The following is a 68,806-nucleotide window of genomic DNA, read 5'->3' as shown; positions in this document are numbered from 1 at the left end:
CAGCTTCACAGAGCTAAAGAAATGCAACTTAAACAAAAGTAACACACCTTAAGATAATATTCTACTACACCCAGGGGACACAGACCCTGTGTTTAGAGGCCCAGTGTTTACAGACTCAGTGTTTATAGACCCAGTGTATACAGGCTCAATGTATATAGGCACAGTGTATACAGGCTGAGGGCATGCAGGCCCAGCGTATACAGACCCAGTGTATACAAGCCCAGTGTATACAGACTCAGTGTTTATAGACCCAGTGTATACAGACTCAGTGTATACAGGCCCAGTGTATACAGACTCAGTGTATACAGGCCCAGTGTATACAGACTCAGTGTATACAGGCCCAGTGTATACAGGCTCAGTGTATACAGACTCAGTGTATACAGACTCAGTGTATACAGGCCCAGTATATACAGACTCAGTGTATACAGGCCCAGTGTATACAGGCTCAATGTATATAGGCACAGTGTATACAGGCTGAGGGTTTGCAGGCCCAGCATATACAGACACAGTGTAGACAGGTTCAGTGTATACAGGCCCAGTGTATACAGACTCAGTGTATACAAGCCCAGTGTATACAGGCCCAGTATATACAGACTCAGTGTATACAGGTCCAGGGTATACAGGCCCAGTGTATATGGACTCGGTGTATACAGGCTCAGTGTATATAGGCACAGTGTATACAGGCTGAGGGTATGCAGGCCCAGTGTATACAGACACAGTGTAGACAGGCTCAGTGTATACAGGCCCAGGACATATAGTCCCAGTGTTTACAGGCCCAGTGAATACAGACTTGGTGTATGCAGACAGGAAACTCACTGAGACTCTAAGACTCTAGGCAGGCACCAGGCTCAGCCTGGGTCAGGGTCAGGAAGGACTTTACAGAGAGCCACTTTCCGAAGTTAACATACAAGGACAAACAGGAACTCCCCAGGAAAACACATGAGTGAAGGGTCTCTGGGAAGGGTGGGGTATAACCAGGACCCAGGCACCATGGGACCTAGGTACATGGAGCAATGACATCTCAGAGGTCCCTTGCAGCTGTGGCTGACGGGTGTATGAGGCTAGGGGCTGAGAGTCCCTGGGGAAACTGGGCAGGGAGGCAGTACTTTTCCATGTCACAGATAACGAAGCTAAGGCCTAGCCTAGGGTGGCACTGTCCACTGGCCATATCCAGGATCCTGTGCTGTCCTGGTTCGATCCTGCCCACTGGACCAACACCTCCCTGGGACTCCTGTTGAGAATCTGCCCCCAGGCCATATGAAACTCCCATTTCATGCCATCTCTGAGGCTGGAAGAGGGCAGGCAGATTCTCTGAGGCCATCAGGTCCAAGAGTGGGAGGGGGAGGTTTCATGGTGGATGCCTTCACCTCTTGGATTATCCAGGGTCCCTGGTCCCCTGCATGGAGAACATCATGACTGAAGAGAAGCTGAGTGAAGTGAAAGCCAGTAAGTCACGCCCTGGGTTGGTGAGATTGCCGAGGGGGTGAGACCATGAGCAGGATCACGGTGGGTAACAGGAAAAGAGAGTGACGTGGGGCAGGGCAAGATGCCTCAGTTCAGTTCTGCTGTGCTAAAGCTTTAGCTACAGTGAGTGCAATGTCAGCTACTGTGGGGTCAACCCAGAGGCAGAATGCACAGCGTCCTGGGCAGCTTGTAACTTCATTAAGCAAATGGGGCTCAAAAACAAGAGCCCGAACCATTTAGCACAGGGTGGATAGTTTAAATGTTTAAGGGGACACAGGTTCATCTTGCAACTGAGAGAATTGATGGGAGCAGGAAGGGAGGCTGGGGACCTCCAGAAGGGCTCCCTAGAGGAGGCAGAATTTTCACACAAAGCTTTGAAAGATGTGACCATCTGAAGGGCTGGGGAGATGCTTCATAGAGGGGTGTCTAAGCCAAGGCTAGGAAGGAAGGATGAATTTTGAGCTTTGCCCAGGGAGGAACCTTGTCTAAACAAGTGGCCTTTCTCTCCCTCCAACCCAGCTCTGGAGCTCTTGCGACACGATCCAGAAGCATCAGTCTGTATCTACGCAGCCCAGGCCCAGGACCACATTATGGCCAGTTGCTGGCGGAACTCTTGGCCACTGCCACACGGGGATTCATGGGTGTGTGACCCGTCCAGTACGCACCGCTGGAGCCCCAGCTGTGAGAGCCTGCCCACTTCCCACCAGCGGCGCTCCTGGATCATGCAGGCACTGAGCTCCTGGAAGATGTCTTTGAAGCAGTGACATGCCAAAGCCCCCAGCCAGATCACTGTAAATACCATATGGTCAACCTCTCCATTCAGATGGCTTCCTCACGAGGGAGACCCCGGGTCCCTGTGTAGCCCTCACTCTGACGAGTCTGTGAAAAGAGCATGACCTTCATTTGTTGATTCAGTTGACATTTACAGATGTGTGCAGACTGTTTTGTTCACGTCGTACCACGGGACACCAAGGCACAGAGAGGTGAAGGGGCTTGACCAAGTCCACACAGGGGTCTCCTGGACATCTCAGCTCCCTTCCCCAGCGATAAGAGCAGAAGGGGCAATGGTTTAGGTGGCCCTTGTGGAAAGGGAAAAAGAAAGAAAAGACTCCAACCAATGACATTCAGGGACCCTGGTCTCTGAGTCTCACCCTTGGGTCTTTGCCCAATAATTGCCCACTGCTAATGCAAAACTATCTGAAGACATCTTTGTTGTGTCAATGCTACTAACCTCGGGTAGGTAGAGACCAGGTGTCAGGCACAGTTAAACACCTTAGAGTGCGCAGGACAGCAGGACAGCCCCATACCTGAATGGTCAAAAGTGCAAAGGCTGAGCTCAGCAGGGAGACATGGGGACTGTGGCATCCAGAGGTTGTGTATATCAGCTGGATTCTGGGGTGCCAGAGAAGAGACTTCTCAAGGCGGTTTGGAAAGGTGGCCACATTTGGGCATCTCTGGGTGGAGAGCAGGGCACACAGGACCAAAGACCATCTTCAAGGTCACAGTGAGATGGAACCTAGAACAAGAGGAGAGGTGCAAGGGCCAGGCCCAAGGCCATGGAGGCTGTGCAAAGGAGATAGACTTCATCCAGGAGACAGAGGGGAGGCAGGTGGGGGGCTAAGAAGGGAGATAGAGGAGCAGATGCCAATTTTAGAAAACTCTCTCTTCATGGGATGTAGGAACCCTGGGCACTGCTGCTGCAGCAACAGATTGATGCAGCTAGTCTGAAGAAGAGTCTGTCACTAGTCAGTAGTAATGAGCTTATGAATATTCACGACCTAAGGATTCTACCTCTAGGCATACATCTTGGGGTAATCTTCCCACAGGTCCATAGGGGCATGTGTGAAGACCTCTGTTGTCGTATTATCTGTGAGGTGAGGTGAGGAGTCAGGCTGGGTACCCATCCAGGAGGCTAAACCCTATGGGTACCTCAAGCCTTGTGTTAAGTGAAAAAAAGTATGCTAAAATTTTCCTGCACAAAAATTTTGTTTTGTTGGCCCGGTGGCGGTGGCGCCCGCCATTAATCCCAACACTCAGGAAGCAAAGCCAGGCAGATCTCTGAGTTCAAGGCCAGCCTGGTCTCCAGAGCGAGATCCAGAACAGGCACAAAAACGACACAGGGAAACCCCGTCTCGAAACCCGCCTCCCAATAAAAATTTGTTTTGTTTGAGAATGGTTCATGCTATGTAGTCTAGGCTGGTCTTGAACTTGTGATTCTCCTACTAAACCCCCTAAATGCTAGGATTACAGACAAATGTTATCGGGTTTGGCTAAGAATTCACTTTTTGAGAACATTTATAGAAAAGACAAAACATCAGGGTTGAAGAGAATGTGGAGGGCAGATACAAAAGATACAAAAATAGCTTACATAACTATTACCACAAGCCAGGAGACCAGAGGCTAGGCAAGCTTTGCGGGGGATGGATGCGGTGGAGGCTCCCTGTCAGGCCACGCCCCTGTCAGGCCACGCCCCCAGACCAGCGGAACCCAAGAGGCACGGACACGCGCAGCCCGGACAGCAGAGGGAAGGGCACACGTGCCGCCGCCGCCGGAAGGAGCAGAACGCTTCTTGGCCCATCAGATCCAAGCACTGGGGTCGCGAGGTGCAATGGAGAGTTCTGAGCCTGACCCTGCGGACGACACTTCCATGGACGCATTCCTGGATAAATTCCAGAGCCAACCTTACCGCGGCGGCTTCCGCGAGGACCAGTGGGAGGAGGTGAGCGTTCCCGGGGGCTCCGCTGGGATGGGAATGTGGTCCTCGTGCCTTGATCGCAGCCAAAGGACGGGTGGCTTCCAGCTGAGTGCCAGAAGCCATCTGCTTCGGGGTTTTGAGTCTAAGTTGTCAGTGTAGTTAAGACTACAGGGTTTGGCAGTCAGCCCTGTGATCCACCACCACCTGGTTCTGCTACTGGATCGTTTTCCTGAGTTCTCTGAGCTGGGTTCCCCCCTTGTAAAGTTGCTTTACCTGCAACACCCTGTCACTTAGAGAAGGGCAAAGATGAACATGAGAGCACCCAGTTGAAGGTGATTACGACCACCCTTGGAGAGTTGAGAACTCAGAAGTCCAGTTTTCCACCATAGAAACCGGAGCCTGTATAGATCCTGCCAATCATGAGGATTTGCAGATCATAATCAGTGAAAAAGACTTTGACGTTGAGTCCAGGGATTGCATCTAATTCAGTAGACTATGCTAATTATGTGCTTTATTCTTTTGAAATCTAGGAATTTGACAAGATCCCCCTATTTATGAAGAAAGCACCATCAGAAATAGATCCCAAGGAGTTCCCTGACTTGGCTTGCCTTCAGTCAATTATTTTTGATGATGAGCGATCTCCAGAAGGTATCTTATGTGACTAGTGTTTGCTTTGTGTCTTTGTCGAGGTACAGTATGAGTTAGATGGCCAACTTGTCACTGTTCCCTCCACACTTCTTCTTTAGATATCTTCTAAATGTCCACAGTTCCAGGCCTCAAAGATCAAACTCCAGTAAAAAGCCAAATTGTCCTAAAGAATCAGGAAATATGTGTGATAATTGCCAACAAGTATACTACTACCTTAGTGGGCACTGTTGGAGCACTCCGGAGGTAGCTCACAGCAGGTCTAAATCTTAATAGTTTTGTAGGTTGTTACCAGAAAGAGGAGGGGAAATGGCGTTTCAGTGAATGAAACAGTGTAAGAAAAGGAGTAGTATAATTTCCTCAAAAAATTTTTCTTTAAGTCCTTCAAAAACTAGGATAAATATACGTGTTTGTGAGTGCTTGGGTGCGTGCGTGCGTGTGTAGATTGAACCCAGAACCTCACATATGCTAGTCAAGTGAGCTGTAGCCCCCTTTTTTAAACTCTTAGAGCATGGCGGTCAGGGGACAGCTTTGTTTTGTGGTGTGACTTCTCTTTTACTTTTATGAATGTTCCTGAGATCAAGCTCAGGTTGTCAAGCGTGGATACAGGTGACTTGACCTGCTGAGTCATCTCTTAGGTCATCTTTCTTTCCCCCTTCAGCACTCAGAGCCGGGCGGCGGTGGCGCGCACGCCTTTAATCCCAGCACTGGGGAGGCAGAGGCAGGCGGATCTCTGTGAGTTCGAGGCCAGCCTGGTCCACAGAGCGAGTTCCATCACAGCCAGGGCTACACAGAGAAACTTTGTCTTGGAAAAAAAGCAGAAAGAAAGAAAAGAACCTTAGTAACATACATCCTAAGACTTTTGGAATTGATTGTAGCGTTAACTTTGTGTGACATCGTGTCTCTATATTGATGCCCATTTTTTTTAATTTTTTTTAATTTTTTATATATATATATATTTTAATACCATTCAGTTCTACATATCAGCCATGGGTTCCCCTATTTTCCCCCCTCCCACCCCCCTCCCCTTACCCCCAGCCTACCCTCCATTCCCACCTCCTCCAGGACAAGTCCTCCCCCGAGGACTGCAATCAACCTGGTAGACTCAGTCCAGGGAGGTCCAATCCCTTCCTCCCAGACTGAGCCAAGTGTCCCTGCATAAGCTCCAGGTTTCAAACAGCCAACTCATGCAATGAGCACAGGACTTGGTCCCACTGCCTAGTTGCCTCCTAAACTGATCAAGCCAATCAACTGTCTCACCTATTCAGAGGGCCTGATCCAGCTGGGGGCCCCTCAGCCTTTGGTTCATAGTTCATGTGTTTCCATTCATTTGGCTATTTTTTTTTCAATACTTGAGTAAAACTGAAATTTATTATAAGCCACAGTCGTCCTAGGGACCTCCATGCTATATATATAGCCTCTATGGTTCTATGGGTTGTGGTCTGATTGTTCTTTATTTTATATCTAGAATCCACCTATGAGTGAGTACATACCATAACTGTCTTTCTGGGTTTGGGTTACCTCACTCAGGATGATTTTTTCTAGTTCCATCCATTTGCCTGCAAATTTCATGCTTTCATTGTTTTTCTCTGCTGAGTAGTACTCCATTGTGTATATGTACCACATTTTTTTCATCCATTCTTCCGTTGATGGGCATCTAGGTTGTTTCCAGGTTCTGGCTATTACAAATAGTGCTGCTATGAACATAGCTGAGCATGTATCTTTATGGTATGAATCAGCATTCCTTGGGTGTATGCCCAAGAGTGGGATGGCTGGGTCTTGAGGTAGTTCGATTCCTAATTTTCTGAGAAACCGCCATACTGATTTCCACAGTGGTTGTACAAGTTTACATTCCCACCAACAGTGGAGGAGTGTTCCCTTTGCTCCACATCCTCTCCAACATTGGTTGTCATTGGTGTTTTTGATCATAGCCATTCTGACAGGTGTAAGGTGGTATCTCAGAGTCGTTTTGATTTGCATTTCTCTGATGATTAAGGATGTTGAGCATTTCTTTAAATGTCTTTCAGCCATTTGTAGTTCTTGTTTTGTGAATTCTCTGTTTAGCTCTTTAGCCTATTTTTTAATTGGACTGTTCAGTACTTTGATGTCTAGTTTCTTGAGTTCTTTATATATTGTGGAGATCAATCCTCTGTCAGATGTGGGGTTGGTGAAGCTGATGCCCATTTTATCATACCATTAATTTGGATTTTTCTTTCTCTGTTGGTTCCATCTCTTTCATTTATCATATATGTGTTAGTTTGCCTTCTTCTTGCTGTGCTAAGAGACTGTTCAAGATGAGCTTGGGGGAAGGAAGGGTTTATTTTAGCTTATAGGCTATAATCAGTTTATCACTGAAGGAAGGGAACTCAAGCAGGCACTTGGAGGCAGGAACTGAGGCTGAGACCGTAGAGAATGCTGCTTACTGGCTTGTTCTGCCTACCTTGTTTAGCTTTGCTGTACACCCCAGGACCACCTGCCCAGGAGTAGCACTGCCCACAGTGTCATAGACCCTCCCACATCAGTCATTAGTCAGGGAAAGGCTTCCTCTTCCCGGATGACTCTAGCTTGGGTCAGGATGGCAACAACCTAACCTGCACATCAATATTACTCGATGATTCAGATTTTTAGTGGACTTTCTAAAGGTATGACATGATGCTTATTTCCTCTTATTTGCAGAGCAAGCCAAGGCCTATAAAGAAGAAGGCAATGATTATTTTAAAGAAAAAGACTATAAGAAAGCTGTGGTTTCATACAGTGAAGGATTAAAGAAGAAGTGTGTAGACCCTGATTTGAATGCTATCCTTTATACCAATCGGGCTGCGGCACAGTACTATCTCGGTAAGTACTAATTATGACTCAATTAGCTCCTTTTCCCGTAAGTATGTGTATATATAGTGGATGGGTGTGTATGTGCAGGGCAAAGGTTAACCTCGGATGTCGTTCTCAGGAGCCATCTACCTTGGTTTTTTTGTTTGTTTTTCAAGACAGGGTTTTTTCTGTGTAGTTTTGGTGCCTGTCCTGGATCTCGCTCTGTAAACCAGGTGGGACTCGAACTCACAGAGATCCTCCTGGCTCTGCCTCTCAAGTGCTGGGATCAAAGTCGTGCGCCACCACCGCCTGGCCTACTTTGTTTTTTGAGACAGAGTCATTGGCCTGGAGCTTTCTGAGAAAGGTCGGCTGGCTGGCCAGCAAGCCATATGAATCCCTTTGTTTCCGCTCCCTCTTCTCCCCTCAGCGTGGAATTACAAGCACAATGCTGTCACAGTAGCATTTTCATGAGGGTCCTGGGATTGTATTCAGGTCCCCATGCTCATACAGCAAGCACTGTACTGACGGAGCCTTCTCCTCAGCCTGACTTTATTATTTCTGAAGAGATACATGTCTCAGCACTTAAGAACACTTGCTCCTCTTCCAGAGAACCTCAAGTTCAGGTCCCAGTACCCGCATCAGGCTCACAACTGCCTGTACACAGGCACACTCCAGCTCCAGAGGTCTGATGCCCTCTTCTGATGTGCACCACCCCTCCACCCCCCCCCCCCAACACAAACACACAGACACACATCTTTAAAAGAGAAAAGAGGGCTGGAGAGATGGCTCAGCGGTTAAGAGCACTGGCTGTTCTTCCAGAGGTCCTGAGTTCAATTCCCAGCAACCACATGGTGGCTCACAACCATCTGTAATGAGATCTGGCTCCCTCTTCTGGCCTGAAGGGATACATGCAAGCAGAAAACTGTATACTTAATAAATAAATCTTTTAAATAAATAAATAAATAAATAAATAAATAAATAAATAAATAAATAAATAAATAAATAAATAAATGAATGAAAAGGAAAAAGGAAAAAGGAAAAAAAGAAAGAATTCATACCAGGAGTGGTTGCTTATGCTTTTAATCTTGGAATTTGGGAGGCAGAGACAGGTGGACCTAGGAAATTTCTTAAATTGATACTTTTCTTTATTCTGTGTACTGTTTTCTTTCTTTTTTAATTTTCAAGACAGGGATTCTCTATGTAGCTTTGGAGCCTGTCTTAGAACTCATTGTATAGACCAGGCCTCAAACTCACAGAGATCCACCTGCCTCTGCATCCTGAGTGCTGAGGTTAAAGGCGTGCGCCACCACTGCCAGGCCTGCGTACTGTTTTCTCTTTGGAAATTGTGGCTGCTGGTACAGAACCAAGTGGGAGAATATGGGGCTGAGGGCTCTGTGCTTGGTTTTCCTTTACTGGATTACCACTGTGCCCGGGGTTCCAGTGCAGAGGCCCTGATTTTGTGTCTGCCTAGAGTAGACCTCCAGTCTCTCTCTCTGCAGGTTTGGAGTGGGCTGGGTTCCAGCAGCAGACGGTAAGGCATCTGGAAGTTTGCCGGCCTTTCAGTCTGCCTGCTCCCCTTGCAGAGGCCCTGTGCCCGTGACACCGAGTCCTGACTACTTGTTCCTCCCGTGGTGTGGCTCGGTAGTCCCCTCTGCTTTCTGTTTTCAAGCCCGTCCCTTTGCTTTCCAGCTTTCAGAGTGTATTCTGTGTTCTAAGTGCCTTTGTGAGTGTCTGGACCCTGTAAATCTCAGCTACCTGGGAGAATGAGGCAGGAGGATCCCAAGTTTGAGGTCAGCCTGGGCGGTTTTGTGAAACCCTGTCTCAGATCTCAGTACCAGAGGGAAATAATGGAGCTCACTTGTTCTTCACATTGGTCCTTATACCTTGCTCAAGTATTTTTGAGGATAATTTCTAGAACACTGTTGTTTTAAAGAGAGTGGTAATTTATTCTGTAATTAACTGTATTTTTCCATATCCTCACCAATTTCACGTCAGCTTTAGTTTCCTGGCCACTACTGAACGGGACAGCTTTTCACAGGCTTACTCACCATTTCCAATTCATGTGGATTGCTTGCCATTGTGAGCATTTTAGGACGTGATGAGCATAACTATATTTTTTTCAGAAATATGTTCAGTTGTTCCAATTTCTTGAGACTTGTTCAAGAAATGTCTTTGTCAATGCCATGGTGTTCTGGAAACATTTTGACCTCAAAACTTGTTCTTTCTTTTTCTTATTGGCATTTTGTTAGGCAATTTCCGCTCTGCCCTCAACGATGTGCTGGCTGCCAGGAAGCTGAAGCCCGGCCACCTGAAAGCCATAATAAGAGGTGAGTCTCCATGAGCTGTGGGGTGGCCGTCACTATGGAAAAACTGCCATCGGCAGCGCTGCTCCTGAGGTGCTGGCCTGAGGGAGTCACCTCGGTCCTGCGGTCTGATGTGAAGCTGCCCTCAGCAGCTGCAGGCCACTCAGCACTCCTCAGAAGGCTCTACCCTTTAGGCTGTGGGTGTATGAAATTGAAACTCCTCATTTTAAATTAGTAAAGATTAAAATTAATTAAGACACAGCACATCCTGATTTTCTTCCCAGTTTCGCTGGTTGAAAGGCAAGATATTCAAATTCCAATTAAAATAATTAAAAGATAAGTTCTGGGACCTTTGCTGAGAACTCTCCTGCTGGACTGTTTCCTCGTTTCCGTCTTGTGGTCCAGTGCTTTATTACTTTATTCTTTAGTTTTCTCTGTGCTTAGGGTTCTTTGCAAACTTTGATTTATTCTTCACGTATTGAACCTCCCTCCATTGCCATGAGCCAGCTTAAACTGCTTTATCCAAGTTATGCCTCTTTAGATGTCCCTGGCTGGAGGGTGGGAAGTGGGTTCTTGTCCCTCAGCCCACAGGACAGAATGCACTGAGTCAGGATGGCTGGTAGAGTACAGTCCTGTGGAATTAGTCTCACTGATTCATTGTCAGCCTCACCGTAAAGTATGACCTTGGCAGGGCATCTCCTCTCAGTGTCACTTTGCTCAGTTCTGAGTAGGGGTAGGCTTTTCTCCTCTGCCATGTGGGCTCCAGGGAGTGAATTCAGGTCATCAGGCTTGGCAGCAAGGGCTTTACCTGCTGAACCATCTTACCTGTCCAGGGTTAGAGTCTTTGACAGCCAAGCCTTTATAATAAAGTTCTGATGTTTTAAAATTTCTATGAATAGCTGGGCGGTGGTGGCACACACCCTTAATCCCAGCACTTTGGGAGGCAGAACCAGGTGCATCTCTGTGAGTTCAAGGCCAGCCTGGTCTACAGAGTGAGATCCAGGACAGGCACCAAAAACAACACAGAGAAACCCTATCTTGAAAAAAAAACCAAAATAAATAAATAAATAAAATAAAAAAATTTCCATGAAAAGCCTAAAAGAGGTTAACTCTTGAACATGATTGCATCGAAACATTTTAGAGCTGGGCAGTGGTGGCACACACCATTAGTCTCAGCACTTGGGAGGCAGAGGCAGGCAGATCTCTGAGTTGAGGCCAGCCTGGTCTACAGAGTGAGATCCAGGACAGCTAGAGCCACATAATGAAACTGGGTCTCAAACAAACAAACAAAAACCGTTTTGGAACTAGAATCAAGATATGCAGCTTAGTGGTAGAGCACCTTTCCTAGCAGGCACAAGGTGCCTCAGATACCATCCCAGAATGCAAACAAAACAAGCCCCCAAACCAGCCAAACAGAACCCAAAGAGGAGCAGCTTAAACAGATGGCTCTATAAAAAAGGAAACTTAGAAGAGACCCTGGGCTTTGGTGTTGATTGGTGGCTGCGGAAATTCTGCTTTATAGTAAATATCCTTTGGGGGCTGGGGAGATGGCTCAGCAGTTAGGAGAACATTTGCTCTTGCAGAGGATTTTTTTCAGTCCAGTGGATCCCAGCTGCCTGAGACTCCGGCTCCAGGGCTATCCAACATTTCTGGCCTCTTCAGACAGACACTTCTGTGAACACGCCCACACGTAAACATACACAGATACTCATAAAAAATACACATACCACCTGAGATGGGTTTTATTCTCCCATTTGCAGATGAGGAACCTGAAACTCAGACATGGCCCTTGTCCAAGGTCCAGCAGGTAAACGACAGCCATTTTCTAGCCCAGCTCTGTCTGATTCCAGAACCTGTGTTCTTTGCCATGAGCTGCTGCATTTTAGGGTTCTTTATACCAGGAAGACTTAGAAGTTTTGAACTAAATGGGGATGAGAGCGATTTCACAAATCCTTTCCTTGTCTAGGAACTGAACTACAAAGAGTCCTGCTTTCCCATCTAGGGCTGGCTGGTGCCCGGTGGGGAGGGAGGGTTTGTTCAAGGTGTGCACATCGTTCCAGATCCTCAGGACTCTGGTTTCTGCAGGTGCCATTTGCCATCTTGAACTGAAACACTTTGCCGAGGCTGTGAACTGGTGTGATGAGGGGCTACAGATTGATGCCAAAGAGAAGAAACTTCTAGAAGTGAGGGCAAAAGCAGACAAGCTGAAGGTTGGTAACTGTCCACAGATAGTTTGCATTTGCTAATTAGCATTCCTCAGGTTATGTCTCAAGTCGTTGTGGGAATATCTGGTGTGTATACTAGCAGTCTAGTAGTGGTGTCTAACTTTGCCCTGCCAAGAGCAGGTGTAAGTGGGGTTCCAGCAGGCAGAGTTTGCTGAGAGATGATGCCTGAGCCTAATCTCTTAATGACTGAGCAGGAGTTTACTTGGCTGTGTAATGACACTGAGGGAGAAGAACATTCCAGACAAGAGCCCTAGGAGGGAGACGTCAACAAATCTGTTTGAATTCTACTTTGCCACTGTTGAAATGTGTTGGACAAGTTCCTGATGTCTCTCGGTCCCAGCTTTGAAAATGAAGAGTATAATGTATACCTTGACTGTTTTTATGAAGATGTAATGAGCTAAGTGGTTTTCACATTCTCAGGAGGGTTAGAAACAACCAGATAATACCCTGCAGAGACCGAATAGCTGCAAAGCCTGACATATCTGCTCTCTTCCCTTTGTAGCAGATGTTGGCAGATTCCTATCACCTGCAGGTCAAGAGTGGAAGCCTTGGACAGACTGGGGGTGGGGGTGAGCGGGGAAGAATATTCTCTCCGTCAGACTGAGTAGAATGTAGTGTTTTCCCTCACAGGTTGTGACTGTGCAGAAGGCAGAGCCTGTGAGTTTTTGACACGGGTTCTCCAGCCACCAGAGAAGCTGGGGTCCCCATGCAGCACTTGCCCACTTCACTGGGGTCCCTGAATCGAGACGCCCTTTCTCCTTGATTGGTGGCGTCCTCCTCAGCTGCCTGAGCCCACTTTGGGGACAGACTCAGTCACCCCAGGTGTCGCACTCAGTCCGCACCACCAGGGCGACACACCTGGTGCACTTGGCCCTTTACTTGGCAGCACCCCTCAGTGGACTGTGAGTTCCTGGGGTACAAGAACTAAGGTTTGGGGGTTTTGTTTGTTTGCTTTTTTAAGAACTAGGTTTTAAATTTCTGCTTCCACTGGGCCTGGCCTCTGGGTGTGTGCCTGTGCTTGTTTACTGAAGCAGCCCCTGGTAATCCCTGAGCAGGAGCGTGGCCTGCACAGGACCGGGTATGGTCCTGCACGGGACTGGGTATGGTCCTGCACAGGAACTGGGTATGGTCCTGCACAGGGGCTGGGTATGGTCCTGCACAGGAACTGGGTATGGTCCTGCACAGGGGCTGGGTATGGTCCTGCACGGGACCGGGTATGGTCCTGCACGGAACTGGGTATGGTCCTGCACGGGACCGGGTATGGTCCTGCACAGGAACTGGGTATGGTCCTGCACAGGGGCTGGGTATGGTCCTGCACAGGAACTGGGTATGGTCCTGCACAGGGGCTGGGTATGGTCCTGCACAGGGGCTGGGTATGGTCCTGCAGGCTGGGGTAAGATGGAGGAAGAGCTCCCTGGAGCTGATGGCATCTGAATTTTATTTCCAGAGGATGGAAGAGAGGGATCTGAGGAGGGCAAAGTTGAAAGAAAAGAAGGAACAGAGACAGACCGAGGCTCTACTCCAGGCCATCAAGGTGAGTTCTCAGAGTATAGCCAAGTGTATGAAGTCCCCTGGCTGTGGAAACCTGCCGGGAGCCTTCCTTGGGATGCTTTTTCTTCATGACTGTGCCTACCCAGGCTCTGGAGTCAGACCACCGCGTCCAGTTAGCTCGGCCCCTGCCTTTGCTGGTCTCAGCAACAAACTGAGTGTGTGCTCTGGGCTAATCATCCTCTCGTCCCATTTTCTCAGCAGCCATCTGGGGAAGGCTTTCCTCTTCCTGCTTTACTCGTTTTAGATGCGAAGACCTCACACAGCTCAGGGTGTCAGCGCCTGGCCTTTCTCTTGACTATAACTTATGTTACAACTGAGAAAGCCACAGTTGTAGGATATTGTTCTAACTAATGGCAATAAAATCCTCCCTGTCCAGCATTCTGAAGTGAGTGTAGTCCAGGAGGCCCAGTGGCCAAGCCAGTTAGTGCTTGGTTCCTACATGAAGAGAGCGTGTCTGACTCACGTTTCTTTCATCCTTGACAGCCGACTAATCTCCCAGTTGATCTTGCTCTGTCTTTACAGGGAGATGATGCCTCCTGGGCTGAGGTTGTAGTTTCTTTCTGTGTTCACTGAAGTTATGCACCCATTTTGATTATTAACTTTGAGAACTTAACACTGCTAAGGTGTACCTCACTTGTCTCTCCCAACAAGCAATCTGTTAACACATATTAACAAGTTAAATATGGGGGCTGGAGTGGTCAAGATCCCTGGTTGTTCTTCCAGAGGACCCAGGTCCATCCCCAGCACCCACATAGCAGCTCACAACTGTCTATAACTCCAACTCCAGGGGATCTGACACCCTTACACAGACACACATATGGGTGAAACACCACATAAATAAAATTTAAAAAAAAATTAGACTGGGCACGTGACACATGCCTTTAATCCCAGCACCTGGGAGCAGGTGACAGGAGGATCAGAAAGTCAAGGCCAGCTCTGGTTCCAGGAGACTGTCTCAGAAAGAGAAAAGAACAGGTTTGCCCACTCCTACTTTAGGGGATATCATCATAGCTAATTTTGATGTCCCCAGATGTGCTAACCTTAGAAAGCTAGCACACGTTAAGAGATGGCCCCACTCCGGAGACCCGTGGTGGATCTTCACGTCAGTAAGGCAGTCAGGATGAAGTCAAGCTTTTATTTCTAGCATCCTATGTGCTTATCAAGGGAAGCATTTGCATTCCTGGACCACTGCACGCTTGCCCTGTTCTGTGCCTCTGCATGAGCATTCTCCACCTTTCAGAGCCACTCTCCAGCTCTACGTCTACCATCCGCTGCGACTGTTCCATAGCTGCTTCCTCTAGACCAGAGACAGCTCTGAGGGCAGGGAACCATGTCCACCTCCTCTGGATGCAGGGCCAAGCACACCACAGATGCCTAGTGAAGTTAAACAAGCGGTGCCTACTGTGTGCCAGGCCGCCAGGACAGTTAGGATGGACCGTGCGTGGAGCTGGCCCTCAGGAAGCTTCTATGGCTAGGGTGTATTTCAGTGATGTGTGTTCGCATCTTCCTACATAAGGTCTGTGCCTGGGTTTTTGTCTTCATCCAGGCTAGGAACATCAGGCTTGTCTCGGAAGCGGTGGTTAAGGATGAAGATTCAGCCTCCAATGGTCCAACTGAGATCATCCTGAATGGGCTCAGCTCTGAGAACCCTGGTGGAGCCAGGCTAAGTCTAAATAATCAAGGCAGGCTGAGCTGGCCTGTGCTGTTCCTGTACCCAGAGTATACGCAGTCTGACTTTGTCGCTGCCTTTCATGAGGATTCCAGGTACACACTCCAGCAGCTCTCCACTTCTGCTCAAGTGCTCCTCCTGCTGGCATGCCAGGGAGTAATTCAGAGTCACCCCCTAGCAGGTTGCCGGGCTTCTCCATTGTGAATCTGGTGACTCTGTGTCAGCACAGGGCTTGTCTTGTCACTGTCTGGTGGGTCATCTTAGGTAGTACATGCGTATAGTGTAAGTGTGTGTTTATTACAAAAGATACAGATCGCATCATTTGACTTGTGATTTCAAAGCGTTAATGCTTAGAAAGATTATGTCTTAGACAAGTGTCTAGCCTTCATATTTTGGCGCTGTTGTCTCAGTGGGTTAAGCCTGAATGTCATGCTTTATACATCACCTTTCTCTCTGAATTGGTGTCCAGGGACTGATGTGGGGATGTAGATGGAACATTGATACCCAGAAAGCACTTCTTCCTCCCGTAGGTTTGTTGACCATCTCAAGGTGATGTTTAGTGAAGCACCCTCCTGGGACTCAGAGCAGAAATACTACCTGGATAATTTGGAGGTAAGAAAAGTTCTGTTTCGTTCCTCTGAGGGAGTTGGGGAGAGTGCATACAGAAATTGAGTGTTTTTAAAATGTGTGTGTGTGATTTGCCACAGCACATGTGGAGGTCAAAGGGCAACTTTGGGGCGCTGGCTTTCTCCCCTGTAGGTTCTGGGGATTGAACTCAGGCCATCAGCCTTGTCCATCAAGAGCTTTTACACACTGAACCATCTCACTGACCCTTGAGTGATTACAATTTTCTTGGTAAAATATACATTATATAACACTCACATTTTAGGCCCACAGTTGAGTGACATTTTCAAGCTCCTCACACTATTAAATGCCCATTACCACTTTCCCTCTCTATAACGTTCCATTTTCCTAAACTGAGACACTGAACTCATCAAACATCAAACAGAAATGTCCTCTACCCCTGCCCTTGGGTGTGTTCTACTTCCTTTCTCTATGAACGTGGGACCACACAGACACAGAAGTCATACAGTGTCTGGCTTACTTCGCTTAGCGTAGTGTCTTCAAGGTTCAACCATAGTCTAGAATGAGCCATATTGTAGCATATGTGAGCCTTCCTTTGTAAGGAAGGGTTTCTCTTGTGTAGCTTTGCGCCTTTCCTGGAACTCACTTGGTAGCCCAGGCTGGCCTCGAACTCACAGAGATCCGCCTGCCTCTGCCTCCCAAGTGCTGGGATTAAAGGCGTGCACCACCACCGCCTGGCTTAGAATTTTTAAAATAAAATATAACCAGAGTTTACTGAGTAAATGAATTGTTTCCTGAATATTTGAGAGGGAGACACCACATGTTTTCCAGCAACCTTGAATTACTTTTGTACATGTTTTCTGTAGACAATGACACTCTTCATGATCTCAAAAGAGCTATCAAGGTCAGGAAACTAGCCTTGATTGCTGACTGCAGTCTTATCCTCAGGCTCCATTCAGGGTCCACAGATTGTCCCAGGAAGGTTCCTTTTGTTCCAGGAACACATAGTATATTGATTATGTCCTTTATTGTCCCTGCCCTGACCCCTGAAGAGCTATTGTCTGTGTTTTCTGTCTTCTCTCCCGTGTTTCCTATGACTGGATTTGGATTTTGTATGTTTGGACTGTTACAGAGGTGATGCTGTGTTCTCACTGACCTATCAGGTGGGCTCTCAGTGTCTTGTTCTTAAAGATGATCACCCTGGTCACCTGACCAAGGAGGGCTCACCAGGTCTCTACTGCACAGTCACTCTGTATACTTTACAATTTATACTTCATAGGAGGCTCTTTGAAATGAGTGTGTGTGCACGTGCACTAGCATGCATGTAGATGTCAGAAGACAACTTTCAGGAGCCAGATCTGACCTTCCGTCATGTAGAGTCTGAACTCAGATCATCAGGCTTGGAGCAAAGCATGTGCCTTTACCACTGGGCCATCTCACTGGCCCACCATCTGTTTTACTCAGTGGGTTTATGGTTTCCTCTTTTAGTCAATGAGTTATAATTGGCTACTGTGGTTGTTTATGTTCAAATTGTGCTAGACTTGGTTAGTGGGACTCTCTTCAGACTTGTTCTTATAGATTAGTGTATAAGAACTTGTTTCTGGCCCGGATGCTCCGGCTTGGACCTGTGTTTTCTTCCCTGCAGCTCTGACAGCAGCCATTCTTTCCAAGGAGCCTTGGTTGTTTCTGCTGGAGAGTGGTATTAGAAGCCTAGGTCTCTGTGCGGTCCATATACTGTTCGTATTGGGAAAAGGGACTCATGGTTAGGGACTGAGTATGTGGGCCACGTTATGTGTCTCCAGTTCTGCTCCGGCACTGAGATCTGCTTTATATTTGTGAGGAAGACTTTGGTGGCTTTTTGGTTTTTGAGTCAGGTTTTTACTGTGTAGCACAGGCTAGCCTGGGACTCAAGACAGTCCCACTACCTCAGCCTGTGTGCCCTAGAGTTCCAGCTGTGCACTGCCACGCCCAGCTGACCTTTGCTCTTTGGTCACTCCCCCTCTGCCACTAGCACTGGCACCTTCCTGTGTGGAGCCCTCAGCCCCATGGCGGACTGCTCCCCCTGCATGGCAGCCTTCCTCGTCTGCGGACTGTGACATCCTGAATGGATATCACCCACCCTTCATCCTGTTCAGGCTCTAACCCAACAGGCCATCCTGTTGGGGCTTGGTGGCATGGACTGTAATCCCAGCCACTTGGGAAGCTGGAGTAGGAGTCCAACCTGGACTAATAAGCAGTTCAAGGTAACTTAGTGACTTTATTTTAAAACCTTAAAAAGGAGGGGTGTGGCTCAGTGGTTGAGCACCCTCCTGGGTGTGTGACACCCTGGGTCCCATCCTCAGTACTGCAGATAGCAACAAGAAAACAGAAGCGGCAGGCCATTCTCTGCCATAACCAGTGGTCGTCTTTCATCTGTCTAGGGCCTGATACTCCCCCATCGTTTTCTGTCCCCCACATGTGGACACTGTTTCTACTTCTCTTGGGCCCCAGCTTGCTGCCCTAGGCTACTCCACTAGCAGCAGCAGCCGCTGCCGCCGCCACCACCACCACCGCCGCCGCCATCCCAGCTTCTCAGAGTGGCCGCCGCGTGAGTAGGGCTGCCGAAGCCTGGGTTTGTCTCTGATTGTCTTCCTGTCAATCTCACAGATCTACTTCGAGGATGAGGATGGAGCAGAACTGTACCAGGTGTCCCCCTGGAGCACTCTGCTGCAGGTGCTGCAGCACCCCAGGTGAGCACCTCCGTGGGATGATGGGGAAGTGCGCAGGCCCCTTCCCAGAGTCTAGTCAGCTCCTCCGCTCACTGATCCACAGCCAACGCAGAAGGCAGCCAGGCAGAAGGCATCGGCCAAGGAGGGTGAAGAACAATGGCAGCCCGGGCCGGGGGAAGTGAGTGGCCTGGTCTCAGAATGGAAAAGCTGCTTGGTTTTTGTAGCTGAAGGCAGCTGGGGTCGCTTCCATTTTCTGATTGCACTTGTCTCCCGACACTGTTACATGGAAAGAGCATTGCAGATAGCCCTTGGCTCCCTCCCTGTATGACCCTGAGCACACTCTGCCTCACTGGGCTTGCCCTTCACCTGTAGAATGGGCACATGTTTCTAGGGTACTTTTGAGTCAGGATGCAAAGAGAAGGCAGAGTGCCCTGTAGACATGGTGCAGCCTGCCGGGGGGAATGTCTTTGTGATCAGCAATGGCAGCAAGCAGGATTCCACAGCCGCCTCTCAGCAGCTTCTGTAGAATGCCCTGAGGGGGTTAACAAGTTCCCTCTTGGGGCCATTTTTCTCCAACTTGGAGCACAGTGAAGAAGAGTAAGGCGAAGGATTTCTGCACTTAGAATAGAAGCCATTTGTGCTGGGGTGAGGGGTCGTGGGTGTGGTAAGCAGAGAGGCCGGAGAGCGGAGTTAGCACCGTTCATGGAGCATGGACTGGACTGTCCCACTGAGGAACACAGGCTTTATCCTGGATGGTGAATGGACTTGCCGAGGTGAGTTCAGGAAGGTGTACAGATTTGAATTGTCCTGTTGGGTGCTGAGGCCCAAGGTGGGAGAGGCTGGATGGGAGGGAGGCTCAGGACAGATGGGGGGATTCAAACATGGCATCCTCCAGGAAGCCCTTCCCGTTTCCCTCCCTGTAGAGGGGATTGTGCCTTCTTGGCTAAGGATGTATCTCACACATCTTTTTATAGCCCTTCCTCCAGGACTAAGCTTGGGAGCAAGAACATGTTTTTGTTGTTGTTGTTTTTTCGAGACGGTTTCTCTGTGCAGCTTTGCGCCTTTCCTGGAACTCGCTTTGGAGACCAGGCTGGCCTCGAACTCACAAAGATCCGCCTTCCTCTGCCTCCCGAGTGCTGGGATTAAAGGCGTGCGCCACCACCGCCTGGCCTTTTTTTTTTTAAGCATGTCTTTTAACATTTAAGGAGGAGGGGGAGGGGCGGGGGGCTCGGGGGCTGCACCCACGCCATGGCATGTGCAGTGTGCAGGTCAGAGGACACCTTGTGGATGTTGGCTCTCTCTTCCACTATTTGAGTCCCAGTAGGGCACAGCAGCCACGTGCCTTTATCCACTGAACCATCTTACCGGTCCATGTGGTTACACTTTAATCTTGTTTCTTAACACAGGGCCTTGTTACTAAACCTGGAGTCATAGTCTATACCTCAAGAAGCCAGGCTTGGCCATTCACTCTCAAGAAACAAATTCAAAGAGCAAAAGTAATAGTTTTGTTTGTTTTTTAAGAGGGGGCGTTATTAATTCAGTGTGGCCACAATGGGAACAGATGGCCAAGCCTGGCTTGTTGGGGTATAGACTGTAGCCTCAAGTTAGTAAGAACCCGGCTTACCCAGTACTCACAGAACAGGGAGTGAATGAACTGATAACTTGTTTTGTGGTCTTCTTTCATGTTTAGTCCCATGTGTGCCTGATGCCAGAGGGCCGACCTAGAGTTGTGGCTCACTTTTAAGGGGAGACTTATGCTGTCCCCAGACTTACGAACAACCAGACAAAGAAATGTGCTAAGTTGTATTTTAATGTTTTATATGCATCCGAAGGTTCACCTTGAGTGTGGTTGGGAAGGTGCATGGATAATGGAGCGGATAATCCAGTTAACCACTCTGTCATGCTCCCTGCAGGTACTTGGTGAAGGCCCTTACACCAACATTCGTGGTCTGTGTAGGATCCTCTCCTTTCTCTGAGAATTATCTTCAGGGGAAAAGGGTACACAGGTAAAGTGGGAGCCAGACCCTGGGGTTTCCTCCCTTAACTTCCTCTGTCTGGAGTCTACATACTTGGATCAGACAGACCTGGAGTCCAGCATTTATTTCTCTGTCCCCAGGGACAGTGGTTGCTAACCTCATGCTGGGGACAAGCTGCTGGCCTCCCTGAAGCTCCGCCTGTCTGACTGAGTGCCGAGTTCCAGCTGGGCCTCCCCCTCCTCAGATTCACAGCTCTGTCTTGGTCAGAACAGCCTTGGAGTCCATGGCTGAAGGAGCATCTGCTGCAGTTGCCCGACAAGCTGGCCTTGGTGACTCCCTGGCCTGTAGATTGTGTCAGGGCACAGCAACAGTCTTAACCTTTGTGGCATCGGGCATGTACAGAAGGCTCCTCCAAGGCAGTAACTAGCCCTGCATAGTATTCTACGGTTGTAGGGCTGAGACTGAGCCTGGCTCTCCACCAGAATCGGGGAGAGCTATGAGGGATGCTGTGGATACCATGAGGTGAATGGAGCCATGAAGCCACATCCTGTTTCTGCGTTAATGACTGTACAGACCGTAATCCTCGGGACCAGTTCCTCTGCCCTCCCAGTGTGAGAACTGCAACAGACCAGACAGTAGCTCCCGAGTGCTTTCCCGATTCCTCAGCTCCAGTCACGCTCCTGCCTCAGCAGAAGAATGCTGGGTTAGGGTGTGCACCACTGTATCTGGCTAGTAGTCCTTTTGATCTGGAAAGTCGTGATCTGTCGATAGTTTTTTTTTTTTTTTTCTTGTGCTGTTCATCCTAGAGACTTTGTGTACTCTTCCCTGCAGCTGAGTGGCTTCCTGCAATGCCCCCCTATCTCCCAAGGGGAGAAGGGCTGTGAGCAGATGTGACTCATGCCACATCTGACAGAAGCGGGAGGAGCCAGTGGGCAGTGGGTTGCAAGTAGTCTGGTGTTCTTTTCCCTCTGCCGTGAGGCCCCGTTTCTTAAGTAGGAACATCCCCTTCAGCCTGCGTGTCTCAAAGCAGCTGGCCTAAAGCCGCTGATTGTAGTCAAGTGAAAGGCAAATGTTTTTTTGTAGTAAACACTGAGATTTGGGGGGGTTGCATGTTACTACAGCAAAACTGACTAATAAATACATCATTAAACTGAGACCAGCTGGTGTCCTTCCAATGGGTCAGTTCGGGGTCTTGTGTTGTATGCATCCTTGTTTCTGGAAGAGAAATTGTCTGGAATATTTAGGGAGACCAATGCAGCTTTCTTTCCCAGGGCAGGTCCCTGCAAATCCAGCTTCTTTTCTCCTCTAGTTTTGGAAACTCTGCAGACATTCTCTCCTTACTAAACTGACTTCCTTTGTAAGAACTCAGAAGTCATGTGAGGGGCCTAACAGTTGGGGACAGTCTGGCAGCCATTGCAGGATCCTAGGAGCAGCCATCTGCTCCACGTCACTGTCGTGGGCAAAGCACATTCCTGTGTCTTTCTGCTGTCTAATAGGGATATGCCCCGGCCCTTTCCTTAGGCTTGTGAGGCTGGGGTGAGGCAATGGATGAGAACAGGTGCAAACTGAAATGCACCTGGCAGATGTTCTGGAACCTTCCATCATCAGACCCTGCCCTTCCCATCAGCCAGCCCCTGCTGTGGCTCTCTCAGTCCTTGACCTTCTGGAATCATCAGCTTGGATGCCATGGGGAGGGGAATGTCTCAGTTACCTTTCTGTTGCTGTGGTAAGACACTATGACCAACCCAACTTAGAAGAGTTTCCTGGGGCCTTACAGTTCCGGTGGGTTAGTTAGAGTCCAAGCCCCTCATGGTGGCATCACGGAGGCAGGAGGGCAGGTATGGCGCTGGAGCAGTAGGGAGAGCCCGCATCTTGAGACAACAAGAAGGCAGAGAAAGCTAACTGGGAATGGCCATCTCCAGTGACATCTCCTTCCACAGCCGCATCTCCTGATCCTCCCCAAACAGATTCGCCAACTAGGGGCCAAGCATTCAGATAGCTGAGCCTGCGTGGCCATTCTCAGTGGAACTGCCACAGGGAGAACGGGCACCAGGAGCTGCACTGTCACACCAAGGCCAGGTCTGCTTTGGCCACCGCACCCATCCTGCGGAATACAGCAGGAGACTCAAACCTTACCTGCCTGTTTGGCTTTTTGTTTTGGTGTGTGTGCATGCGCGTGTGCCTGTACACACACACACACACACACACACACACACACACACACACACACACACACACACACAGAGGCATGTGGGGGTGGCGTTGGGAGATAGGGACAGGAGACCCACGGAGGTAAGGTGAAGGTAAGGCTGAGGCACATGCTCCCACATCTGCTCCCGGACTCCGACTCTAAGGGAGAACCTTTTCCTGACTCGTCCCTGGGACTCCCCTGGCAGAAACCCTCAGCATGCAGCGTGCTTGCTGTCTTCCCAGACAGGGTGGAGGAAGGCCTCCCTGGGTATGTCTGGGTGCCTCCGTGGATGCGGGACATCTAGAGAAATGGAGAGGGAGGAAGTCCCCCAACACTGCTGGCAGGCACAGACGCTGGCCATGGAGACCTCTACAAATGCATTCCGGCTCTAACTGCACTGGATTCTCTTAACCCTGATAGCCACTGCTAGAGCCCGTGATGTCGGTATGGAGAAGGAAGCGTCAGAGCTGTGATCTGAACCCACACCTGCCCCAGCACCTTCCTCTCCTGCGTTCTCACGTTTCCCTGCTGTACAAGCATTTGTCCTGTGCCCAGGCTAGCAGAGCATTAGGGCTGGAGGGCGCCAGGCAGCCTCTGACTTAGGGTCATGCCGTTCAGTGGATGTAGTAAATCGGCCCCTGGCAACTCCTTCAAGGAAGACAAGTAGACACTACTTGTCTGCCTCCTTAGCCGAGCCCTCCGAGGCTCCTGCTGCCCCCCCCCCACACCCCCCAGCACACTGGCGAGGCATGCAAGGCCCTCTGGGATCTCCGCCCTCATCTCTGTGCACTGGCTGTCTTCTCTGCGTCTCCAGAGCCTGCTTATCCTGATGACAGCGCAGCCGTGCAGCAGGGGGTGCAGCAGCCGAAGGTCTGCTCTGGAGCCGAAGGTCTGCTCTGGAGCCGAAGGTCTGCTCTGGAGCCGAAGGTCTCTGCTCTGGAGCCGAAGGTCTCTGCTCTGGAGCCGAAGGTCTCTGCTCTGGAGCCGAAGGTCTCTGCTCTGGAGCCGAAGGTCTCTGCTCTGGAGCCGAAGGTCTCTGCTCTGGAGCCGGGCTGCCCACCTCCCAGCTCCAGCCTCACACTCCCCGGTGGTGGGCCCTGGGTACCACTTGGCCTGACTTGTCTGTTCTTCACTTACCTGCTCCATCGGCCCATGCTGTGCGGATTGGACAGGCCTAACCTAGCGAAGCCCGCAGAACACGGCTTACCTCACAGCAAGTGTTTGAATGGTGACTGCTTACCCCACCTTCCCATGCTCTCGGGCTGCAGACATTTGCATGTTTTGTGCCCTTTTCCTGGACCACTGTTCCTCCCATCCCTAGTGCCTAGTCTGCAGCTGTCCTGATGCCTCCTCCAGGCAGGCCTCCCTGGCTCCTTAGGCCTGTACTCTGTGTACCATCACCACTGCCCTTAGCACAATACTAACTTATTTGGTTCATCCTGCTTTGTGAACTGCATCTAGGACCCAAGCAGTACTTTTGTACTGCCAGGGCCTGGCACTGTACCCGCTCAGCCTCTCAACGACTCACAAGCAGCCATGGGGACTTGGGCTATAAAGTTGAGGGAGGTGGACAGTCGGAGCAAAGCTATGGACCCTTGAGGGAGCCCCTGTAGGGGCAGCATCCGTTGGCCTGGCTCTGGAGAAAGCAGTCACTTACTGAGCTCCTGGGCCAGGCCAGCAGCATTCTGGGTGCTTGGTGCAGACTGGCCCCTGACACCTCTAGGCAGCAGGCCGGGTATAAAGATGGCACGGAGAGCTTGAGCAACCTGCCCAAAGTCAACTAGCCAATGACCCTCCTGAGCCCGTCCAAGATGGCAGGACTGCCAAGATTGGGCCTGCCTCCTGGCTTGCCGTGGGTCCAGGGGCCTTTGCACCACTCACTCCAAGCTTATGGGACAGTGTTGGCAGTCTCGGGCCGTGCAGCATTCCCAACCTGCTTGTTTAGGAGAATGTGCTTTCTTTAGAACCCCCATCCGGAGCCGCAGTCACAGAACTCCATCAAGGGGGCTCCCAGTTTTTCTTTTCCGTTCTTCCTTCCGTTCTCTCTGTCTCCTTTAGCAGCCAGATTCATTACCTCACGGTTCTGTGGCCAGAAATGTGCCTTGGCTCAGCTGTTGCCTCCGCTCCAGGATTTAGTAACAATGTCAGCCTTCTGGGCTCTTCCTGGGGATTCTGAGAACCCGTTCCAGGCTGGTTCAGGTGGTTGGGAGAATACACTTCACTGAGGAGGTAGAACTGAGGCACCACTTACCTCACTGGTCTGCAGCGAGGCTGCCTTTAGCTTCTGGAAGCATCTCTGGTCCCTGGATCTCAGTGACTAAGTGTTCCCCAGTGGCATGTCAAGTTCTGCGTCTCATGCCTGGGATTCCCCTACCACACCTGACTCCAGCCAGAGAAAACCCTCTGCTTTTCAGATCTGTGTGTGTGCTTAAACTGTGCACATCTAGATAATCTTCTTGTTTTAAGGTATATAGTATTTTCTAGCTGGGCAGTGGTGGCACATGCCTTTAATCCCAGCACTCGGGAGGCAGAGGCAGGAGGATCTCTGTGAGTTCGAGGCCAGCCTGAGCTACCAAGTGAGTTCCAGAAAAGGCACAAAGCTACACAGAAAAACCCTGTCTTGAAAAACAAAACAAAACAAAACAAAAGGTATATAGTATTTTCTAAAACTTTTTAAATTTAAATTGGCACATAGTAATTGGACATTCTCAGAGGGTGTAGTGTGGCATTTCTGTCCATGTATTTACTATGTAATGACAGATCACACGCACAGCATCACTTTGTTGGAAATGTTGAGAATCCTCTCCACTGACCTTTTGAAAACAGTCACCATTGTCAACCAGTTATCCTACGGTGCTGCAGGACTTGAAAGTGAGTCCCCATTTAACTGCGCCTGGATCTGTCAGCCGTCCTCTCCACCCCACCCCCCTCTGGCGCCATTTCCAGTATACCATGACCACTATCCTGTTCTTCATGTCTTTGACATACACTTTTCACTCCCACAGAAAGGAAGACCATGCCCGGCTTACAGCCCGTTTCTGCCCTTGCAAATGGGATGCACTGGCTCCATTACCCGATGTGTGCCCCCGCTGCACCTTGCTGGCCCTGCAGTATTTATTAGCCAAGGGCAATTAAGTCAACCCTGGAAGCTTGTTAGCAGGCAAGCTATCGGCTTGGCAACAGGGCATGGTCCCTGCACTAGGGTTCTGCCTGAACATGGGAAGTATAAACATGCCACCCTTTTCTGTGTGCCCCCAATCTATACACAAAGTATCACCTGAGGTAAGGGCAGGTGCCACTTATCATGTTCCTGCAGTGGCCCAGGCACTGTCCCCACTTTACCCACAAGGAAGTTGCGGTACTGAGACGCTAAGGAAGACCAGTCACAGAGTTATTAAGCAGCTCATATATTCTTAGTCGTCTCCAGTCTGGATTCTCACACTACAATGTAAACTATTGTTTATAAAGTAAAGTAACTTTTTAATGTTATTTAAGTTTGCAATAACACAAAATTATTCCCCCATCTTTCCCCCAATAAAACAAAGCCCTTGGAGCAAAACAATCCACTAAAACATACTGGCATCTTAATATAGAAATGGGCTGCAGGAACTCTGAAGAACTCTGCATCCAAGCAGTGAAGGGGTAATTTCAATGTATTTCTGCAAAGTTCCTTTATTGATGGCTCAGCAGGTGTTTCTTCCACTGAAATAGGGAATGTTAATGGAGCCCTGATTTACATTCTAGGCTAATTTACACGAAGGGTTTGTTTTGTACCAGCCTTTGTCCCCAAGTATTAATTCAGCTATTTCCCAGCCCATTGCCTCCAGACCTCCCCGAGGAATGAGCAGTGACAGTTCTGCCTGTATTGAACTACCCAGCCAACACCCGAGCCATCAGTTTATGGCAAGAGGTAAAATCCCTGGGTTCAGGAATGAGCAGGGTGTGTTGTTTGGATGTTCCAAGTTGAAACATTCTGTTGATGGGTCCCTCGTTTGACTTTTCAGGAAAGATGCAAACCTTCAACCCCAGAAAACAAGATCCAGATCTCAAGAGAATGTCAGTAACAGAGCCAAATCTCTTGGGGGATCCCCTAAATTGTGGGAATGTATCCTCCGGGAGAGAAGGTTTCCTGAGTGCACACTAAAGGTTAAATGTTCCACACAAGTGGCCCTGTCAGCCCCATATTTCCCCACAAGCAGGCTACCATTCCTCCAAGCACCCTACCAAGAATGAGGCGGGTAAAGGACAATTTGTCTTAGGTCACAACCCCAGGAAGAGCTGAATCTAGGATTATGCCTCTTCACATCTCTCATCTGGCCACCAAGTCACACTGGCCCTGGCTACCAGAATGCTGGCTCAGTGATCCCGTGATCCCAATGCCTAACACTCAAGGCTGGCCCAGGGTGGCACTGTGCTTCTGTTTAACTCCTTGTGAGACAGAGAACGGGTACCAGTTGCAGCAGCCTATGAGGCTTTGGCACCTCAGTGGCTGACCTACTTGCCAGTCACACGGTGAAAGACTTGGTCCGCACTCCAGACTGTTTACCGTCTGTGAACTGAGTACTAGGGAAGTTCCCACATCTCAGCACGTGCAGTTCCTGGGGCCCTGCATCATCGCATTCGGCTTGCACATTTATGAAATCTAAGATTAACTGGCTCTCTATTCTTGGAATCTGGCTTTTAAAGTGCCTTTAGGCCAGCTTTCTGTAAATAAGTTTACAGAATACACATTTGCAAAAAAAAAAAATTTTTTTTTTTTTTCATTTAAAGCTAGGCTTAGGGCTGTATTCTTGTAATATCAGCACTTGGGAGGCTGAGGCAAGACTGTGAATTTGAAGTCAGCCTGGCCTGCTGCAGTCCAGAAACCCTGTCCAGAAAAAGGAAGCTGAGGACGTATGGGAAGCAAGCTCAGTGGTAAACTGCCTGTCTGGCATGTGTGCAGGCCCCTTGGTTCAACCCCCTGCACCAAAAGGAACAAATTAAAGCGCTTGTATGTATGATTTTTCCCCCCATTTGTTTGGGGCAAGAGCCCCAGGCTACCTTAGACTCACTATGCAGCCAAGGATGACCTTGAACTTCTGATCCTCCTGCCTCCGTATGCTGGGATAACAGACATGTACTGACAGGTGCAGTGCTGGGGATCAATAGGGCTCACTCCATGCCTGACAACAAGGACCCTACCAACTGAGCTGCGTCTCAGCCTGTGTGCGTGAATTTTAACTTCTCACAAGGCTAACGAGATAGGCACAGATTCAGTTTGGCTTAGTGGAACCACTTTTCTTGGGCAGAAGTCAAGCAATGTAGCGAAAAAGGCACAGCTTGGGGCCAGCATCCGAGTTCCAGGTGTGATCCTCAATCCCCACGCGTCCTTCAGACGTACGGCACTGACATGGCAGGGTTTAAGGTCTGGAAGCAGCATGTGGAGATGCCTCACAGCAGCGGATCGAGGCAGGTCCTCAGGAAACAAAACCATTAAAAGCAGCGGGCCGGCATCAGCCTGGTGCCCCATAAGTCACTCAGAGGCAGATCTGACTCCAGCAGCTCCTGACCATTCTCACAGCAACCAGGGTCCTAAGCCACGGCCCCACTGGAACCAGACGCTCTGTAAGGGACCCAGGGACCCCAATGTGCAGTGAACTAAGAGCCTCTGCCGTGCAACCTGACCTGAGCTTGCTCTCTGAACCCCAAATATTGCAGAGTCAGATTACTCTTCTTGCCACCTGACCAAAATACCCCAAAGAAACAACTAAAGAGACAGTATTGGCTGGGCAGTGGTGGCGCACGCCTTAATCCCAGCACTCGGGAAGCAGAGCCAGGCGGATCTCTGTGAGTTTGAGGCCAGCCTGGTCTACAGAGTGAGTTCCAGGCCAGGCTCCAAAGCTACACAAAGAAACTCTGTCTCAAAAAAAAAAGGGGGGGGGGGGACACAGACAGTATTTGGGTCTCAGAGGGTCACTCCATAGTCACATGGACCCATGTGCTTGGGCATTAACAGCATATGGCTGGAGGTGGCTGTTCACTTGATGGCTGGCCAGAAGGAGAGGGGAATGTGGGTGCTTGGCTCACTTCTTTCCCCTTCACTCTGTCCAGCTGCAGCTACTCTACAGTAACCCCACCCTTCAACACCGTCACGTTTCCCAGTACATCGATCTGCCAAGCCCTAACCGCTCCCGGGACCTGCTGTGGAGCCCTGACACCTTTCTTTGATTTATCTGTGGCAAGTTGGTTTTATTTAGGATCACCTAGGAGATCTGTGAGGCTCCCCTCTGGAAGTGTCTGTGAGGGCCTTTCCAGAGTGTTAGCCAAGGTGGGGAAGACCCACCTTGAATATGGCACTATCCCACGGACTCGGGAGCTGCACATGTGGAGATCATAGGGGCCTGGGATGGAGAGCCCAGCTGTGTTCCTCAGCTGGATGCTGGAGCAATGAGTGCAGATGGCTCTGCTGTGGAGTCCAGCCCCTGCTCCCATTTTCCCAGAGTCTAGTCAGCTCTCAACCAGACACTCCTGTTGTGGCTCTGGAATTCAACTCAGAACCCAGGGCAAGGTCACTGTGGGGGCTGGAGTCTGCTGCTCCTGAAGTCTGGAAGAAACAGTTTAGAGCACATTTTCCCGGCCCCTTCCCCCTGCCCTGTGAGTGTAGCAGGGCAGCAAGCTATTGGGTGTACTGCTGAAAGAGATGCTACTTTTGTTTCAAATTCACACACGGGAGAGCTCATCCCAAAGGCTTCACTTTATTCAATCAGTACATGATCTTAGTGCTGATGTGAACCCAGCAGGGTCAAATCTCCAGAGGTAGTTTTGGGCCATCAGGCAGTTACGACGACAACTTTTTGGGAAGCTTAGAGGAATAAGGAACCAGATCCATCTGTCTAGTGGAGTCACTCACGAGAGCGCTGAGGACCTTACAGACCCAACTCCATCTCCCATGTCCAATGGGAGTCCCCAGCCCCAGGAGGGAGCAGGTATGTCAGGTCATTGGTGAGTTAGCAGCAGGTGCCTGACTCTCTGGAGCTCTTGGTTCCTCAGGGGAGCAGGGCCCTGCTCTCTGGATTGAACGAAGTGCACCCACATGGTCAGACTGTGGGGTGAGGTTGGGGAAGCGTGGCCCCCAGCTTCCAACCATTCCCGTCTTACAAACAGAAACCCGGCTTTTCCAGGGAGTGATGCGGGTCGCTTTCTCACCTTTTGGTCTCCTAACAGAAGGGTCCATGTGCAAAAGCAATGGCACATGGTAGCATGACCAGCCCGGAAGCGGAGCTAATGACTAAATACAAACCATCCCAAGCAAGGAGGGAGCACAGGTTTCCCTAACACAGTCTCACCTCCACAGGAAGCCACTTCTAGAGACCACCAAGAGAGAAGTGCAGGGAACTACAGTGTCACAGTGCACACCAGGCCTGGGGACGGGTGTGCTTGGGCACTTAGATGACATGCACACCAGTCAGTAGTTCCATGACTCCCTCTTTGGTGAGGAAGACCACCTCACCGGTGTTCTGGCACTGAACCTCAAAGTATGAGGGGTCCTCCAGGGCCCTCTTGCCGGCAATGATCACGAAGGGGTAGCCAAGCTTGTTGGCGTCCTTCAGTCTGTTTCCGATGGTCAGGTGCGTTCTGTCATCCAGCAGGACCTCCCCTCGGAGCTGAGCCATGGCCTCCATGATGTCATCGTATAAGTGCTCCACAACCTCTGTGGCTGCCGCCTCCTTACTGCCCTTCTTAGGGGGGATGAGGCAGACTTGGTAAGGAGCCAGCAGGCTGGGCCAGCGGATGCAGTCCTCTGTAGAGAGAGCCTCAATGGCAGCAGCCAAGATCCGAGTGACTCCCAGGCCATAGCACCCCATTTCAGCCAGCGAAGATTCCCCGTGGGCATTAGTAAACTGGGCGTTGAAAATGGAGGAGTACTTGGTACCGAGGTAGAATGTGTGCCCCACCTCAATGCCTTTGGTTTCTGTCAGTGGACCCTGGCAGTCGGGGCAGATTTTTTGTGACATGCCTAGTATCTCTGTGTTGGCTGAGAAGTGGCAGCTGGGACAGACTACAAGGCGGTCCTCTCCAATATCCACTGGTAGCTGGAATTCATGAGACATTGTGCCCCCGATGCTGCCCACGTCGGCCCGGGCTTTCACCCATCGCAACCCCAGCCTGTCAAACAGTCTACAGTAAGCATCACACACCAGGCCATAGGTCTCCTGGGCAGCCTCAGAGGAGGAGTCAAAGGTGTACATGTCCTTCATGTAGAACTCCCGGCCACGAAGAAGACCAAACCGGGGCCTCGGCTCGTCCCGAAACTTCCTGGTAACCTGGTACAACAGTAAGGGAAGCTGCTTGTAGGACAGCTTCTTCTGGGAGGCCACCAGGGCTGTAACTGCTTCCTCGTGAGTTGGTCCCAAGCAGTACTCTTTGTCGTGCCTGTCTCTCAGTCTCAGCAGTTCTCTGCCCATCAGGTCCCAGCGGCCGGTGGCTCGCCACAGCTCAGCTGGGCTGAGGCTGGGCATGTTGATTTTCTGGCCCCCGATGGCCTGCATCTCCTCGTCTATTACCCTCACAAGCTTCTCCATGGCACGGACTGTGTAGGGCATGAGGTGGTAACAGCCAGGGCTTGCTGGGAGGATCAGGCCCACTTGAAGCATCAGCCGCTGACTCTTACAGGTCAAGTCGCTGGCTCTGCCCTCCAGGGAAAGCACCTGGTCTTCCCGAAGGTTCTGAGGCTGGAACATGCGGGACAATGCCAAGCGCTGCCCTCTCCCTGGTTCACAATGGTGGCACTTGTGGACAACGTACCTGGAGTGCTGGCGGCTGCAGGCAGCCAAGGCAGACAGTGTTCTGCATCTTGTCAGCAGCCCTTCCATGGCACCCTGGTACCTGGAGAAAAATGAGTCACGTGCGGATGACTGTTAACTGGGTTCTCAGCACTGGCTCCAACTAATTCCTGAGACAGAAGCTCATCTTGGGAAATGTCTAATAGCCCAGCAGATCACAGTACCACTTCTCTTTAAGAAATGAAATCCAGGGCTAGAAAGATGGCTCAGAGGTTAAGAGCACTGACTGCTCTTCCAGAGGTGCTGAGTTCAATTCCCAGCAACCACATGGTGGCTCACAACCATCTGTAATGAGATCTGGGTTCCCTCTTCTGGCCTGTAGTCACACATGCTGTATACATAATAAATAAATAATTCTAAAAAAGAAAGAAAGAAAAGAAAGAAGGAAGGAAGGAAGGAAGGAAGGAAGGAAGGAAGGAAGGAAAGAAAGAAAGAAAGAAAGAAAGAAAGAAAGAAAGAAAGAAAGAAAGAAAGAAAGAAAGAAAGAAAGAAAGAAAGAAAGAAAGAAAGAAATGAAATCCAGCCGGGGTTAGTGGCACATGCCTTTAATCTGAGCACTCGGGAGGCAAAGACAGAGGCTACCCTGGTCTACAGAGTGAGTCTGAGGACAGCTAGCACTATGTGGAGAGACCTTTTCTCAAAGAACAGCAACAAAAGAAATTCACATTCTTCTGATTATGAAAATGTAACAATCTACAGTGGAGACAGCATGCAGCGGCGCATGCACAGGGTATGGATAAGGCCGCCTGGTTCTAGGCCACCCTCCCACTGGGACTTCCTGTAGCCTTGCACGTCTCTACTCCTGTGGACTAACGTTTTCATCATGAAATGGTAAAACCACCAGATTGGCTTTGGGTGTTTACTGTGGGCATTTTTAAAAGGTGGGGAAATTTTTATTCTTACGACAGTTTTTGGTGCCTACTATGTGCTTGGTGATGTTTGTTATCGATACTCTTTTAGGAAACCGGGGAAAGAACCTGAAACAAATTAACTGTAACCCCCCAGCCAACAGTTGAGGGCCGTTTTACCATTCCTTGTCTCCATCCCCACCCTCCACTTGATGTCAATATTGCCAGACACTGCGCACATCCAGCAATCCCAGCACTTGGGAGCCAGAGGTAGGATTACCACAAGTTCAAGGCCAGCTAGGTTTGCACAGCAAGAGTTCCAGGCCATCTGAGGATATAGAATGAAACTCTGCCTCAAACACAAATGTCAGTATTGTTCTAACTGCCCTTCTCATCGCACATTCCTGGCCAGCCTGCACCTTTACTCACTGTCCAAACTGTCTGTTCAACTTCAGACCTGTTCTTCGGAGGACACAGTACACAGCTATTTGAAACGTGGTGACCCAGAGTCTCTTTTGACGGTGCTGCCCCTGCAGATCTGAGTATCACCCTGTAAGGCACCAGAAGCACCCTCCAGCCAAATCGGAAACCTGCCCTCATCTACTCTGTAGATCCTTTAGTCCTCTCGCGATGTCTGTCTGCTCTCCACCCGACCACGCACCTCAGTCCAGCTACCATGCGTTATTCGGCCTGTTAAAAGAGCTCGCTACTGGTCTCCTTGCATTCCTTCCACTTTCAACTTTTCAAATCACAGGCAGCAGTAGTGAGTTTCCTGCTGCCTAGGGAGTGCACAGTGCACGCGGATCTCCCCCTTCCCCGCCCCCCGCCCCGTGAGGTGCCCTCCCCTTTCCCCTGCCCTCTCCCTGTTCCAGGTACACACTACACGACTCAACACAGGATCCAGTCAGGAAAGCTGTACACAAAGCGCTTCCAAGTGCCCGGTACACACTAGGTGCCATAAGGGTTTGACTATTATGATGCCCAATTCATAGGCTCTGAGATGGGGAAGTCAATTAGTGTAAGGCGACAGCAAAGGGCACGGGGTCGTTCTGGAATGCAGGAACTCGCCTCCAAATCCCGCCAACTTTCCACCACTGACAGCGCGGCATAAAACAGCACCCGGCTCTAAACGGTCTCGGCCTTCACCAGGGGTGACCCTACCCGAATAGGGTCACTTCATCCCTCTTCAAAACACCAAGGCGGCTGAACCACCAGGTCATCCCCGAGGCTGCTCCAAAATGGGCCCCTTTGGGGACTCTGACTCTCAGGGCCACGCAAGGCTGACCGGGGCGGAAGCGTTGCCCTCAGATACAGCGGGGCGGGGGTGCTGAGACCCGTAAGGACGCGACTGTCCAACTTGTCTGAGGTTGTGACTCCGCCCGACTGCAGGACCGGACGCACGCGAGAAAGCAGACACCAGACCCTGGGTGCGCGCGCCCAGAAACTGTCCCTAGATTCGCTGGGCCCTCCCTGCCGCCCCTCCAGCCTCCACGCTCACCAGCAACACTGCACCTGCGCCGCCCGCTCCTCCGTCTCGCCAAGCCAGTGCGCCTGCGCCGGTGTGGCCTAAGCCCCACCTCCCACGTTTCTCGCCAATCGGAAAGCCACACTCTCGGGAGGGGGCGGGAAGCTCTGGCCCCACCCTACTGGAGAGGAGCAGGAGAGATTTTTTTCCGGAAACTGAGTTAAAGAGCGGCCTCGCTCTCCCGCCCAGATCATAGATTAGCCCGGTTGCCACTCGTAGATCACGGTTCCGGAAGTGCTCTCTAGGAATTATCAAGGTGCAACTCTATGATCAAATCCTATGTTTAAGGATTTGAATACGTTTTAGCCTCCCACTGCCAGGACCTGTTCGCCTTTTACAGGTCAGGTACACTGCTAAGTAACCTTGACTTTGACAACACACAGGAAGCTGTGTTTCAAATCTACCCTATGATTAAAAAAGCTTCAATTTAAATGAGCTTAGGATCGTTAAACAATTAGAGAAAGTCACCTTTATTACAATGCTCAAGGAAATCTTTTAAATTTTTTTTTTTTATGAAGCAGAGATGGGGTTTAATAAAGACATTTTAATACAGGCTTAAGCACCAGGCTTGAGAGGGGAGCGGAGGAACCGGAGAGCATGGGCGTGGGCTTCTCAAAGAGAAGCCTCCCTGAGCCTTGAAGAGGCAAATTAAAACTTCCATTTACTGTGCTGGTTAAGAGCCATGGGTGCTCTCCAAAGGGCAGCAGTTCGGTTCTCAGGCTCACAATCACTGTAACTCCAACTCCAGGGAAATCCATGACCACCTTCTGACCTCTGAGGATACCCACTCCCACGTGCACATACATATATGCATAAATAAAAATGAGGTGTTTCCTCCGTACATATATTTACATACTTACATAAGTGTGTTGTAAGCAAATGTTTGCTTATTTGCATGTGTACATGTATGAACTAGTGTGTGGAGGCCCAAGGCTGACAGAAGTGTCTTTCATCCATCTCCACCTTATATACTGAGGCTCTGAGGATCTGAACTCTCCTCTTCACGGAGGAGCACTTTTGAATGGCGAGCACCTCTTAGGGTTTCTATTGCTGCAATGGAACACGATGACCAAAAAGCAAATTGGAGATGAAAGTGTTTATATGGCTAACTTAAGCATTGCTGCTCATCACTTAAGGAAGTCTGGACAGAAACTCAAAACAGGGCAGGATCCCGAAGGTAGGACCTGATGCAGAAGCCATGGAGGGCTGCAGCTTACTGGCTTACTCAGCCCATCTTTTTACAGAACCCAAGGCCAGCAGCTCAGGGATGGCACCACCCACCATGGGCTGGGCCCTCCCCATTGATCACTAAATGAGAATGTGCCTTTCAGCTGGATCTCAAGGAAGCCTTCCTCAGCTGAGGCGCCTTCCTTTCTGATGACTCTTAACTTGTGTTAAGTTGACACACAACACCAGCCGGTACACCTGGTGAGCCGCCTCCCCAGCCCTCACAAAATATGTTCTGCATAATTACATTGTACAAGCCACTGCTGCCGGCGTGGGGAAGAGCAGAGCGAAGAGAACAGCCACCAGCATTTGTTGTAGAAGAGAGAGCCTGTGAGCCAGCACAGTGAGCCGTTAGCAGAGCGAGTGCCTCAGTCTGCCTTCTGTCCCCGTGATAAAGAGCACAGTCAAGAGACGCTCAGGGAGGACAGGGCTTGTTTTAGCTTACAGGTTCCAGTCCACCATGGGGGATGGAGGTGGGGGAAGTCGAGGCAGGAAGTCAAGACAGGAACCTGGAGACAGGAATTGAAGCAGACACCATGGAGGAATATGCTTGCTGGCTTGTTCCTCACGGCTTGTTCGCCTGCCTTCTCAGACAACCCGAGAACCCCTGTGCAGTGGTGGCACCGCCCACAATGGGCTGGGCCTTCCCATGTCAATCATTCATCAAAAAGTTGCCCCCCAGACTTGCCTACCGGCCAACCTGATAGGAACATTTTCTCAACTGAGGTTCCCTCTTCCCAGATGGCTCTAGCTGTGTCAAACTGACAAAAAACAAAAAACAACAACAAAAAGCCGCAGGAGGGAAGCAGGGCAGTAAAGAACTCAAAAACCAAATTATTTTTTTAATCAAAATTAACACAAAAACCCATAGAAAGAAAAAAGTAAGTTGTCATTCTGAGGGTGTTACATGTTCTGAAGACAAGTTAAAAAAAATGAAGTGGGAGGCTGGATGGTTCTGATTTAAAATAGGACGCCCATGGAAGCTTTACCAAGAAGGTGGCATTTTCGCAAAGACCTGAAGAAGGGGAGAGACAGCCTTGTAGCTATCTGGGGAGGATGTCCCAGACAGAACAGATGATAAGATGTCCTGAGCAGACCTGAGTTTATTTCAGTCACTATCCAACAGCTGCACTGTATAGACTGCCTCGAGTGTACTGGACCCACGGGAAGACACTGGTGACTCTGATAATGACCCGTCAGCTCTCGGATCCCCAGGAGCTTCATGAACAATGCCTGTGACCAGTAGCCTCATTGGAGCATAGCAAAGCCCTGTAGGAATCCAGGGAACGGGGAGCTTTACTGAGAAAATTATCTTCAGTTTACCTTAGAGATGACTGAGTCTGCCAGGCAGAGGACCAGGACACTCAGAGGCATAGAGCAGAATGTGATGCAGTAATACAAGAGGGACAGGCGGGTGGTGGGTCTGCATCATTGTTTCTCACAGCTCCTGATGTTACCAGAATTATTAAGGGTCAGAACCTAGGTCCTGGAAACCCCAATAAGCCAGATCCTCAAGAAGGTCTAAGGCAGACAGACAGGGAGAGGGGACATGGCTAGGTAATAAAGGTGATGGATTTCCAAGATGGCCAGCTTCTTCTCCACCCTCCTGACTTGAGACAGAAACCTGGCAGCTTAAAACAAAGGAAAGCCTTGTAGGCTTCTGTTTCCCACTGGCAGGCCCCATGCTGATGGACAGGCTCCACAAGTTCAAGACGGGATCTGGACATGCCACGCAACAGTTCTGGGCCAGTCTACCATCCTTGCTTTCTCCAAACCGATCAACCCTGAAGAGGGGAGGAAAAGTCTTCGGAGGCTTTAACACCCCAACCCTAAGGAGAGACTGGATTCTCCAGCTGAGTGCCCCCTCCGCTTTGTGAAGGGTTTTTTTCCTGTGTCTGCTGTCTACATGTGTCCTCACTCCCACAAACGCCTTTCTCCAACCGCTGATTCTGTCTGGGGTGCTTGAGGTCTCTTCTGCCACCTGTTGCACTTCCGGTGTGTCCTGCCTTTTAATTCTTCCACTGGCAGAGAAAACCCGATCAAAGCCACCATCGCCGTCACTGTTTCTAGCCTGACCTGAAGAGTGGTCTGACAAATTGCAATCCTCTTCTGGATATAGATTCCCATCTGGGTGGTTATCTTAGGGTTTTTTATTCCTGTGACGAGACACCATGACCACAGCAACTCTTATAAATGAAACATTTAATTGAGGTGGCTGGCTTACAGTTTCAGAGATTCAGTCCATTGTCGTCTTGGCGGGGAGTATGGCGGTGTGCAGCCAGATGTGGTGCTGGAGCTGAGAGTCCTACATCTTGACTCAGGGACAACAGGAAGTCGGCCGACAATCACACCGAGTGCAGCTTGAGAAAAGAGACCTCAAAGCCCACACTCACAGTGACACACACCCTCCAACAAGGCCACACCTCCTAATAGTGCCACTCCCTTTGAGGGCCATTTTCTTTCAAACCACCACAGTGGCTCAGACTTTAGTCTTTTCCTTCCCCTTCGTATGAGATTCCCAGAGGAATTCTAATTTCTTGGGGTGCGAGTTGTTTCCATAGCCAAAGGGAGGGGCCCAAGTGCCTCTTTAAGAATATCTTTATTCCTTCCAGGCATGCAGGTTCCACTACAATGCTTGACACCCAGGCCAGAGAGTGCGGGAATCCCCATGCACATCATTCCGGAAGTAAGGTTGCTGAAGTGGGGCAAGCCCGGGAATCAATACCTTAAAGTCTCCCCTAGAATGATTCTGACTTAGATGAACTGGCCTATGCAAGAAAGACACTGGACAACCTGGCGAGGAGGGTGGTAGATACATGGGATCACCATACCCTTATGTAGTGGAAGATATGGCTTGGCTAGAGCACATGATAGCACATGACCGTAATGTCTGTCAACCTGCTTAGAGGGCCAGGCTGAGCTGGTGGTTCTGAGTTCTTCTGTTTCTAAAAGCCATGCTGGATCCCTGCAGCCCACCTCTACGGGAGCAGTTTTCCCGGTTTTCCTAGGGGACGGGTGTCTCACAGCTTCTGCTAGAGCAATATTCCTCCTACTGGGAGAGAAGTCATGTTCAGAATTTCTTGGGATCCATGTGTCCACAGTGGCCTTTTATTCTCCCTCTGCCCACACACGTTTATAACCCCTCCAATCTGGAAAATCTAGGTAGTGTCCTTTCTACCCTGAGGTGTTAATTATTTCTCAATTAGCAGTTCCCAGGCTGCAGACACAGTGGTATGAAGAGGCCTAATGACCTGCCGTATTTATACACCCCCGCATCTTTAGAGCACTTACCAACAGTAACTAATTAAAGCTCATGACCCCCTTGGGAAGCAGACCAACATGCTGTAGTGATCTGTAAGTGTACAGGAGTTTCTGCAGCCTGGAGTGGGAGCCTGGCCAGACAGCCACAGTCAAAAATCTCAAGAAGATTTTTCTCTCTGAGAGGAAGTCCAGGGTGGCAGAGACCCAGCGTCTGATCACCCTGTCATGCTAGCAGCTTCCTGGGAGACATTTCAATCAATCAATTTATTGTATGCCTTGATTTGTAGTACACATTCCTTAGCCCCACAAGTTAGAAAAGTTCCCTTTTTTGGGTAGTTATCAAAAAGAAAAGTGAAAGAAATGGACAGCTGCCTTGCCGTCCCACAGCCCTGGGACACTCCATGCCTCAGTGGCGTTCCCAGGCCATGCTTGGATCCTCTTGAGGGTGGCCCTAGTTTACCTCCTTTCTGTATCCTCAGCACTTTGAAGGACACCGTTTGGTTTGGTTGGTGGATTCGCATACCAGTCAATAGAGGAAGGGCAGCTTGTCTACCCCTCAGACGACAACCTCCTCTGACACACGAGACATCCCTGCATTTAGAGCCCATGACCTCAAACCAAGAGGGACTCTAAGCATGGATAGAACATGCAAGATGAAGTTCACAATGATCTCCCTAGCTGCAGGAGCTGTGGGCTTCATGGGAGATTGCCTTTCAAGAGGAGGGCCCAGGTCCTTGTAATGTTCTCAGACGCGACAGTCAAGCAACAGACAAAACTCTAAATCGAAAGTGCTGTGTGAGGAGAAGTATATTCAGACCATCCTTTGGTACGGTTATCTGGGTAATTAGATAGTGACTTTAAGTGACTAAATGTGATTCTATATGGAAGCCGCTGAAGGGCACCTGTGCCCAGTGTTTAATGCATTCTAACTCACAGCTAATACTCCAGGATGGCTCTGTACCTGTTGTTTGCCTAGCTGTCAGCTTTGTTTCTCACCCACAAACTCACTCCTCCACTTCCACAGGCCTTTGCCCAACTGTCCCATTTCAGCCAGGACACCCTCATCCCGCCTGCAATCCATCCCTACCCACAGCATCCCCTGCACGCCTCACACTCTTGCTTCAGTTTCCTCTCTAATACTTATCCCTGTTTAAGATAGTAAAGGCCTTCCAGTTTGGGGGCTCATTTGTGTTTTCATCCTTTCCCTAACTCCCTTGCCTTCGAACACAGTAAGACACTAATGCCTATCCTGGGGGCAACAAACTTTCTTCTTCAAGAACTAAACAGTACACCAAGTACTTCAGGCTTTGCAGGCCATATGGCCTTTCTCATAGCTATTCAATTAGGTCATTATCTAAGGAAAGTAGCCATAGGAGAATGTAAACAAATAAGTATGGCTGTGTTTTAATAATACTTTATTTAAAAAAAAACAAACTGGTGGCAGGCCAAATCAGCCATAGCTTACCCACCCCCTGGATTAGAGCATTGCCTGGCACATTAAAAATGCTCAATTAAACTTTGTTGAATGAATTAATCGGTGAATAGAAAAATGAATGAGCATGACGCAAGCGCCACCACAGGGCCTCACACACATCTGGAATGCAGTCAGTACCTCAGTACCCCTTCCTTCTATTTTGCACTTAGGAAATTTAACAAGATAGATTCTATGAGTGAAAAGAAAGTGCTGCGGGAGGACTGAGATGGTAGGGGCCTTCAACTGATGAGAGAGAGGATTTGCATAGGCATCTGCATGAGGGTTCTCCAGAGAGACAGAAATTATAGGTTGTGTGTGTGTGTGTGTGTGTGTGTGTGTGTGTGTGGTCACATTGGAAAGTCACTCACACCCCAGGCACAGCATCCACATGGAGAGAATTTATTATAATAGAGAGATGGAGAAAGATAGGGAAAGAGGGAGAGAGGAAGAGAGAGGGAGAGAAAGAGGGAAAGCAGAGGTGTGTACACCTTATGGCAAGAAAGGGGGGAAGGGGAAGAGGAAGAAGGGAGCGGTTTTTCCTTAAAAGAGGATTTATGTGAGGATGCAGGGTGGGTCCTCAAGGGGTGGGCCAGAATACCAGCATCCTGTAAGCTCAGAATGCGTGGACTGGGCCAGCAAGAATATCTGGGGTTGCAGTTGTAGTCCAAAGGCCTTCTAACCAAAGGGAAGTCAGTCCTTGTTCTGCTGACTGAACAAGGCTGCACACATCAGGGAAGGCAGTCCACTTTACTCAGAGCTCACAGGTATACATTCTATTCTCATCCAAAAACAGTCTCATAGAAACATCCAGAATAGTGTTCGACCAAACATCTGGGCTCTCTGGCTGCCTGAGTCCATATGTGCTAATATCACAAGATACCTGGGACTGGGCAATTTCTAACTGTGCTTTTTAAGAGTTTTTTCTTTTCTTTCTCAAGACAGAGTTTCCCTGTGTAGCCTGTAGACCAGGCTGGCCTCAAACTCAGAGATTCACCTGCCCCTGCCTCCCGAGTGCTGGGATTAAAGGCATGTACCACTAATGCCTGGCTCTTCAGATTTATTTTTTGGTTATGTACATGTGTGTCTATATATTATTATGTGAAGGTGAGTGCAGGTGCCCACAGAGGGCAGAGGCATCAGATTCCCCATTGAGGTGGAGTTAGAGGCAGTCCTTTCTTCTTCTTCTTCTTCTTCTTCTTCTTCTTCTTCTTCTTCTTCTTCTTCTTCTTCTTCTTCTTCTTCTTCTTCTTCTTCTCCTTCTCCTTCTCCTCCTCCTCCTCCTTTTCTTCTTCTTCCTCTTCCTCCTCCTCCTTCTTCCTTCTTCTTTTTCTTCTTCCTCTTCTTTTTCTTTTCTTCCTCCTCCTCCTCCTTCCTATTTCTCCCCCTCCTCCTCCTCCTCTTCTTTTTGGTTTTTTGAGACAGGGTTTCTCCTTGTAGCTTTTTGGACTCTGTCCTGAAACTTGCTCTGTAGACCAGGCTAGCCTCGAACTCACAGAGATCACCTGCCTCTGCCTCCCGAGTGCTGGGATTAAAGGCGTGCACCACCACTGCTGGCTAGAGGCAGTTCTAAGTTGCCCAATGTGGGTTCTGGGAACCAGACTCAAGCTCTCTAAAGATCAGCAAGTAGTCTTAACTGCTGAGTTAAGTAATTTTCCAGAGACTGGGGAATTTCTAAAAAACAGAGATGTGTGCCTTCCATTCTAGCAGCTGGGATGTCCAATGTTAAAAGGCTGCAATTTGATTCTGGGGAAGTGTATTTGCTATTCTTCTCATTTCTGCGGCCAAATGCCTGACAGAAACAATTAAACAAGACTGTTAGTACATCCTGCAAAGCCAGCTCAGGTGTCCCCTAGGGGCCCTGCAACATCCCCTCCTGTCACCCAACCCGCCACCACCACCTTATTATTTTGGTCCACAGAATTTTCAGAAAGTTTAGTTCTTCAGTGTAGGTGAAGGCAAAATGGGGTGACCCGCTCAGTTGTGGGAGCACACAGTGTCAGTATCTTCCTTTGGCAGACAGGCTAAAATGAGAATAACACTCCAAGACTCCACCATCTAGGCCCTGTCTCCCACCTAAAGGTTCCAGGCTGGGCACCCAGCATTAAAATACAATAAGCCTGGAAACAGTTAGGGTCCTGGGTCAGGGCCAGGAGTATCTAGCTTGATGCTTGCACTCCCGGTAGACTGGATGCTCCTGAAACCAGACTTTCTGCAAGGAATGTGGCAACATATTCCTTGTGTGGCAAACACAGCCCGCACCTCCTCCCGACTCCCCCCCATCTAACGGAGGAGTGCATTCCAGCCAGACCTGGGAGGAACTGTGAGGGCAGAGGCGGGGAGGTGTGATAGCTGGGGGTGGCAGTGGGGTGGGGGTACCTGTCAGGGGGTGGGGTGGGGATGAGGGTAGATTTAGAACAGGTGTGAAACCTGATGTGGGCAGCTGGGTGTGGCAGAACTGAGAGAGGAGGAGGAGCCCTGTCTCTGTCCTCATCAGCAAGCCTGCCAGTGACTCCGGCCCCCAGAACTCGTGTGTGTGTGTGTGTGTGTGTGTGTGTGTGTGTGTGTGTGTGTGTGTGTGTGTGTGTTGCAGGGCAGGGGTTTCTGGCTGGAAGAGCTTCAGTCCGCAGTGCTGAATCTGTTTCCATCTGCTCATTTTACTGTTGAGCTGTAAAGTGCTAAAAGTCGTTATCCTTCCCTTCCCTAAACAAGAAAAAAGTCACAGTCTGAGGAGGAGATATCTCACTTCATTTGGCAGGCAGCCACCACCATGCATGCAGGGCGCTCCCTTGGGGGCTGATTAGGGATAGAAAGAAACCCTGCTCTGCACAGCTTGTAGCTGCTCCAACCTTCACTGTGAGCGCCCAGTCTGGGCTGGAGGCCTGAAGCCAGGTCAGAGGGCAGCCCGGCCGCCGGCAACACTACACAACAGCACCATACCAGGAGAACGGTGACCAGAGGAAGGGGTCTGTTCAAGGCCACTTCGCTTATTAGAGTCTATGCTCTATGACCCCAGAAAGCGAACTTGAATTGGGGAAAAAGTTTTAGAAGATATTTCAACTCTATAAAAGAATCTGTTGAAAATGAACTGATTTGTTTTCTGTGGATTTGCTTTATTTCTTTATTTTTCCTTTTTTTTTAAATTTCTTTCTTCTTTTATTTGTTTAGCTTTCCAGACAGGCTCTCACTCTGTAGACCTGGAATTCACTATGTAGCCCAGGCTGGTCTTGATCCCAAGGCAGGATTACAGGTGTGATCCACCATACCTGGCTATCAATGAATTCTCTTGTGATGTAGTAATCTGCCTGTCTGCCGTGTGCAATGCTTTGTAGACACTCCCTCTCAGTGTTCAGGAATCATGCTTTAGATGGGAGGCTAGAGCAGGTGAGAACTAAGGTTCTTTGAAACTTGTAGATCTTTGAAACCCATGACTGAGGAGTCCTGCCCGTTTTATAATCTTTCACATCCCTCGCTCATGTTCTTAAACAGATGTTCCCAGCTGCCTAGCCGCTGAGAGACCCAGGAGAAGAGAGGGCCGGCAGTGCAAGGACTGAGCCTCCTGTGACTTCATCTGTGTGGCGTTGACCCTCCCAGCCACCCAGTGGGCAGGGCATTCTGCAGAGCTTACACAGGAAACCAAAAGAGCAGGGAACTGCTGGTCTCGGAGCAATGGCTCTTTGAAGAGGAGCAGCCAAGAGCCGGGTTCTGGAACAGCACTTTCTTTACCACACTGCAGAAGGGCCACTCAGGCTAGCTGAGGACAGTGGGGCGTGGGGGGTACCTTTCAATAACTTTCGTAAGTCTCCAGTAGCTTTGTAGATCTTAAGTCCTGAGGGTGGTCCACGAGGTGTTTTCCTAATTGCTTTGCACGGTCTAGACTGCTAGACCTCTCTGAAGGCAAGGCAAAGACAAGGTAGGTTCTGGCCCCAAAACTGTTCTGGAGTTTGGCACTTCCGGCATTTGGTCTGTGCTTGCAAAGTAATTTCTCTGAGGGAAATGAGAATGGGTGTTTGCTGACCACTAATACGATGTGTAAATGAGGTTATCAGAAAAATCCTTGAGGTATCATAAACCGATAAAATAGACAACAACAACAAGAAAAACTCAACAGGACAGGAGCAGGGAGGCAGAGAGGACAGGGAAGGCGAGTGAGGGTGTCTTTGATGAGTTTTTATTTCAAGGACTTTGGGAAGCCTTCCAAGAAGGCTGACCAAAGCAGAGGCCGGCTGGAAGCTGATGGAGAGGAAGGAACCGACTCTGAGCACCCGGGCTGAAGTCAGAACTCAGTCTGTACCACGCTCAGTGCCACCTTGGTCTGTTTTAGCGAGGCTTTTCTGGCTGAGGACTTGAGACCCATTCAGCGAAACTTTTCAGTGTGGCCCTTGGGACTTCAATGGCAGCCACTCAGACATCGGGGATAGCAAGTCACATCCGAGACAGCTATCTTTTCTGTTGGAAGACTTGAGTCATCCTGCTTTCGCTATGTGTTGTCCAATTCTTTTCTTCAGGCGGCCAGTTTCCAGTGGCCTCTCATGCCCTGCTCCCAGACTCCTTGTCCTGCAGGATTTCCTGCAAGTGCTCATTTTCTGCCTTATGGCTATTTCAAATTTATAAAACGTTCCGAAATACCCATTCGCAGTTTCGGTGGGGGGAGAAAATCTGCTTTGACCCCACCCCCCACCCCCCAGGTATAGGAAACGAACCCAGGGCCTCATGTGTGCTGGGCAAGCCTTCTACTGAACTGTAGCCCAGCGCAGAGAACATTCTGGCTCTGCTCGCCCTGACAGGTGGCCTCTCTTGAATGACAGGACTAGATCCAATCATCTGGGTGGGGCCTCTTCGGGACCGGGCCTCATCAGGGCATCAGCATCTGACCCAGGAGGAGGATGCTCGACTTTTGCATGGCCCTCGTGTTCCATAGTCTCAAAGAGCAGGCGCACTAGTGCCGGCCGTCCCTGGGCTACCAACGCACGGGCCAGGCCCAGGACCTCATCGGTGTGGCCGCGCCACACACGCTGCAGCTCCTGGCGTAGGCGTGCCTCTGGGTACTTGCTCTGGGCGTGGCACAGCCAGACGTCCACCTCGCAGCCCACCTCGCCATCGCTCAGCTGCGCCTGGCTCCACTGGGCCAGCAGCGCCTCCAGCAGGAAGCCGAAGCCCTCGGTGTGGCTGGAGCCCGTGTCGTCCAGCTCCACCGCACGCTTGAAGCAGGCTGCGGCGTTAGCATCCTCGCCCTGGACTCGCAAGCATTTGCCGCGCAGCAGCTGCAGCTCTGGCAACGTGTCTCCCAGCTCCAACTCGCCAGCCTTCGCCAGGAAGACCAGCGCCTGGTTGAGCGCAGTCTCATCCACGGCCAGCAGCTCCCGCATGGCGTCCACGCCCATGTAGTAGTAAACCTGGGTGGGGGTGGCCTCTGAGCCTTTCTGCTTCGCACCCTACCCACCTCATCAGTCCCCACCATTTCCCCTATTAATTAGAGATATTGTTCCTGCCCCCTGGAAAACCCTGTATACCAAGGCTCTAGTCTGAGCTCCTCCAACACAGAGCCTTATGACCTTGAACGAGCCCTCCCACGTACAATTATGATGTGGTCACCTTTGATAGCCTTTCCCCTGAGCACATCACGGTCTATACTGACTGCTGAGAGGGACAGAGGACGGGGTGAGGGAGGCTTCCAAACGCCATACACACATTATTGCATCCAATCCACAGGACGGCTAGAGGAGGAGGGCAGGGGTGGACATCACTTATTCCTCTCCATCCTCAGTGGCCAGGAAGCCCTTGTCTCTCTTACCTGGCCGATGTCTAGGTAGGTCCTGAGGCCTGGGTACACCTTGACCACTTCCTCAAGGTCGGCTTTGGCACAGGCCAGGTGGTTCCTGTCAGGCATACCCCCGAGCCCCACCTTGGCCCGTTCCAGGTCGTGGACATAGGCTCTGATTCGGACCTGCAGCAGAGGAGCAACTCAGAGCAGGTCCTCCCCACAAGACATCTGCCTCCTTTCTGATCTCACGAAAAGCCAGGTTGCTTCTTGGCAGCAATCAGGGGCATCCTGTGTGGTTGCAGAAAGCTTGGCACCCGAGGCTGGGACCCAGGAGTCCTGGGTCTTAGTTCTGTACCAGCTAGGGTAACCACTTCCCATTCTGGGCCTGTCTCCCTGCTTATACAGCAAGGAGCAGGATGAAATAAGATCATCCATCCATCCATCCATCCATCCATCCATCCATCCATCCTTTCAGCAAACATGTATTGAGTGCCCCCACAATCAGCTATATAACCTGGAGGAAGGTGTTTCTTAGCACCTGAACTCTATTTTCTAAGCTGAAAAATTAGCAATTCACAAAACTTACTATGTGCCAGGCATAGTGGAAAATAAAATGGCGAAGCGTCTGCTCTCATGGGCTTGTGTGTTAGTAGGGAGAAATAATAAACAGGGTAAGTAGTAAACAATGTGTCTGCTGTCATGAAGAAAGAGCAGCCGGGCAGTGGTGGCGCACGCCTTTGATCCCAGCACTTGGAAGGCAGAGGCAGGAGGATCTCTGTGAGTTCAAGGCCAGCCTGGTCTACAGAGTTCCAGGAAAGCCAAAGCTGTTACACAGAGAAACCCTGTCTCAAAAAACAAACAAACAAATAAATAAAAGAAAGAAAAGTAAACCAGGGAAGGACAGAAAACACTGGCAGGTAGTTTGACATTTTCAATAAGAGGTCACTGGAGGGCTGGAGAGATGGCTCAGAGGTTAAGAGCACTGCCTGTTCTTCCAGAGGTCCTGAGTTCAATTCCCAGCAACCACATGGTGGCTCTCAACCATTGTAATGAGATCCGATGCCCTCCTCTGGCCTGTAGGCAGGCATGCAGAAAGAATACTGTATACATAGCAAATAAATAAATATTAAAAAAAAAAAAAAAGCGGTCACTGGAAAGAAGCTGGAGTGTGTCAGGTCTGCAGGAGGGAGAAAGCCAACTGATTATCTATGGGGGGAGCATTCTAGGTGGAGACCCAGTCCAGCACATCAGAACAAGTGTTGAGCAGAGTTACCATAGCCAGTCTGGGCTCCCGAGTCACACAAGGGGCTGAAGCTTCCACCTCGACCTGTGCGTTCCCTTCTGTCATATTCCTTCTTGCTCTGGTCAGCTGAGTAATAAGTGTGACCTTAGGAGCCACAGGGAACAGAGGGAGGAGCTAAGGCTGGCTGTCATTCTCACCAAGTGAATGCAGGACCCTGAGGAAGCTGGCTGCTGCCTCCCTGTGCCATGCCCCACTCACAGACTTGGCACATGTCTCACTTCTCAGGGGATTCTTAGGAGGATTAAACCGGAGCATAGCATGAAATATTTTTCGTAGCACCACCTTCTGGCTTTAGGGTGAGCATCCTTATGACCAGTCACAACTACATCAACTCCAGGGAAGGTGTTTGCTGTTTACTTCCTGCAGCCGTGGAGACCAGACTGATGGCTACCAGGTCAGGTGACAGGAATAGAGAAGATGAGGGGCGGGGGTGGGGGTGGGAGGGGTACTTATTAACTTGGAGAAAAATAAATGCGGCCTTAAGCAGCTGGGTTCTGTGCGGTGCCAGAGATAGAGCTGGGTCCAGCAAGGAGAACTGAGGGAGGCAACTCTCACCTCAGCGAGCGACGGGCACCACTGAGGCTATGGTGCAGCCCGGTCTCTCAAGAGTCAGCGAGGCTGCTAAAGATGGACCTAATAATAGCAATCAGTCGGTCACAAATGAACTCCTCAGATATGCTTGCTTCCATGTTTACACACACACAGCACCAAACTTAACTCTTAGCTCAAAGGGCAGCCATTTCAGGTGTCTAGATGAAGATTCCAGGGCACTGGCCCCAGGATCCTTGCCCTTAACCTTTGACCTCTTATTCCTGATGGCAGGATGAGGTGGGGCCGAGGGCTGACTCACCTTGGCCCTGGTGCAGTATGCCTGCCAGTTGAGCTGTGGGTCTCCAAGCACATCCAGGGCCATGTTGCAGGTTCCTATAGCCATATCCTGCTTTCCTAGGAAGTGGAAGATTTTGGCCAGGCGATTCAGGATGGGAGGTTGGTCCTTGGCGATCTCAATGGCCTGAGAAGGGAGGAAGGGAGGGATAAAACATAAAACTGTGCCACCACAGATCCCACCTACCCGTGGCCAGCACCCACGCAGCTCAGCCATATAGTAACCATATCGGATCCTACACTTTGGGGCAAACCAGCCAGCCCCAAATTCCTTGGAGTCTAGCTCACGGGCACATCCTCAAGCTTCTCCTCCACTGTCATGGGGCCCATGAGAGGTAGGACCAGAGCCCTCCTCCACCTCCTCATACTTCTGGAGTTTCTAGGTGGGCCAACTCTCCCTGCCAATGCTGGTATTGATTGCTACAGGTTCTAAATATCTTGTCTTAGGGCCACATGGCCTTAAAGCGAGCCAGTAAGGAGACCCCAGTAAACCTATCCTTTCCACTAAACCACGGGGCCGGGGTGGGGGTGGGGGGTAAGAGAGAGGAAAGACAGCCTAGGGGAGGACTTTTCCAGGGCCCACTTCAAGACTGGAGGGACTGGTGTGGGCCATTTAGGTGGGGATGGTGTTATCTTAGGCACAGTTGAGCAGGCATGAGGGAACGCTTTTGCTCTGGGTGAGGAGAGGATGGAGATGGAGGGCTGGAGTCGAGTCCTTCCTGGGGTCGGCCCAGAGAAGCAGAGGACTCTGGGGGAGTCCAAGTTCACAAAGTGGGTATACCCAGGACACAGACATACCTTGCCAAAGCAGTCCAGGGGCTCCATGCCCGAGTACCCGCATTCATGGACGCCCATGGGGGTGGTAAAGAAGGTCTCCTTCCTCTCCAGCAGCATGCCAACATAGCACCAGGCCAAAGCTGGGGGGAGGGCAAGAGAGGGTAGGGTTTCCAGGGAGCAGAGAGAGCACTGGTATGGACGGGGACCAGCTCCTCCTCTGTAGGCATCAGCCCCCCGAAGATAGAGAAAGGACAACGGCATGAGGTGGACAGTGAAGACACAAGGTAGAGGAACTCCTGAGGATATGACATGTTCTGGGGCTTACTCTGTGTCTGAGCATGCCACACAGGAGATGTCATTTCAGGGACATAGCTCTTCTGGCCTCCTGGGGGTGGGGGAGTAATATCTGTGATTGTTGTTTGTCCTTTGGAAAGAGTGACTCACCTGTCTCCAACACAGCCTTCTTCCCTAACCACGGACAGAGGTGGAAGGTGGTGGAGCCACATGCTACACATTCCAGGACGTGGGTCCCTGTCATTGCATGCTTGGTGGGTTTTTGTTTTGTGGTAGTCTTCCCAGGTAGCACAGGCTAGCTTAGCACTCTAGGCTTCTGAGTACAGAGACAAAAGGCCCCAAAATGAGAGCAAAATTCCTGTGATTTTTACAGTCTGGCCACAAGCTTTGGACCTGACCCCCACGGCTCCTCACCCAAATGGCCATTCTCAAGGAAAACAACGTGCTGTAAACGTTACTGCTGAACAAGACGACAAGAGGTGCAGCCTCTCCACCCCACTAGGGTCCCCACACGAACAAGGCCAAGTGACCCCCTCAACTGCTATAAAAGAAACTTCCTCCTCTCAGTGGTTAATCTCTCTTCCTTGAAGAAGTGTCTTCCCTGCGACTTCCTGGAGGTGTATTTCAGTAAATTCCCTTTGCCCGAGTTTCCATGTTGGTAAATTGTTTTACCACTGGCCCAAACCTTTATATGCTCTTTCATGGGCCACTCAGTCCTGGGACCACAGATCCTGACATCACACCTGGGTCTGCTGTGCTAAGGAGCCTGGGCTTCCTTGGGTAAACATGGTTGTGAGGTGAACCAGGGTGAGGCAAAAAGAGACAGGGCTAGAGGCAGACAGAGCTATTGACAGGTGCAGGACAGCAGGACGGAGGCTCTTCAACCCCCCCTGGAGTTCCCACCTTGGTGTCGGGAGTCTGAGGACTTGAGGACTTGCCGGAGCAAGGCCAGGGTGCGGTTGAAGGCTGGCAGCCTTTTCTGCTCCTCACTGCCCATCTCCAGCAAGATGCCGTCCAGCCTGTGGGCAGGAAAGGGCTGTAGCCCCTGCAGATACCTCCCAGCCACCCCCAGAGTGCTGCCATGGGGCCCACCCACCTCTGCTCCATCTTCTGCCTGGCTTCCAGGCCACACCTCTTCCACCATCCCCAACCCATCTCCAGTCCCGCCCCGCGCCTGACCTGATGAACAGTGTGGCCATGGTGAAGTACCAGCTCCTTTTCTCCTCTACTGGGATCTAGGAAGCAGAGAATGACGGGCTGTATGGAGGCTATTGAGATACTCAGGCTGTTGTTCACATGCTTGTGAGCCTGAACTGGAAGAGGCAACAGGTACAGCCTTGATGACAGTGCCTGGCTGGGCAGCCTTAGGCAAATCACTTTACTTCTCTGATCAAAGGGCATTTGAGATTAGCCGTGTGAATCCCCAGTGAAGTGGCCCTCCCAGAGTGGGTGTGGAACGTGGTTTTCCTTCCCTGACTAACCTGACCCAGTCTCTGGGTCCCCCAGCCTGGGGCCCAGCTCAGATGTGTTCTCCTTTCCTCCCCCACTCCTCCTTTCCCCCTCGGGCACCTTCCTCACTTCCCCATCTCTGGGGATGTTCAGTGAGTAGACCGGGCTCAGCTCACCCTGCCTCCCTGAATATTTTTCCCATTGTTATTCTCGCCAACCTGGCTGTGCATTTAGACTGACTTGAGCACCCGATAAAATATTTATGTTGCTATTTACGGGAGTAGCTCCTCCCGCCTTGGGATGGAATTTTAATGAAAACCAATAAAATCCCCAGTGCATATCGGCAGCTCTGCCTCTGGCTCCGGCCCATCCCCCACATTCATCTCCCTACCCACACCCCCCCCTTCTGCCTTCTCAGCTCAGGTCTCACTCCCCCTCACTCCCCACACCCCTCCCCCTCCAGCAACATCAGATCAGCCAGCATTTCTGAGCACCTCTGAGGTGCTGTGGGGATGCGGCCTCGAGGGACAGTTGAACCCTGACATTATGAGGTTCACAAGCTGGCTAGGGAAACAGACCAGGTTATGGAGAAGCCTGGTGTGTGTGCCAAGGTTCTCATGCCCATTGCCTGATCCCACAGCAAACCTAGGGCCCAGGTATTAGTTACTTTACTGAGGTGCAGAGAGATGAGGTGACTAGCCCAGGATAGCTCAGCTGGAGATGGCAGAGCTGGGCATCTGATGTCTCTCTCCATAGTCCATGGCCCTGTCACCATGCTAGATGGTCAAATGCTGGAGGAGGGGCAAAGTCTGATCAAGGCCCTGAGAGCGATGCAGACGGACCATCTACAGCAAGGTGACAGACACCACTCCTAGCCAGAGGAGGTACTTCTTACTTTTTTTTGAGACAGATTCTCTGTGTAGCCCTGGCTATCCTGGAACTCTGTAGACCAGGGTGCTTGAATTCAGAGATTCCCAAATGCTGTGATTAAAGGTATTAAACAAAGGATTAAATACTGCCCAGCTAGAGGACATATTTTGAAGCTGGGTCTGGAGTAGGTTGTGGCACTTCAGAGGGTGGGACAGGGATCAGGGTGGTGGGAGGGGGGCCTGGTTTGAGCAGGTGCATGGGGAGGTGAGGGAATGAGTAACCTGGAGGGCAGAGAACAGTGTGTGTGTGAGTGGGGTGGAGGGAGCCGCAGCCAGTGAATGGAATCTTGAGTAAACTCTGTGTGTGCCTGTGCATTCGTGTGTGTGTGTGTGTGTGTGTGTGTGTGTGTGTGTGTGTGTGTGTGTGTAACCTGGAGGGTAGAGAATGCTGTGTGTGTGAGTGGGGTGGAGGGAGCCGCAGCCAGTGAATGGAATCTTGAGTAAACGCTGTGTGTCTGTACAACTGTGTGTGTGTGTGTGTGTGTGTGTGTGAGAGAGAGAGAGAGAGAGAGAGAGAGAGAGAGAGAGAGAGAGAGAGAGAGAGAGAGAGAGAGAGAGAGAGAAACCTGGAGGGCAAAGAACATCGTTTATGGAGTGAGGTTGAAGGATCCAGAGTCACTGGTCCAATGCTGGGCAGTGAAGACAGGAGAGGAAAAGTGGGTCCCATCTTGAATGGCTTTGGCCTGGCAGGAAAGCCAGATGTAAATGCACAATTGAAATGGACAGGATGGAGGGCTGTGAGAGCCCTGAGGAGATGTCCTCCCCAACCCAGAATTTCCCCCAAGGCTTTCTGGAGAAGTGGTTCTAGAACACAGTCCTCGAGGGAGAGAGGGAGCTACCCAGAGGGGTAGAGTGAGAAAAACTATTCCAGAACTGGCCATCATGGGCAGAAGTTCAGAGACGGCAGGAGGGTGGTATATGGGGTGTGCATGTGACCAGAGCTGGAACCCCTAACCCAAGGAGTGAGGGGAACCAGTGGGGAATATTATGAAGAGCCAAAGGATCGGCCTGAAGACCTTGCTTCTGTGGCTCATGGGGGTAAAGAGACAAAGGCAGGTGACCTGTCAGAAGTAGTGGGACAAGCTACACACTCACCGGGCAGGTTTGTGCTAACTCAGGCATGCCCACGGCTGGTGTCCCAAGGGTTCAGAGACAGGAGCATCGGAAGCTTGGTGATTGTAAAGGATTTCAATTTGGGATGGGCTCCCAAAGTACAGATTTGAAGCCCATCTGTAAGGCAGTGGGGAGCCATCTCAGGGGTCGGAGCTGGGGGGTGCCCAGCTCCCATGTCTACTTTTCCATTCATAACACCCCAGTGGGTTAAACCGTTTCTAGATGGGACTCTGTACACCAGGGCCTTGACTGTGATAGGCACTGAGTGGAAGACAGAGGGGCAGGCCCCAAGGGTTCTGGGGTATCCTTGAGAAACGGGGGACGTTTCCCAAAGCACAAAGCAGGGACAGGATGTTAGATCACTTCTCTTGTCCTTACACAGGACCTTGGAAGGAAGGGAGGGCTCAGATTTATGGAACACCTTTTATGGGCTACCCTGGTCAAACACTTGCCCATGAGTGGTCTGTGGTATCATGGGCTGCCTGGCTCCTTGTAAGTGTGACCTCAGACCTCTGTTCTGGTCACAGGCCTGCTTTGTGATTGACTAATGTGAGTTATGGAGGGAAAAGGCCCCATGCTTCCTTCCATATTTCTGATCAAGGATGGGGCCAATACAAGAGCTGGTAGAGTAGGTTCTGGCTTGGAATGGGCAGAGCAGAGGCTAGTTGGCTCATAGACCCTTGTGGCCCTAGGGATGAGTACCTAGGGCTGCATCCTTACCTGCAAAGGAGGATAGAACCATGTGCCAATGGGGCCCACCCAGGACAAACACTCATTCCAACTCTCCTGGTGTGGGCTGGGCCTGCTTTTTCTACTGTATACTATAATCCATTTCAGTGTCCCAGACAGCCACAGAGCTTCAAGGCCTGGAGCCTGAAGATACCCTCCTCACCCTATTCCCTATCTCTAGGGCTACAGACATCTTTCTTGCTTCCACAGGACCCTGGTGTTGGGTGTGCCATCCATTTTGTTTCGTTTTGCTTTGAGACAGCATTTCATTATGTAGCCTAGGCCGTCCTGGACTTGCTATGTAGCCCAGGATAGCTTCAAATGTGCGATTCCATGTACTTACATTACAGGTTCCTGATTCTCTGCCTTTGGGCGGGGCTCTTCTTGCTGTGGAGACACTCCTTTCCTCGGCACTCAGGTCCAAAGACATTCAATCATTTGCCCAAACCTCATGTTCAGTGAATGACAGAGCTGGAAGCTCAACCATTCCCTCCATGGTCCTAACCCCTAGCCTGTCCCACAACACGGTTACCAATCTCCTTATGTATCCAGGGACACTGGGACCTGAGAGGTGGCGTGATTGACCCAAAGCTCCTCCAAGTGAGTTAACATCAAGGTTCACAAGCAGGCACTTCCCGCCACCCCTCTGCTCACTGCCAACACCCTCAAATTCAGAGCCTGCTTATTATGCTTTCCATAACGGAAGCAATTTCACCTCCTGGTGGCACTATCCCTGAATGGCAGAGGCAGCTCCTAGGCCTTTATTCTTCTCTCGCCGCCCCCCCCCACCCCCCTCAAATTTGGAGTCTAAACTGATTTTCAGAAATATAGCTATTTGACTAACTGACACAAGGGACAGATCTCAAATGTAACCCCTGAGCAGATCTCCCTTGTGAGTGATGCTGAAGGAGGGCTTCTGGGTTATGGACGGGGTCAGCGGGCATGGAGTGAAACTTGAGTGAACAGATGGACGGGAAGCCTCAGAGTGCTGCTGGGTTCCTGGATGCTGTGCCCTCTGTAGAGCAACGCCAGGCTGAAAATAGCCTGTCCCTTTAAAAGTCCTGGCTGTTTCAGAAGCAGCCGCTGAAGCTGTTACCAGGGCAACCTGACAAGCCCCAGTGTATTAAGTTAAACAGGCCTGTGGCTGCCAGTGTACTGGGGCAGAAAGGAGGGGACGCTTGCCTCTCTCCTGCTGGGGAACCTCAGCGGGCAAGGCAAGGGGCACAGTTCCAGGGTTCCCAGCTCCCAGAGGCAGCCTGGGAGGAGGCCAAGGCTGAGAGTGCTATGGAAGGAGTTTCTGGGACTGCCTGGTACGGGCTCTGCATGGGACACTCCATGCTCAATCATTATCAGTGCCCTGAAGGTCTGAGAGGGGGCCAGCCAGCATCAGAGCCTAGGCTGCAGGCTGGCCTCCATCCTGGGACAGAGGGGCCAGCCAGCATCAGAGCCTAGGCTGCAAGCTGGCCTCCATCCTGGGGAAGAGTCTCAAGAAGGAACAGCATGAGGCCCAGCCTGAGTCTGCAGGGAAAGCAGTCACCCTGGGACTAGCTGCAGGTGAGAGTGGGGGTAGACCCTGGGGATTCCCCAAGGATCAGCCTCATGCTTCCCTGAGTGTCTTGTCATTTTGTACCCCCGCCTTCCCCCCACCCCAAGATGTGGAAAGCAGGCAGAAAGCGACCTCTGACTTCCAAGTTCCCACTCTTTCCACACTAGCTGCAAAGAGCCAGGGTTTAAACAGCAGTGACCATTTGCAAAGCACATTCACACAACTTAATTAGGGCTCCAGAATGTCCTGCATGGAGGGGAAAGTGAGAATCATTACCATCTTAGTACAGCTGGGAAAAGTGAGGCAAGATGGTGTCCTCAGAGCCACATGACTGACGTGAAAGCCTGGGCCGTGAGACTCATGAACAAATCCTGGCAATCCACCCCCCACCCAACACACCCCTGTTTAATGAGAGAGGGTCTTGCTGCATGTCCCGGGCTAGCTTGACATCATCCTGCCTCCATCTCCTGCTAGGATTACAGGAATGCACCGTCACATCCAGGCTTAGCTGTTTGTTAGATCACACAATTTGACAGGCACAAATTTTGCTGTGCAGAGCACAGCATGAGCTAGCCCATTTCCCTCCCTCGAGAGTTACTTACTAGGGAGAACGCTTGTAGATGAGACAGCCGTAATAGAGCGGTGAGTTCTCTGTGAGATCTCTGTGAGTTCCACGCCAGCCTGGTTTGATTTTTTTTTTGTTGTTGTTGTTGTTGTTGTTTTTGAGACAGAGTTTTATATTATAGTCTAGGTTGGCTTCAAACTTGTGGCAATCCTCCTGCCTCAGCCTGGGTGTGCTAGAATTACTGTGTGAGCTACCAGGCCCGATTTAGAAGTGCGAATTCTTGACTCACCCCTCTGTGGCTCTAGAGGTATGGGCCCAGGAGGCTGCCTGCTAACAGCCCTCTCTACTGTTCCAAGTTTGAAAGCCACTGGCTGGACCCCCTACAGAGGGTGGGATGAAAAAGGGCTGAGAGGAGCATCCCTTTTCAGCCGGCTAAAGGATCAGACCTGTCCTTCCCAGGAATGCCTGAAGATCTTGCTTCTATGGCTCGTGGGGTAAAGGGACAAAGGCAGGTGACCTGTCAGAAGTAGTGGGACAAGACACACTGTCACCGGGCAGGTTTGTGCTAACTCAGGCATGCCCACGGCTGGTGTCCCAAGGGTTCAGAGACAGGAGCATCGGAAGCTTGGTGATTGTAAAGGATTTCAATTTTTTTCTCATTAAACCCTCGGTTTACAGAGCTATAGACTTCTGATTAGACTGGATGGTCAACTAGGTTCTCGGAGAGTATTTACCTGGCAGGGTGAACTTTGCCCTGGCAGCTGCTCTTTACATTCCAGGGAGGCCCCCCCACCCCATGACTAATGCTGTCCTGGGAGGGACTGATGGAAAGGAAGAAGCCTTCCCCCAGGTCACTGGGCTTGCGGGGCAGAGTGGAACCCGATTCTCAAAGCAGCCTCCGAAGGTATAGTGTCTTTCTGGTACGGATTAGAAAACAGCCTAAGTGCCACGGCTCAGCCCCACAGCCTGGGTAGAAGGGCCAGGATCCCTGGCCTCATGAAGGCTGACCCTGCTGAAATAGTCACAAGGTGTCAGACCTGCCTAGGAATGTGTCCTTCCACCACAAGTGGACCATCTTCAGCGGTGACACAGACAGCCTCCGGGCACACCGACAGGACGGGGAGAGGTTCCTCCCCACCCTGCTGTGGGCACTAGTGTTCTCAATTACTTGCCTCATTGAACTGGGGTTAACAAAAGTTTGAGGTCCCCTGCTCCAACCAGGGATCCTGGAAGGTCACTGAGCCAGCCTGTGTCTGTGAACATCCTGCCCATCTAAGAAGCTTGTTGTGCCGGGTAGGGAATGGGCTGGTGGAGGAAGCTGGGGAATTGAGTGCGATGCCTTGGCCGTGAGTGTCCGTCCTCATCTTGGGTTCCCCTGGAGCATTTCACCTGGACTTCATGCTCTGAGCAGACCATCTACAACTCCCTGCGGTCCCTCAGTCTGTCATATCTGCAGGCCCTGTGGGGCATCTTCCCCCTGGGGTCCCTACATTAACTGTACCTTGAGGGGTCACATCTCGGTTTCACTGCTGTGGACCTAAGTCAGACTCCAGGGTCTGTGGTGGCTGTGGGCCTGAGGGAGTCTTGGACCCTCTCGAGTAAGAGCAGTGAACCTCGCTCTCTTCAGTTTCACTGTGGTTCCTCTGTGCAGAACCCTATGGACATGGTTTCTTCTGTAGACACAACTGAGTCAGATGATTGGATAAGATAAAAAGGGAGATTATAGAATCTACTTTTAAAAAGGAATTACTTGTTTTAAATAGGATAAGTAATGAAATTTTTTTTGTCTGAGTTTCTCAAATGTTACTGGACTGGACATTGTTATATATTAATGGAGTTTTTTGTCTGAATCTTTCAAATGTTAATGGACTAGACATCATTAATGTAATTCTTGACTGTATATATTGTATATACTTATTGGATATGGTTTTTTATGTATTAGTTATAAGCTTTCTAAAATTTTAGACAAAAAAGGGGAAATGTGGTGGTATTGTGTTCCCCAAAATATTGTGCACCTAATAAACTTATCTGGGGTCAGAGAAGAGAACAACCACAATATTAAACATAGAGGTTAGGCAGTGGTAGCACACGCCTTTAATCCCAGCATTCCAGAGGCAGAAATCCCTCTGGATCTCTGTGAGTTTAATGCCACATTGGAAACAGCCAGGCATGGTGACTCATGCCTTAATCCCAGAAAGTGAGCCTTTAATCCCAGGGAGTGAATCAGAAAGCAGAAAGATATATATATCCTTATAAGGCATGAAGACCAGAAACTAGAAGCATTTGGCTGGTTAAGCTTCAGCCTTTTGAGCAGCAGTTCAGCTGAGAGCCATTGGGATGAGGACACAGAAGCTTTCAGTCTGAGGAAACAGGATCAGCTGAGGAACTGGCGAGGTGAGGAAGCTGTGGCTTGTTCTGCTTCTCTGATCTTCCAGCATTCACCCCAATAACTGGCCTCAGGTTTGATTTTATTATTAAGACCTTCTAAGATTCCTGCTACAGATGATGCTAAGAACAACTGACCTCTGGGGTCCCGTGTCTGTGAGAACATGGAGACCCAGCCCTCGAGGTTACCAGGTAAGTGGGGAAAGAAGGCAGCAGCAGCCCCAGAAACAACCAGCAGCAGAGTGAGCGGCTCCAAGGACATCACCAGGAGGAGGCAGGACTGCGATATTCTGAGCCAGTACGCTTGACTTCAGTCCCAGCCTGTCACTCATGGCTGTGTGCCCTTGGGCAGGGCTGCACCTCTCTGAGCCTCTGTTTCCTCATCCGTAGAATGGTGTTAATAACTCGGCATTGCTAGCATTTCTATGAGATCAAGTGAGATGGTGTAGAAAAATCACAGGCATGCTCAGAACCCAGCTCATTAGCCTGTGGTCTGACTTCCTCCTCCAGTTGGCTTCATCTGGCTTTATCCATCCTGAACCAAATCAGAGCACCCAGAACTGTGGAGGTGTGTGTACCCAGTGTGCACACAAGGACCCTGGGTTTGCTGACTGAGGGCCCCCTTTCAACCCTGCTAGGCATGAAAGATGGAATGCCCACTCTCTGTGAAGCTGGCCTGGGGCTTCACTTCCCTGCCCTCCCGCATCACCGATGATGAAATCCAAGCAAAGTGAGTGCACTGGGTGCCCCTGGAAGGTTGCTTCCCCTCTGGATCCTGCTGTGCCTTGCACTTGAGGGGAAACACAAAGCCTAACAGGAAGTGGGTCCCTGAGGTCGGAGTTAGATACAAACACTAATGAAGGTGAAGTTCTGAGCTCAGACTGCCCACAGGCTCCAGTCGTGGAGTGGGACTTATTACCCAGGCTTGCTGTGAGGCGTGGGGAGGGGCTTGTGTGTGAGTGTAGGAGCATGCAGGTGTGAGTGCTCACTTGTGTGGGCATACATGTGTGCAAATGGGTGTTCGTGTGTGTGTGTGTGTTCACGTATGGATCTGCACGTATATTGGCAGACATGTGTTGTACAGGACACCCCTCCCCCCCCCCCAAGCAAAACTGCCACCATTTCCCGGAGTTCTGCTGGCCTGCTCACAAAGCTCAGTGCAGCTGGGCCTGTTGACCTTCCCTCTTAGAAAGAAGGGGCAGAGAGAGAGTCACGGGACCCTCAAGCTGAGTATCCTCCTCCTCCTTCCAACCACCTGTAGCAATTCTGCCCTAATTGCGTGTGGCCTTGGAGTCCTGGGGTGGGAGGCTGGAGGATTCAGGTGGGGAAGGGTTATGGAGGAGGCTCTCTCGACACAGACAAGAGTCATCATCCACACTGAGTTCAGACTTTTCAGTCAGGCTGCTTCCTATGTCCCTTCCTGTAACCCTTCACCTGCTGCTTGGTAAATAAGCCTAATAAACTCATTGGCTCCCCAGGGTAAATTTTTGCGCAATTACTTGTACCTTGCTTTGTTATTGGAACCTGGGGCTGGGGCCGAATCTCCACCTGATCTGTGTCTAAAGACAAATCTTGCGCTCTTCATGTTGACGGAACCTTGAGATCTGTGACCAGGGATTGCTGCAAATCAGTCAATGTCTTTTTCTTTCTCTGCTTCTCCCCACCCCAACCCCCGCCTCTGGGTGCGTGCATGCATGAGTGCGTGCGTGCGTGCATGTGTGCGTGTGTAAAGGTAGTCTTCAGAGGAAGGGAAGAGTGATACAAGCAACACATCTCTTCATAATTTTGTCCAGAGAGAGGAGCAAGGCTTAGGGGTATAGCTCAGCAATAGAACGCCTGTCTAGTGTAGCGAGGCCTGGATTCCACCCCCAGTGCCGCAAGCCCAAACCTCTCCACAGGGAATGAAGAGCGGAGACTAGACTCTCCCCTCTCACACAGCAGTTATCAGTTGAAGGATGAGCTTCACGCGGCCTCCTTTGTAGTAGAGGTTAGATGAGCAGCTGCTACGCTCCTACAGCCATTTGTCCTCTGGCCTCCAGGAGCTCCCGATTCATCCCGCCTGTCTGCGGCAACCCCTCCCAACAGGTAGAAGACCTCCTGCATTTCACAAGCTGAGGTGGCCGCTGCCCATCTCCACCGCGCCCACAAACGCTCTTGAAGCTGCTTCCCTCCCGGAGTGCCTCTACCTCCTGCCTTCAATGATCTCCCTAAGGATGGCGATTGGCCTACCTGAGCTCTCTCAGCAGGCCCCGTCCTAGATTTCTGAGAGTTCTTGTGAGGGGGTCTCCCTCTGACCACCTTCTCTTATCCCGGAGAAAAGCAAAGGCCTTGAGGCAAGCCAGGATGGGACTATCAACTCCACTTCCTAGCCTACTACCCTCAGGCAAACTGTTGGCCGAGCCTCAGCTCCCTCTCAACTGAACCATGGGGTTCTCCTGTAAGAAGAGGTGGGAAGGTGCCCAGAGCGGGCAGCTATGTGACGAGGCCCCCAGAAGCAGGTGACATGTGGGATAGACTTTGACGGATGCATTTGCTGTCTAGGCAAGAGGGCAGTCCTACTCAGGGAGGGACAAAGCTACCCAGGACGTCTGGAGAATTGTATGTCAGGATTGCTGTGAGAGGGGCCAGGGCAGTCAGGGAAAAAGTGGCTAAGGAGGCAGGTGGGACCCAGTTTCAGGGCCCACGCCAGTAGCTCTTCAGTCATCATTCGATCTCTACAAAGCTTCAGGCTGCCTCCTTCTGGCCCTGTCTCCTGCCCTAGGCCAACTGTCTCTGAAGTCCTCATGCTCTATAAGCTCCTGCTGTAGGGCCTTTACAGACATCATGCTGGAAACGCCCTCATCTTATCCGTTCTAACGGATTTCTACCCCTTCCAGAAGCTTCCATCAGTCACCTCTGCTGGAAAGCAACACTTCTCTGGAACTTGCTTTTCTATTCCACAGGACCTGGATTTTCCAGGTCACTGCTGATGCCGACATTGGGTCCCCATGTGCCACTGAAGTCCATGCCCATGGTCAGGCCCCGGGGAACCAGTTTTATTTCAGAGAGCATGCTCGCTGGTACTCAATATTTAGAGAGTGTCATGTGTCATGGGACTATGGCCTCAGGCAGGGCTGTAGGGGCATCTCTAACTTGTCCTTTTGGCTTCTGGTCCCAGAGGAAGGGCTTGGGTAAGGTGATTAACGGAGGAGCTAACGCTTGCTTTCTCTGTTGTTCAGGGGCTTAATGTTGGGATTTCTTAAATACAAGCCTGGCACACAGTAGGTATGGATAAATGTAGAGAAATTCAGTAACCACCTGCTAGGCATACCCAGGTCTCTGTAACGTTTGACAGGATAATCACAGTACCTCTCAGGGAGCAATCCAGAGCTCAGTACTGGCATCTGTGAAGTCTGCATGGAGGCCAGAGTCAAACAGCGTGTTTAAGCCACACAGCAAAGCAGTAACAGAGCTGAATGCTCCAGCCCAAGTCCCTAACTCTAATGGCCAAAATCATCACTGTTTTTGTATTTATTGAGCACGTACGAAGCACCACATCCTTCATGAGCATGGGCATGAACACCGGCAGACGGGCAGGAGGCAAACCCTACCTCTCCTGACCACAGTTGCTCTGCACAGAACTGAGAGGGGGCTCCCCAAAGCAACAGCCCCTCAGCATTCCATCCTGTGGCTGTCCCCTGGCTGGCCGGTGCCTGCTGTGGTTTTTGCTGACTATACAGACAGGAGCTGGCCTCGGAGTGCCGCCACTCCTAAGCCTTTGCCTCCCCGACCACCTCCTCTAGGAAGCCTTCGTCCCCTGAACACCTCCTGAGATCGGAAAAGGACCCCAGTAGCTATATATCTCCCTTCCTGTGTTATTCCACAGATGGGGAAATGCCAGTGTGGGGGGAACCTCCACTGTGGGTCTCCCTGAGGCCGAGTCCCTGAGCCTCCAGCTCCCCACCCAGGGCTCTTTCAAGCACCATGCTGTTGCTGTGACCTGTGACCACAATCACACTCAACCCATACAGTGCTGGACGCACTAGCCACGCCCACTGGCCTGGCTTTCAGGATGCAAAACCAGAGGTCCCTGCTGACTCCATGTCATGCTCCCAGCTACACCTAGCTTGGGGGTGGAGGAGGCTTTGTAGGTGAAGAGATGGAGGATCACCTGTGGCTGTCTCTGTACAGGCCCTTTCTAGGAACTTTACGAACATTAACTCTTAATTATGCCATCAACCAAATGGTGCCGCCATTATACTAATGAGAAAGCCTATGACATGCATACCATGATTATCTCATTTCACCAAGAGGGGAGGACACTTGGAGAGCCAGGTATCAGTTGACTGGAGCTAGAGAGCTCAGGGAGCGGGGACTTGGACCTGGACCCTTTCAGCCACGTCCCCTCTTGACCTCTATCCTATACTGTTGTCCTTAGTTCAAGTCCACACCCTCCAACTTGGCCTCCCTGAAGCCACCATTCCAAGATTTCTCCTTAAAGAAGTTGTACCCTTTGGTGGCAAAGACACCCAGGATGTGTGTGGAGGCTTTGTGAATGGAGACGTGCCAGAGCATTGCTCTCGAGAAGATACCGCCCCCCCCATCACTCTTCCATCAGCCTCAGTGACAGGTGCCTCTGGGGTGCCCCCAGTGAGCCCCACCTGCTGGGGCTCCCCTCCAGTGTAACCCGCTCCCCTCTAGTGTAGACTGGACTCATTAGCTCATCTCTAAGAAACAGAAAACAGCAAAACATCAACAACCAGCTAGGAACTATATACCCTATTGATTATGAACTAGTGTGGCTGTAGATGGTCCCCAGTCAGGCAAAGCTTCGGAGGACACCACAGCCCCACGCACGGAGTAGAACCACACCTCGACCCCAGACCCACGGGGATGGTCTATCGTAAGGGCTTATTACATCGGCTGCTGAACCTAGGACCCTTGATCAGCGGGAGAAAGGACTCTACTAGGGTCTACTGAGTGCCAGGACCTATAAGCATCGCTGTGTACCAGACTGGTTTACGGTGATAAATCAGAGGAACACTGTGTCCCTCTCAAAAGCTGTGAGACTGAGCTGGAGGGACAGCTGGCGACAGTGCTGGAGAAGCTGAGAGGATGCGATGACCAGCCTGGAATCATGGAGGCTTCCTTAGGAGGGGAAATCTGAGGCAAATTGGGGAGCTACAGAGGGCTCTGTGGGCCACAGGAGCAAGAGCTACCCCAGGAAGAGGCAGATAAGACACAGGAAGGCAGCCCGCCCACGGGGATGGAGTGGATGTGGGATGTAGTGAAAGTCTGCATGGAGGACCGAGGGCCTCAAATGCCACTCCAGCCTAGGACTTGTTCTTCCAGCCCGTGGGGAGGAGGCTGAGCTGAAGACGTGGCTGGTGAGATGCAGCGGATGTGTCAACAGCTGAGGGAAGCATGGGGCAGGAGAATTCCAGAGGCTGGGCTGGCAGAGGAAGGCCGGGGAGGAGAAAGAAGCCCTTCTAAGCTGAGGCAGAGGAACTGACAAAAATTGGGGTCTAAATGGATAGGTGGACGAGGGGAGAGAGGAGGAAGAAAATCTGCCAGGTTGTTGGCATCTGATTGTGCCTCTTATTAGGTGAGTGTGCATAGGCTCCACATCAGGTACTTGCTGGCAGAGGAGGGAGAAGGGATGAGTTAGCCTAGTTGGATTTGCCTTGGTGCTGAAACCGAGAGATGGGTAGGCAGCACAAAGCTATTTATTGGGCCGCCTGGGCCGGGAATGGTGGCGGGCATCCCTGCAAAGGAAATGGATGAGTCCTACCAGCACTCACCTGCTGCCCATAGTCCAGCGCCCGGTCGTAGAGCGCGATGCCTGCCTCCAGCACCTGTGCGCGCTCCTCTGGACTGGCACAGCCCACGTCGAAGCCGTGTGCGTATCCTTGCTCTGCCAGGCAGCGGGCGGCACGGAGCCGTGGGTCTCCTGAATCCTCGGGGTCCCCTGCCAGGCCCATGAGGGCCGCCAGTCTCGCGGCGCACGCCTCCTCCTCTTCCTCCTGGCCCAGCTGCCCGTAGACGTGTGCCAGATTGGCCCAGGCGTTGAGGTTGCCAGGGTCTTCGCGGGCCACCTCCAGGAAACGCTCGCGGGCCTCGTCCAGCTCCTCCAGGTAGAAGGAAAAGGTTCCCAGGAGGTGACGCACGGCAAGCAGCTGCGGGGAGGCCACCAGCTCCAGCTCCTGCCGCAGACCCTCCCGTTGGAGCTTCAGGTCCCGAGTGCGCAGCTGAGCCGGTGAGCGCGGCTCGAAATTGAGCTGCATCTCCAGGTGGAAGTGGCCGGGCAGGTAGTCCAGTTCCTCGATGAGGGTGTCCAGGTCCTCGGCCCCAGCCTCGGGCTCCGCCATGGCTGCCCCTGGGCTGCCCTGGCCCCTCCTAGCTCCCAAGGCTTCGGAGGACAGTGGATGGGGCGGCCCGGAGGGAGCCCCGCAAGACGGTCCTGGGCACCTCTTGCAAGTGGGTGGCTCCCAGAGCCGGCCGAGGGCTCGCCCTCTAGGTGCTTCCGCTTTCGCTGCTAGACATCAGTATTGCACAAACAGGTGTGCCTGAAAAACAGGTGTGGTCCGTTGCCACAAACCCGGTGAGTGGCGAAGGCAGATTTTGACTACTCAGCAGACGAAGGTCAGCTTAGAAGGTCACAGAACCAGGGCATGCCTAAAAAGACCTGGAACCTCAGGTTGCCCAAGCCGGCCCGGTCCTTTCTCCATTGGCACTGCTCCGCCCTCCATATGGAGCTGTCAGGACAGGCCCTTCCAGCTGCGCTAGCCTTCCTCACTCCAGCGCTGTGGTGTGGCCCAGTGCCCTTCCGCAGAACACAGCAGGCCAGGTCTTTCTCTGGCCATTATGGATCTAGACTCACTTGACTATCTCTGTACTCAGCGGTGAGCCCAGACGGCAAGAATCAGGCACCCAAGAGCTGCGGCTACTTTTTCTTCTCCGTCCCTAATAAAGCACAATTCCTTATGCTCCTCCCGGATGCAGTCACCTCTGTGGGGCGGAGAGATAGAGAGGTAAACTGAGGAATGCTGCTCTGGATATGCGTGGGCTGCCCTTCTCTACGGACTAGTGCCCAGCTGGTCCTGCTCCCTGCCCCGGACCTCAGTTTCCTTGCGCTATCTTATCTCCCTCGCAGGTTGGAGCGGTCACCCGGCTTCCAGAGTGCAGGTTGGACTGTGGTGCCCAGTGTGGCAAGGCTTCCCGGCAGGTCTGGACCTTGGACTGACTCTTTCTCACAGATCCTGTGTTTGGGCTCTTGTCTCACCCTCCTCGGAAGGATTTCACAAAAGAGGGGTCTCCTTAGTGAATTTGAGGAAAACACTACTTCAGCAGTATTTTCAAGTCAAAACATTTGGGTGCTGTTTTTACCTACTAGCTTTAGATTTGAAACACAATACACTTAATGGTTTTTTGTTTTTGTTTTTCGAGACAGGGTTTCTCTGTGTAGCTTTGCGCCTTTCCTGGAACTCTCTCTGTAGCCCAGGCTGGCTTCGATCTCCCTGAGTGCTGGGATTAAAGGCGTGTGCCACCAACGCCCGGCTACATTTAATATTCTTTAGTGCCTAGTTTACCTTAAGTTGCTATCCATCATGGGCTGAAACAATCTCCCATTGCTTTGGAGTATTGGGAGGAATTTCCAGAGAGCTTTGCTTTTTAATTTTTTTTTTCAAATTGTGGCAGTATAGTTCATATATAAAATTCCAAGTGACTTAAAAAAAATTTATTGTGTGTTTGTGCGGTGGGGGCACACGTGTGTCATGGCATCCCTATATAGATCTGAGGACAACTTTCTGGAGTCCAGTTTTTTCCCCTTCATTTGGGTTCTGGGGCTCCAACTCAGGTTGTCAGGCTAGGTGGCAAGGGCCTTTACCCGCTGAACCATCTCCCTGGCCAAAATTTTTCTGTTTCTGTTTGTTTTTTTGAGACAGGGTCTTTCCATATAACTCTGGCTGGCCTGGACTCACTATATAAACCAGGCTGGCCTCAAAACCACATAGATCAGTCTGCCTCTGCCCTTTGGTGCACCGCCACACCCAGGCATTTTAACCGGTTTTTAACTGTACAGTTTATTGGCATTAAGCATAGTCACATTATCACCACCTTCCATTTCTGAAACCTTTTCATCTTCCAAAATTGAAACTCCACATCTATTTAAATAATCACTCCCACCAGATGTGGTGGCTCATGTTTTAGTATCAGTTACTCAGTAGGAGGCCAAGGCAGGGGGATTGCTAGTTCAAGGCTCACCAGATTGGCCGGGCAACATGCGAGACCGTCTCAAAATAAAAATAAAAATTTTTACAAGGATTGGGGATGCAGCTCAGTGATGGAGAAAGGATTCCATACCAGTCCTTTCCCAGCCCAAATCCTCAAGTGCCTGGTAATTGCCATCTCACCTTCCCTTTCCACAACTGATTATTTTAACACCTCATGCAAGTGAAATAATATTTGTTCTTTTCTTTTTCTTTCTTTTTTTTTGGGGGGGGGGTGTTCAAGATATAGTTTCTCTGTGTAACAGTCCTGGCTGTCCTGGAACTCGCTTTGTAGACCAGGCTGGTCTCAAACTCTGCTTCCCAAGTCCTGGGATTAAAGATGTGTCAGCACTGCCCAGCATATTTGTTCTTTTGTATCAGGCTTATCATTTAGTATAATGACTTCGAGCTTAATCCATGATGTAGCACGAGTAAGACGTTCCCTTTTTATTTTTGCATTTTTTTTTTCCAGACAGGGCCTCCGTGCGGTCCAGGTTGACTTCATACTCACTGTGCAGCCCTGGCTGGTCCGGAACTCTCTCACTGCTGTAGGACCCCAAATGCTGGGATTGCAGGTGCACACCACCACTGTTGGACAGCTTTTCCTCCCTTTTTTCCAGACAGGGTTTCTCTGTGTAGTTTTGGTGCCTGTCCTGGATCTCGCTCTGTAGACCAGGCTGGCCTCGAACTCACAGAGATCCTCCTAGCTCTACCCCACCCCCACCCCCACCCCCCCCACCCCCCCGTCCCCAGTGCTGGGATTAAAGGCGTGGGCCACCATGGCCCAGCATTTTTCTCCCTCTTTAAGGGTGGGCAATATGCCATGGTCTGTATTGTCTATACCTATCACTCTTTGTTCATCCATCATTTGCTGGTAAGAACATGGGTTGTGGTAACTGTGAATGATGCTGCTACAAGCAGGGGTAGTGTGTGTGTGTCCTGATATTGTGGCACACACTGAGAAGTGGAATTGCCGGGTCACACTGTAATTCCATGTTAATTCTTTGAGGAATGTCTGTGCCGTTTCACAGCAGCGGAACCACTGCATTTTCCCATCGACAAAGCACAAAGGTTCCGACCTCTCTACATCCTTGTCAACACATGTCCTTTCCTCTAATTCTGTTCACATTCACATCCTGATGGGTGGGCTAGGATTTTGATCTGACTCTAAAAAGAGGAGTCGGCGTCGGGAGAGAAGGGAGTAAGTGTGTGAGTATGTGTGTTATAGACACTGGAAAGGTTTGAAAAGGTTTCAAACCAGTGGTTTCTCAATGCAACTTAGGGTGCACCCCGGGGCTAGAGCTGCCCCTAACTGGAGCTCACAGAGTGTGGGGAAGAGGTGGCAGAAGATAAGATAAAGGTAGAGGTGAAAGCCCCTCACAGAGTCTCCATCCTAGCTGAGAAGCTTGGCTTGATTGCCCTGGCAATGGAGTCTGGGTAGCTACAGATCTCTCAAGTGTTGAGTCCTGGATGGACTGTGACTACATAATCTTATTAGATGTGACCAGGACAATTTATTCTGTCTGTGTCTTAGCTTCCTTTCCTGCATAATGAGAGTGGGGATGGAGAGGTTGTGGTAGCACCCGTGAAAGAGAATGAATGAGTTGGCCAGACAAAGAAGTTTCCATCACGGGGAGGGGTTGGACTGTCCAGGGCAGAGGCCTCGGTACAGAGCTGACTCTCGCTGGCCTGCTCCCTGTCTTGCAGCCGGGACTCTGACCCATGGACCTTGGTTTGTATCTTCTCCTCCTCCTTCAGTCATCCTGCAGCCAAGAGGATCACTGTAAAAGAGAAGACACAAGCAGCTGCAGGCATTCCCACAAGAGTGCCAAAGGAGGCCCAGGCTGGTAGAAAGGCCTCCTGCTCGGTGCAAGGCCAGCCACAACTCCATGGCACATCAGCAGAGCTCTCCAAGGAAACCCCAGTCATCTGTCCTGTCCCAGGTGGGGAAATGGAAGCCTGATGAGCGTACCTTGTCCAGGGTCACCAGCTAGGAAACACCAAAACCAGGCTTCCGATGTATGAGTCACCGAGAGATTGCACTACATTCATTGACTCATTTCTCATCACTCAACAAATGTTTACTGCCCATTTCCCAGTGGCAAGTACTGTGGCAAGAGTGAACGAAACAGTCCCTTTCTGTGGGCCTCTGAGAGGCCCTTCCCAAGGGCTAGGTATGACTCTGAACTCTTGCCTTGGAAGTAGGTCATTTAATCTTCTCAGGAGTCTGGGAGATAGAATATTGCTTCATTTTTCCAGGTAATGGTGCTGAGACTTAAGGAGATGACTTTCCTGAGGTCCCCATGCTGGCGAGGGATGGAGGCCATGGCTGATGCCTCTGACCACCAGCTCAGTGGTGTACTGTGGGTACGATATCAGCTGTGACTTATGTGGCTACCAGGCCTGGAATCAGAAGTCCAGCTCTCCATTTAAATACCAGCTTTGGTGGTGGTGGGTAGTGGTGGGGGGCTGTAAGAGGCCTGCCGTGCCTCTGGGTTGCCATTGGTTGGATGCAGGACTGCCCATGTCCTCTGTCTAACTCCAGCTATCCTGTCACCCTGGGGAGCGGGGTGTAGGTAGATGTTTGTTCCGTCTTGGCAGGATCTGATAATGATAGAGAGACACCAGACATTTTCATAGCACAGCCAGAGGATGCTCTCTGTGGGGGAAGGCAGGAGGAGGAAGAGCTGGTCGCGCCAGGTTGGGGGCACACCCTCCCCTCCTTTCTTCACTGAGTGAGCGCTTCCTTGTTTGGGATTCTACTCTTTGAAGCTTGAAGTATCTGCCCACCCCCACCTCCTCCCTGCAGCCTAGCCAGGCTGCGTAGGTCGTTGGTTTTCCCAC

The 68,806-nt window shown here is 50.8% G+C and overlaps 4 protein-coding genes across 11 annotated transcripts in view; 2 read left to right on the top strand and 2 right to left on the bottom strand.

The window, feature by feature from the left end:
• Positions 1–2,389, top strand: part of Mroh7 (maestro heat like repeat family member 7) — a 51,317-nt gene extending 48,928 nt beyond the window's left edge. For all 4 annotated transcript variants that reach the window (XM_006977703.4, XM_076564642.1, XM_076564641.1 and 1 more), the window contains 2 exons: positions 1,384–1,446; positions 1,984–2,389. In XM_006977703.4, the coding sequence (XP_006977765.1) occupies positions 1,384–1,446; positions 1,984–2,228 (308 nt within the window). In that variant the 3' untranslated portion in view covers positions 2,229–2,389. The remainder of the gene's footprint in view (positions 1–1,383; positions 1,447–1,983) is intronic.
• A 1,566-nt stretch (positions 2,390–3,955) lies between these two features.
• Ttc4 (tetratricopeptide repeat domain 4) lies at positions 3,956–21,785 on the top strand. Of its 2 annotated transcripts, XM_006977701.4 has the most exons (11): positions 3,956–4,183; positions 4,690–4,807; positions 7,481–7,642; positions 9,862–9,939; positions 12,001–12,125; positions 13,588–13,674; positions 15,238–15,455; positions 15,891–15,972; positions 18,592–18,674; positions 20,567–20,659; positions 20,770–21,785. In XM_006977701.4, exons 1-11 carry the CDS (start codon positions 4,073–4,075, stop codon positions 20,783–20,785), a joined length of 1,173 nt encoding a protein of 390 aa, XP_006977763.1. In that variant the 5' UTR covers positions 3,956–4,072; the 3' UTR covers positions 20,786–21,785. The 2 variants fall into 2 exon arrangements, with proteins under 2 accessions (XP_006977763.1, XP_006977764.1); XM_006977702.4 differs by lacking the exon at positions 20,770–21,785 and having other exon boundaries at positions 3,983–4,183; positions 20,567–20,663.
• Positions 21,786–29,538: 7,753 nt separating this feature from the next.
• Positions 29,539–34,190, bottom strand: Pars2 (prolyl-tRNA synthetase 2, mitochondrial). 3 transcript variants are annotated; one of them, XM_006977700.4, is made up of 2 exons: positions 33,989–34,190; positions 29,539–31,685 (listed from the first exon to the last, which is right to left on the bottom strand). In XM_006977700.4, the coding sequence occupies exon 2, from the start codon at positions 31,670–31,672 to the stop codon at positions 30,245–30,247; it is 1,428 nt and encodes a 475-aa protein (XP_006977762.1). In that variant the 5' UTR covers positions 31,673–31,685; positions 33,989–34,190; the 3' UTR covers positions 29,539–30,244. The 3 variants fall into 3 exon arrangements, with proteins under 3 accessions (XP_006977762.1, XP_042127473.1, XP_042127471.1); XM_042271539.2 differs by lacking the exon at positions 33,989–34,190 and adding an exon at positions 33,892–33,914; XM_042271537.2 differs by lacking the exon at positions 33,989–34,190 and adding an exon at positions 33,652–33,878.
• A 7,311-nt stretch (positions 34,191–41,501) lies between these two features.
• On the bottom strand, positions 41,502–64,205 carry Ttc22 (tetratricopeptide repeat domain 22). 2 transcript variants are annotated; one of them, XM_076564640.1, is made up of 7 exons: positions 63,494–64,205; positions 50,177–50,232; positions 49,901–50,016; positions 48,725–48,843; positions 47,892–48,053; positions 45,769–45,921; positions 41,502–41,766 (listed from the first exon to the last, which is right to left on the bottom strand). In XM_076564640.1, exons 1-7 carry the CDS (start codon positions 64,058–64,060, stop codon positions 41,587–41,589), a joined length of 1,353 nt encoding a protein of 450 aa, XP_076420755.1. In that variant the 5' UTR covers positions 64,061–64,205; the 3' UTR covers positions 41,502–41,586. The 2 variants fall into 2 exon arrangements, with proteins under 2 accessions (XP_076420755.1, XP_006987263.1); XM_006987201.4 differs by lacking the exon at positions 41,502–41,766 and adding an exon at positions 44,124–45,370.
• Between the last annotated feature and the right edge of the window lie 4,601 nt (positions 64,206–68,806).

The sequence above is a fragment of the Peromyscus maniculatus genome, chromosome 2 (genome assembly GCF_049852395.1).
Source record: "Peromyscus maniculatus bairdii isolate BWxNUB_F1_BW_parent chromosome 2, HU_Pman_BW_mat_3.1, whole genome shotgun sequence".
In the NCBI taxonomy this organism is placed as follows: Eukaryota; Metazoa; Chordata; class Mammalia; order Rodentia; family Cricetidae; genus Peromyscus; species Peromyscus maniculatus.
The sequence above is the reverse complement of the archived record's forward strand: the minus strand, read 5'-3'. Positions and strand labels throughout refer to the sequence as shown.

Coding starts and splice junctions, on each gene's coding strand:
- Ttc22 (XM_006987201.4), bottom strand. CDS start 64,060: ATGGCGGAGCCCGAGGCTGGGGCCGAGGACCTGGACACCCTCATCGAG. Junction 50,233..63,493: donor CGCTGGACTATGGGCAGCAG/GTGAGTGCTGGT, acceptor TCTGCTTCCTAG/ATCCCAGTAGAGGAGAAAAG. Junction 50,017..50,176: donor ATGGCCACACTGTTCATCAG/GTCAGGCGCGGG, acceptor TCCTGCCCACAG/GCTGGACGGCATCTTGCTGG.
- Ttc4 (XM_006977701.4), top strand. CDS start 4,073: ATGGAGAGTTCTGAGCCTGACCCTGCGGACGACACTTCCATGGACGCA. Junction 7,643..9,861: donor TGCGGCACAGTACTATCTCG/GTAAGTACTAAT, acceptor GCATTTTGTTAG/GCAATTTCCGCTCTGCCCTC. Junction 12,126..13,587: donor CAAAAGCAGACAAGCTGAAG/GTTGGTAACTGT, acceptor TTTTATTTCCAG/AGGATGGAAGAGAGGGATCT.
- Pars2 (XM_042271537.2), bottom strand. CDS start 33,710: ATGACCTGGTGGTTCAGCCGCCTTGGTGTTTTGAAGAGGGATGAAGTG. Junction 31,686..33,651: donor GATGAAGTGACCCTATTCGG/GTAGGGTCACCC, acceptor ATTTTTCTCCAG/GTACCAGGGTGCCATGGAAG.